A 72,089-nucleotide genomic window follows, 5' to 3' on the forward strand; every position below is an offset into this window, starting at 1 on the left:
CCTTGATGATCTGTTATTTAAATGAAATTAATTTAAGTGAAAACAAGGATGAGCCCTGATAGTTTAAATTTAGAGCGTTAAGGTTAGGTGTTAGTTTTGATGATTGTTAGTTTTCGAAATTCGCTGTTCTGTTTTAGGTGATGAAGCTGGGATGATGAAATGATTTATATATACAATCAATTTATGATTTAAACTAACTAATTTTGTATTTTCATTATTAATAAATGTTTTTCAAGATGTTATACAATTTACAGTTGATTTAAGGAAAACGACAAGTGTTGTTTTTATCAGTCGTTATGATACATTTAATATGTTTAGCGCCATGAAAGGTTATTATAATCCATGAAAACAGTTTTCCATGCAGCATCCTTGACGAGGAGTCTTACTGCTAAAACCATAGCTTTTCAAATGCCATTCTCCCAGCGTTTTTTTTTTTCATTTTCGGAATATTAACTGCCCTCATAATTGCCGTTTAAACGTTCTCTTTTTCGATATTTTCAACCGAAATGAATTCGATATGTAAGGTATCGAATTCATTGCTTGCCGCAATTGTGATTAGGAGATTTCCTTGTGTTTGATTCATTTTGACAGTTATTTACCTCTGAATTAATCATCGAGAAACAGCCAGAGCTATAGCATCATATTTACTTCAGCTGCTACAGGTCATTTACGCTAGCTTGAGTAGCTTGCGGTAACATTCAATTCAGAAACTATTGTTGGGTTGTCATCTCATTACAAGCAAAACACAATTTGAATAGTTTTCTTGAAACTTACTTCCTAGAATTACAAGATAATGGATCTTACTGAACAAAATTAGCTGTTCTCTTTGTAGAGTCCAGGTCAAATTGTACATGAAAACTATAAACTTAAAAACTCGCTAGCCATAGAAATTATGTCCTGGGAAAAATATTTTGAACTTCAGTTTGCCCTTTAGTTTGAGTAAGAAACACTGATAGAAAAATTAGTACAATTTGCAGTTAATTGAAATTTTTTCAAAGCTTTGAGTTTTGTTTAAATTTGTGACAATTTGATCCTCTTGCCAGTCCGGCTGTTTGCTTTTAGAATTTGCATCACATGAAACACTGATTCAACCAATAAATTTAACTACATTTCGACTATGACAAAAAGTTTCCATGCAGCAGCCTAACGAGGAGTCTGACAGTGCACAAAAACTATTCAAATGTCTTTCTCCGAGTTTTCAATTTCATTTTGGAAACTCTGATTAACCTGAACATGAGGGTTTGCTCTTTCGATATAGATACTTTAAACATGTTGGCTGACTTTGCCGAATCTTTATTCCAAATTGACGAGTCTGTTTATCATTTCTTCATTGAAAAGTTTCTTATCTCCTTAGATGGGGTATCTTTTTTACCCGTTGAATGTGAGAAGAAGCAGGATAGTTATTTCGATTTTTTTAGTATTAACGTTAAGGAGAATGATACTGTTCATTAAGACCAATTTCTTTTTATAAAAAGCTATCAATGGTAGAGTACACCAAAACATCAATATATTTCAATACCGATAAAATCTAATTCTTTCAACCTCCAATCTTTTATTTTCAACCTAATGTATAGAATCAACTTTTTGATAGCCTCATTTTGACAGTTAGCTTTTAACATTATTTTTAACATCGTTGAAAATAATGAAATGTTCAGTTAACATCGTTGAAAATAATGAAATGTTCAGTTAACATCGTTGAAAATAATGAAATGTTCAGTTAACATCGTTGAAAATAATGAAATGTTCAGTTAACATCGTTGAAAATAATGAAATGTTCAGTTAACATCTTTGAAAATAATGAAATGTTCAGTTAACATCGTTGAAAATAATGAAATGTTCAGTTAACATCGTTGAAAATAATGAAATGTTCAGTTAACATCGTTGAAAATAATGAAATGTTCAGTTAACATCGTTGAAAATAATGAAATGTTCAGTTAACATCGTTGAAAATAATGAAATGTTCAGTTAACATCGTTGAAAATAATGAAATGTTCAGTTAACATCGTTGAAAATAATGAAATGTTCAGTTAACATCGTTGAAAATAATGAAATGTTCAGTTAAAATCGTTGAAAATAATGAAATGTTCCGTTAACATCGTTGAAAATAATGAAATGTTCAGTTAACATCGTTGAAAATAATGAAATGTTCAGTTAACATCGTTGAAAATAATGAAATGTTCAGTTAACATCGTTGAAAATAATGCAATGTTCAGTTAACATCGTTGAAATTGTTTTTGTGTTTTAGGACCATTTGATTTTTGCAGAGTCTTTAAATAGATGTTTACGCCAAAAAGAAATCAAACTATCTCCATAAAGATAAAAATAAGATTTTTAATGTTCCATTTTTAGCTTTTTAAGCGAAGTGAGTTTGACAGGTTTATCATCGAGTTTTTTTGGTAGCTGTTATTGTGGTTATGATCAGAAACTTGAACTGACAGTAGAGAAACTGCCAGAGGTTCAGTACCAAATCATATTTAGCTTAGCTGCAACAGATCAGTTACAAGTTATAGGCATTGTCTTCTTTTTTTTACTAAAAAATTTCGTTTGATGATTTTTTTCGCATTCAGGCCATGAGATCTTTTGCAAGTTTGGTTGCTCTCTCCGAGTAGGAAAAAACTTCGATTTAAAACTTGGTTATGAAACATTCAGACATATTTCTTTTCACAGGGATAAAATTAGATAAAAATATTGAAGAAGGAAATCCGAGCAATTTTTGCAAATGAAGAAACGTTTCATTTACATTAACATTTCTTGAAAACCGATTTCTGTTTTTTTGCTAAATCTAACAGTCATAAAGATGGTGCATGAATGAAATTTTGACATTGCAAAAATTGGGAGATATGAATCCTAACTAAATTTGGAAAGCTGATTACTATATTGGTTACTTTGAGGTCATATTTGAAAGTTTTTGTTTCAAACTTTTTTTCAAGCAAACTCAAGATAGGCTAAAAATTGTCAGTTCAAGATAAATGGATATCTGAATTGAATGTCAAATTTGATTGCTCCAAACAATAGAAAACTGATTTTTTTCTCTAGTTGAAAAGGTTTATTGTTGTAATTTATAGTCGCAACTTTGGAAGTCAAAATTTAATTTTTTTGATTTTTATGTTAATTAATAGTGGCAAAAAATAAAAAAACTCGAATCACATTTAGTTACAAGGTAAATGCCATCTGTTGCCACTTACGTTCTGCGTTTATATTGTCACAATTGTTCTAATATCTATGAATTTTGTTATATGTTTTTCCATCATTTTTTGTTTTGTGTTGATGTTTTGTTGATGCTCTGAATGCTTAATTCTAAATTTAGAAACGATGTGTAGGCTTTCGTTTGGCGGTCCTGTATTTGATCAGTAACTGTGTTAGTCAAAGTAAATGCACATGAAAAACACAGATATACTGGATCGTTTTTTTGCATCTGTCTTGCACTGTGTTGCTTTCGTTTGTAAGTGTTTGGATTTTGGACTTTCTAGAAGAAGTGGGATTGTCCATAATTTTTCTTTTTGTAATTGTGGTTCTTTAGGTATGTTTTGATAAATGTTATTTGTGTTTGAGCATTCTGTGGGTTTTTCTTCTGTTATTTCTTCTACTATTTTTTGTATTCTTTCCACTGTTGTATTATTGTATACAGTAACTTGTTATCCTGTATAATAATTCAAAAGAAATTGATCCTGGTATTGATATTGTGAGAATATATCGGTTGTTCATGTATAATAGGCTCATAGTCATTTTCAACGTTTATCATGTTAATTTAAACTGTGTTTTTTGTATCACTTTCGCTATCTGTGGATTCGCAATTGATGTGGTTTAACTGCAATTCTGTGCTTTTGTTATTGTCAATACCAGGGGGGTCTGGTTGAGTTTCCTCAGTTGATTGTACTTGATTCATTTGTCTTTGATGTTTAGGTGTACTACTCCTATAATTTGTTGTGAATTTTGATAATGTGTGTTATTCCAATGTGGTGATTGAGAGTAGTTTCATTGTATGTTGTTATAGCTTGAACTTCTGTTTCCGTTCGCAGTTTGACTGTAGAGCTACTTTGAATAGTGGGTCGAAATATGACATCTGGTTCGACCACTTTAGTTGAAACATAATGTCGAAACCTCCACGCGGCTAGTCATGCTGCCCAATTTAGTGCACGCAGGCGAAGCAAAGCTTCACACCGCTTGCGATAGATAAATTATGGACTCTTTTTACTTGCAGATGAACCAACAAATCAAACTAATGTGTTTTCTCGAAAAAAAAATTGCAAAAAATATCCAAAATCTGAACCATTTGATAAAAACTTATACATATCAGGACAAAATAACTTTAAAAAAAGTAAGAAAAATCTATCTACCAAACGTTTTCCCAAATTTCTCTTGATTTTGTCTTGAATAAAAACTTCTGTCGTAAAAATATGCCAAAGTAGGAAAATTGAACGTTAAATAAGAATCGAAACAAAACTTATAAGGCGGTAACAAAGCCGAAAACTCTTTAGTACGTTGCGCCGAAAAATAATTGTTTTTTATAGGAAATATTTTTACAAAGGTAGAGAGTACCAAAATTTCAGTCATCCTGTTAACAAAGTTATTTACGGGAAAAATTTTTATTACATGATTGCAATACCTTTGCTTGTCGTGAGGCTAACGGAGCATAAGCCTTTAATTTCAGCAACAGAAAAGTTCACTCTTCAAAATTTAAATTTTTTCTCGAGTAACTTTTATTAAGGTTTCTTTCAGATGCCAGAACAACAATTATTGAATAAATCGATAACAAAGTGGTTGCTTCTGTGTTTTCCCCGTTTTAATCAATAATTGGCCAAATTTCTTTCGGGGGAAATGTTGGTCTTTGATCTTCTTATCTTCAGATATCGGTTCAAAGCATCTGCCAATCGCTGTTCAGCAACCATGACCTCATTGTCGACCCATGGAACGGACCAATGAGAGTCGCCGTCAGCCAATGGGCTCATGTATGAGATGTCTGACATACTAGGTGAATTGTCTGAACTTCTTTTCCCAAAGCTCCCTGTAAATGAGCAAAAGTCTTGCATGTGGATTGCAAGAGCATAAAAGAGCCCATGAAAAAAAATAACGGAAATTTTGTATGATAAAAAAAAACAAAAAAATTGAACCGAAAAATCTTGTCCATCTCTTGGATTACAACAATATTATTTCACCTAGAAAAAAAAACACTTCGCAAAAAGTTAATGCGGTGAGTGAACATGTCCGTGTTTTTTTTTCTTCAAAACATCTAACAAGCAATTCGATAAATTTCGAATATAAAAATCAAGATTTGAATATTCTCGGTAGGAAATAATTAAAACTTTGTATGACAAGTTTCGATTATAAATCGGACCTCGAAAAAAATGCGAACGTTCGTTTATATGTTTTTTTTTTCTTCAAATGTTTGTAGCCAAACAAGGCACCCCAAAAAACTTCAGATGATGCCAATTGATGAATCATAATAAGACTTTTTCAGTCAGTCGATTGATGCTTTCTAAAATTGAAAAAAAAATTCCTTTTATTGAGAGAAAACGCTATGAGATTTTTATATTCAAAGCAAATTTAGAACGAAGGTTCCTTTTCATGCTGATTCACTTTAAGCTAGACTAGTGGACAAAAATTAACCGCTAAATTACCCGCACCGAGCTCCCATGGATCCTAATCGATTATATTGTCATTATATAGACAGTGTCTATGAAATTACAAAATAATCGATTACAATCCATTAAAAATCGATTATAATGACACTTTTTTTCGAAACAATAAAATCCATTATAGTCGATTATAATCGATTATTATTCCTTTTTTGTGTTTATTCCACAACATTTGAGTTTGAGTTATGATACATTATAATCGATTAAAATCCTTAGACGCTCGGCAGCCATCACTTAGATTTTTATCTGGTTTTACAATGTTATTTGGTTGTTATAGTTCGGATTGCCTTTTTTCACAATATTTCATGTAAAATAGTTTTTTGTTCTCAAAAAAGTAGATTTTTACGAACCATTTTAAATAGCTATAAAAATTTGTTCACAATGCAAACCGAAGTCTTAGTTCATTCTCAGATAGTTGTTATGTTTTTTCTCACATGTATTGTAAATACGATACAAAGAAGTGAAAAAAGTCTCAAGTGATAGATCATAAAGAAGTTTTTCATTTCTTCTATAGCATTTAGTACAGCAAAAAAAAAACAAGAAAGATATCAATTTTAATGGTCATTCATAAGCAAAACTTTATTAAATCTCGGCAAAATTAAAAGTATGATAGCAGGGGCGGATTTAGGGGGGGCAGGGGGCGGACGCCCCCCCCCACTCAGGGATTCGACCCCCTGCCGACCCAAAGGGTCCCCTCTTTTGGTACTTTTTAAGATATCCATTTTTTGCCGACCGACCATAAAATTTTTCTAAAGGCGCCTTGGGCGCCAATATATACTAATTTTGAGGGGGAGCGCGCGTCGAAAAACGCGATTTTTTGGTCAACATTTTCCAAAAAGTGCCTAAAAACGCCTTTTTGGCATGTTTTTTCAAAATTTTGCCTGCGGCGCAGAAAGTTCGGCCAAAACAGGGTTTAAACAGTTCTTAGGGAGAGCTCGAAAAATCAATTCGGTTGACCTAAAAAAAAGGTCGACAATTTTTTTTCGAATTTTTTTTTGAAAATTCGTCCACCCTCGAAAAAAATCCTAAATCCGCCCCTAATTTAATCCATTCATTCAATGGGCTGTATTAGATTCTTATTGATTATAATTTTTTTTGTGAATAACAGGTTAGATTTCCCAAAACCTTGAAAGTAAATAATCAAAACTTGAAGATTGCAATTGCTAAATTGTGCTTTGCATTTGGATGCAGTAAAAATATGCATAGTCTTCTTTTTGTCTTTATTTTTCAAAATTGTCTCCCATTCCCCTAAATATTTAAACTAACACCTTCCATCATTGTAACTTCCTTCTTTCACCACCACCTCCCCTCCGCCACCACTTACTCTGTACTTTTACTGTTATAAGTGTAAAAAATGTGTCACTCCCCCCTCCCCCCACAGACCTCAGTATTAACCCTTCCAGGCCTTTAATTTGGGTGGGGTGTCAAGTAGTAGAAGAGGGGGGAGGGTAGGTATGTTGGGGTAGTTAAGGCACTGGGGTGGATGGAGTGGGGTAAGTTGGACGTGGGGGGATAGGTGGAGGCGGGGTAGGTTTGTGGATAAATTTGTAAATAATGTGTGGGTGTAAGTTTGAGCGTGTTTAACTTTGGGCTCCAAACTTGAGAAGACGTGGGTTTGAAGTGTGAAGTGCGAAGGATATGATTTCGCAAAGTTTCAAGGAATGCGAGTAGGTTTAGAAATCGAGTAGGGTGTGCGTATGCAGAAAAAACTGTAAATTTTGCAAAAAAAAAAAGAAATTTATAGAGATTATAATCCATTTTAATGAATTTTAAATGGATTATAATCGATTTAAGCATAGTGTATTATAATGGATTATAATCGGTTGCGTGGTCCCAAAGCGTAATTATAATCGATTATAGTGACAAAATTTATGACCACGAAAATAGATTATAACCGATTCTTATCCATAGAACCTCGCTGCGGAATAAAGTTCGTGTATTTGGGAAACTAAGCATCATAGAGAGTAAGAACCTAACTGAGCGGTGAAAACTGATAAAAGCAGGAGATGCAACCACAAATCTGATGGATCATCATAGTTTTAATTTCGCCGAGTTTGCAGAGTTTGCGTGAGAAACCATTGCTTAATAATAATAGAAAAAATTTCAACAATAAATTTGAAATGAAACTACCGCAACCAATTATAGAAATCCCCAACTTAAGTGTACCATTAATTGCCATAAATTTTCCTCATTTTTGATGTCAAATTAAACTAAGCTTATTTTCTCAGAACAATTGCCTAATTATTTTCCAACGCATTGAAAGAACTTTTGAATCAAAGGAGAAGTTGCATAGAGCATTTTCAATTTGGGTTCAAATGATCTCTATATCAGTCGCAAAATCTGTGGGTTCAATTATCAAGTACATTTTGAGAAAATAATCGTTCACTGTATACAGTAAATTTTCTTGAAGACATGAAATTTTTCTCAGTGAGCAAAAGCAAAAAACGCATTGTTTTCCGTTTTGAATACTTCTCCCCGAAGTGCTCAATAATTAATCTGACATCCTTCTAAAATTGTCTGTTTCTAACCATTCAAGCCAATTTAAACACCTACTGCTACAGGGTTTTAGAACTTGAAACCCAACAAAATGGTGTTCCTGCAGCCAATATTTTCATCGAATGTAGCTCTAGACATATTTGCTTTAGGTCCATGTAATAAAACTTTTGGATTCTGATGAAAAGTAAAATGCTAAACTTGCTTATTAATTTTGTTCATTAGTGTATATATGTGCTAAAAGCCCATTTAGATAAATGATTTATTTGGTGAGAAAAAATTAATGTAAGATAATCTTAAAGGGAGATGTTGGTAAGGATGATGCCTACTAAGAATTGATTGGTAGACTGTCTGTCTGTTGATACAATACAACTGTGATCAATATGACTTACCAAGAGTGTGTGCCCCTCCAAGCTGATAAGAAGATACTTCAGTCGTGTTGATACAAGACAGTATGAAAAACAGCAACACCGACACTCTCAAAACATTCGGCAGCAAGCTGCAACTCTGGCGTGAATACCTCGTGATGTTTAAGTTGTTCATGTTGTAAAAATTTTGGTTGATCTTTTTTTTAGTACCACGAGCTTTGTGTGCTTTTTCAATTTCTAAATCTTCAAGTTTTGTAGTTGCAAGATTTTCAGCGAAGTTAAAATTGATATAAATGGGAAAATTGTCTTGATTTGTAGATCGATTGAGCTCCACCTTCTAAAACACAGAGAGTTCCGAAAGGGGAGCTGTAAAAAAGTTAACTAGCAGTAAAGGGTCTTTAACATTTTATTAGCTACAGCTGAGTCAGACCTGCAAAACGGTCCAAATAGTATGTAAAGGCTCTTATCTCGTATGTTGGTCGATTTTATTTTTAGGGCTTGCAATTTTCAGACTTTAGGGCAAATTAGCCCTAACTTACAATTCAAGTTGCAGTTTAAATTGAGCCACCTTGTTTTTTAATCAATTTGACTGCCCCTAATTCAACGTGGGAGTTGTAAAATTGCTTCGGCTGAAATACTATTTTAAAATTTTGACAAGTGACCAAATTAGCTCGTTCATTTCTTACTTTAACCTAAACGAGCCACCCCATAACTGATTTCAGAAGTCAGCTCAAACAACTGAAGCATTTTTCAGCTTAATTGACAACCCACTCATTGCCAAAAAATTCATTATTTAATACGTCACTAAGCATCCGTTTAATGACAATAAACTGAAGCGAAACGATAAAAGTATGTCTTCACAATAGATTGGCCGTTAGCTGGGGCAAAAAACAGAATGCTATGCCCTCACATGATTAATCATTGCAAAACGGCATTCATTTTGAACTTTTTGGAAGTATTCGTTATTTTTGCGTCGGTTGGATGAAATCGAATTAAAAAATAACTAGTTAAATGACGTTATAGAACAATGAAATTTTATTTTTTAATTGTTCCGACTTTCGAAAAAAATACGGATGATTTATGCTGGGAAAAGATTTCTGGACATTGAGACGATTTTTGCAGAGACGGCTTTGCAGATTTCGCAATACCAGACTTTGAGTAGGAAAACATCTGATTTCGAAACTTCTACTCGTTCTGCAATAAAGAGGAAGTTGAGATTCGTTAAAAATTTGTCAAGTGTTTCGGATTAATTTAACAACAGCTTCCCAAACATATTTATCTAAAAGCTGTTAGGTTGCTTCTTAAATAGATTTTGAAACCTATCACCAATTAGCAACCTGAAGATTCGCAGCTGAGAGTTGATACTACAAAAACCATTTTAAAGTTCTTGAGTTCAAGAAATCGTTTTTTTTTCAGCTAATTTTAATGTCTTCACCAGCCAGTTTTAAATAGAGTGTGAACCATTTTAAAACCATTTTCAAGTATTTACCCTTGAACTCAATTTCAAATTTAGTTTTCGTAAAGTTATGGAGGTTTAGAGATTGTCAATTTGGTCAATTTGGAATAAATCATGCGCTATATTTTTCGTGCTAATAATCGGTCTCAGAAATCATTCCAAATTAAATGGAAGTAACCTAGTTAGTCTAATTAAGACCTTGCTAGGTGCAAAAACTATAATATTTTGTACTGTGGGAGGATGATTTTTAAAAAAAATCTCAATTTTCTCATTTTTTGAAAATTTCATTGCCTTTTAAGCGAACCCTACTTGATTGACCTGATCAGACATTCAAAATTTTCAGGGTTTAGTCTTGATACAAACAGTCTTGTTCGAACATATATAGGAATTTGATTAGGGCCAATTTGGCCAACTTGGGACAAATAACGCGAGTAAAATTTCTCAAACATTTTTTATGGAAAAGTCTACAACAACAAACCACTGGCACTTCAAGGCGAAAAGAGTTATTGGTTTTTCAACCGAATAATATATTTTTTGCTACGATTAGGAGAGTTGGGTCACTTGCAGTAGTCGTTTTTTCTAAAAGCTGATTCGGAACTCTATTCGGGTTGCTGAATTAATCGAGTTTTTGTTGCTTGCATCATAAAGTGTTGCGTGCTGCATTTTTTTGCGTCATTAATTAAGCGTTTTTTTTGGCAATTCATTCTGAGTTGTTTTCTTTCTGATGTACAGAAACCATTAATGCGTTACTTGAGGAAAACATATCACTCTTAAACTTACATGGGGATGTAAAAGGGAATTTTCAAAAGCATGAAAAAACGGTGATATAATACAATAGTTGGAAAGTTCATTTTGAATCGCTGGATCAATTCTTGTTATACTTAGCACATTATTCATAATTTGTTTCAAAAGTCAAAATTTTTGGCAAAAGAAGTGTAAATTTTGAGTTTTTGAATAGAACCTCATCTGGCAGATTAATGTAGTTACAAAAACTATCTTAGTTGTAGTATACTTGATTGAAAATGAAATGACTATATTATGCATAATAGTTCTCAAACTTATGCACAACACATCACCGAAAAACAGCATGAAAAAAGTCAGTTTTTTTATTATGAATCCATTATTTTTCTAATTCTATTCAAGAAAATATCAACCGTTTTTCAATAGAGGGTGAAGAAACGCGTGAGGCGATTGTTCGTTGTTCGCAAGAATAAGTCGCAGGTGACAACTTGTAGCATTTCAAGAAGCAACAATTCATCGCAGCGAGCAATTTGCCAAATTGGTTATTTAAGTTAATCTAAATAATGCAAAAGAGAAACTATACCCGTTTAGAAACTATGCCATGCCTGTTTAGGCGTCAGTTTTGGACTTGTTTGTTTTGTGGATTTACTAATCCAATAATTTTTTCTATCAATTTTTACTTTTACTTGCCGCTTGCAGCCAAATGTCACCTGCGACGAATTGCCGCCTTGCCTTTAAAGAGATTCGAACATTCAGAGAATCACCTTGATACGCCCGGGTTGGTCAAAACTTTTTAACATACAATTTCCATACATGAAAAACTTCTTGCCATACAATTTCATGCAATTCCACAGGTACAGAAATTTGTGTGAAAACTCTCTGATAATTTTTTTTCATAAATGAAAACTGTATGACAAGTTTTTTTCCATAAACCAAAAAGTAGATTTTTTTCTAAATTTAATTTCCGAATGGTTTTGGATTGTGTTCGTAACCGAACGCAAGTTACAAAGATCTTGGTTTATTCAAAGCACCAAAAATTGACGGCCCTGCATTTAAATTTCATAGAAATTGGCGAGAAGTGTCTTAGAATTGTCTTTCACAAATTGTATAACGGAAGTAACAAACTTTATAAGTTTTGCAAAAGTTTTCAACAATGATTATTTTTAAAATTTGAATTATTAACTTATCAGACATTGATCAAAGTATACATAAACATGCCATACAAAGAAAATAGGAGTTATTAGCGTTTTTTTAATTCAAAATCATTAAGCAAAAAAAAACAACATTCGGGTATCCAGGACTACGTTATGCACACAAAAAAAACAGTATTTTTGGAAAATATTTGTGTAAACATCGACTTGCGGTTGAAAAAACCAAAAACATTTTTTTTGCATCAAAAAACTGCTTGTCATACAATTTCTAAATTTGGGAATTGTATAATAAGCATTTTTTTCAAAAAATAAAATTTCGTTTTTTTTTCACCAAACTGTTTTATTAGAATCAAATAGCCGCAGAATTTACTTTATGTCTTTTTTCAATCATTTTTGGAAATTGTATGGAAATTGCATGTCAAACATTTTGGTACACATGATGTATGGAATTGTATAATAAAAATTTTTAGTGTATGGAGGTCAACCGGGGCGTGCAGTCTTGTTGTAAGCTGTATCGACATGTGGGCTTTCCCGCGTTGATTCCAAACTTGAAAAAGCTTGTCATAGAAATTTCATACAAGAAAATTGCTTATTATACAATTTCATATCGGAAGTGTATATTAAAAATAACTAGTCTAACAATTTTCATAAAATTTTTTTAGATTTTTTTTAAATTCCAAAACTCGCGGTCAAAAATAGTCACACAAAAAATTCAGGAAAACTTTTAAAACTGAAAACCACTTTTATGCGGAACAAAAGTTTTTAGTAAAAAGTTTTGCTTGCAAAAAAAGCTGCATTTTCATCTATAAAGTAGACCATTTAGAAATTGGCATAGAAAAGCATTAAAAAATCTGATTTTTTTGAGTGAACCAGTATTTATGATTTCCATATGTTCAATGAAAAGATAAACGGTAATATTACAAGATAAACAGGCCACAAATTTCATCATTAAATTTTTTAAGTAAAATTTTTCTGCCCATTTACAAAAAATACGCTTTTTAGTAATAATTCGGATTAAAATTTATAACCTTAAAATCATCCCCAAACGCAATTTATCTGTGAGATTACTTCAAAGCCGTTATGGTTTTTCTTTCAAGAAAAAATTGATCAATGAACCATTTTTTTATTCGTAACTTCATTGCACAATTTGAGGCCAAAACTAGTGAAATATTAATATACACTAATTTTCCGTATATCTATGGAGTTTGAAAATTGCAAAAGTATCGATCCATCCCTATTTTGTTAAAGTTTTCAACTCACAAGTTCGCAGCTGACGATTTAGTCCAGCTCAAAAATTCTTCAAGATTTAGTTGGTGCAGATTTATTAGTCCAAATAAACAGTTTCTTAATGCTTGTTCTATCGATTAACCCTCCAACTGTAAGATTGTTATGAAAAACTGTAAGGTTTTCTTTTCAAATTGTTATGAAATTGCGAAAAGTTAAAATGCAACTGTAAGATTCAATGCTTCGCCCAACAAATAATAACTTTAATATTTTTGTATAATTGAGTGATCTGGTTTCAAAAACCGAAAGTAATGAAAAAAATCGAATGAGAAATCGAGTTCAATTGAAGGCATTGTCTTAAACTTCAAGCAGGAATAAGATCAATGCCTGGCGTCATTATATCACAAAGCCTCTTGAAACTAAAATTTTGCCCTCATTTTTGTCCTGCCATTAGCGAAGGGAGAGCTAATAGCCTGCTTAATTGACGCCAAATTTTAAAAATTTTCTAGAGAATTAAATCTTTGATAGTTAGTTTTGTATGTCCGTTTAAACGACGTTTGTGTAGGTGCAGACATATATGGAAATCGGAAACTAAAATTTTGCCCTCATTTTTGTCCTGCCATTAGCGAAGGGAGAGCTAATAGCCTGCTTAATTGACGCCAAATTTTAAAAATTTTCTAGAGAATTAAATCTTTGATAGTTAGTTTTGTATGTCCGTTTAAACGACGTTTGTGTAGGTGCAGACATATATGGAAATCGGAATCATCAAGCTAGAATAAGGATATTTAGTTTGAACAAAATCAAAAAAAATAACAGTCATAACAAAATGTTTCCAGTATAGGTTCACATTGATCGATATAAATTATTCGATAATGACCACATAAAAAAACCCAGTCTGTAAGATTGTCATAAATTAATTTTTTCTGTTTTCAGACGTCTCTGACAGGAAAAAGAAGTTTGAAAGTGGGATGATGGTTTTGAAACTATCATTGTTTTTGTTACAATACTCAATTTTTAAAACTATTGAGATAAAAAAAAAATTTGTAAGAAACTTGACAAATTTAATATGAAAAGTTTGATGAGATGTAAACACTGGAGAGAACCGACAAAATGAGAAAAAAATTATAAACTCATTATTTGTGGTCTCTAAAAACCTATGGACATTTTGTTAATGTTCTTCCAGACCAATTTGCAAACCATTTCATTAAAAAAATCGAAAAAAGTTGTGTACGACAGTTGTAGAGTTTTCGAATATTGGCAACAATTGAAAACTGATGATGTTTTTTAGATTTTTTCGCATTTTTATGACTATGATGTAATTTGAAAAGCTCGTCGAATGTAGTTTTTTAGCTGCGAGTCACAGATTCACATGTACGGCGAATAATTTTACAGAGAAGTTATAAGACTTCGCTTAACTGAAGCTCTTTTACATTATAAATTTTCATTTTTCCCTCAGTAAATATACTGATTCGAACTTTTCTTAAAAGTTAAGAAACCACTTTTTCGGATGATATTGAGATCAATCTTGTCATGGTATGATTTGGAAGTCGACCCGTGTAACGCGCCATTTTGAACAACAGGTTTAACGTATATTTGGTAAAACTGTTTTGGTTGCTAATTATTTAAAATTTTGCGCAGTTGACAAATGATTCCACGTAGTTGACAAATGATTCCAATCTAATCTTCGAATTCCAGTTTTTTATCGAGATACAAATCCAGATTTTTGGAAACGGACTTTTCCTCTACGTCTTCCTTGTTCGTCCTAATTTTAGTAGTTTTTTTCGATCCATTTTGTGAACATAACTATTTTTGTATCATCTAGGTTCAAAATCAGTTTGCTTTCGTCCAACCACTTTTTTGCTTTTATCGATGCATTTTAAGGATTTTTAACCAGTATTGTTTTCCAATGATATTAAGCAATGTATTAACAACTTCAATCTAATCTTCGAATTCCAGTTTTTTATTGAGATACAAATCCAGATATTTGAAAACGGACTTTTCCTCGACGTCTTCGTTGTCCATCCTAATTTTAGTAGTTTTTTTTCGATCCATTTTGTGAACATAATTAAATTTGTTTTATCAAGGTTCAAAATCAGTTTGTTTTCGTCCAACCACTTTTTTGCTTTTATCGATGCATTTTAAGGACTTTTAACCAGTATTGTTTTCCAATGATATTAAGCAATGTATTAACAACTTCAATCTAATCTTCGAATTCCAGTTTTTTATCGAGATACAAATCCAGATATTTGGAAACGGACTTTTCCTCTACGTCTTCCTTGTTCGTCCTAATTTTAGTAGTTTTTTTCGATCCATTTTGTGAACATAACTATTTTTGTATCATCTAGGTTCAAAATCAGTTTGCTTTCGTCCAACCACTTTTTTGCTTTTATCGATGCATTTTAAGGATTTTTAACCAGTATTGTTTTCCAATGATATTAAGCAATGTATTAACAACTTCAATCTAATCTTCGAATTCCAGTTTTTTATTGAGATACAAATCCAGATATTTGAAAACGGACTTTTCCTCGACGTCTTCGTTGTTCATCCTAATTTTAGTAGTTTTTTTTCGATCCATTTTGTGAACATAATTAAATTTGTTTTATCAAGGTTCAAAATCAGTTTGTTTTCGTCCAACCACTTTTTTGCTTTTATCGATGCATTTTAAGGATTTTTAACCAGTATTGTTTTCCAATGATATTAAGCAATGTATTAACAACTTCAATCTAATCTTCGAATTCCAGTTTTTTATCGAGATACAAATCCAGATATTTGAAAACGGACTTTTCCTCTACGTCTTCGTTGTTCATCCTAATTTTAGTAGTTTTTTTATCCTATTTGTGAACATAATTATTTTTGTTTTGTCTAGGTTCAAAATCAGTTTGCTTTCGTCCAACCACTTTTTGTTTTTATCGATGCATTTAAATGATTTTTAACCAGTATTGTTTTTTCAGACTGAGTGTTAATGGCTGTTTCATCGGCACAGATATAGGCATTTGTGTTTGCTTTCAGTTTTGGTATATCAATAATAAACAGAATGAAGAGCAGAGGTCCAAGAACTGAACCCAGCGAGACCCCGCATTTTACTTTTCGACTTTCGGTTTGATTCTGCTGATGCTCACAAAATATTTATATTTTGCTAATTATTAAACTCACATCAAATTCATAACGTTTGTTTAAAAGATGTTTGTGATCAACAGTGTCAAAGGATTTTCCTAAATCAAGAAAAGTTGAGTGAACTTCAATGGCTTGGTTGTTCCAATCCAAACGAAGATTGGTGCGATATGTTTTGTTGATTAACAAAATCCAAAGATTGGTTGCAAATTAATCATTCTAATATTTTACCAAAAACAGTTTAAAAAATGAAAAAAGTCTAAGACTGGAAAGTTCCTTACCTTTTTATGTTTAGATAACAATTTTCCAAAATTTAGATAACAATTTTCCAGACAGGCTTCAAAAGTTACATTATGGAGATAATGTAAGCATGATTGTTGTTGTGGCAATTCAAGCTGAATTTTCGTTTCAAGTTTTCCTAGATTTGTTTAATTTCATTGGTTGTCAAGGGTTTCAAAAACATTGTTGTTTCTACATCTTTCTGGCTGTTTTGTCTGAAATTTGATTTATGGAATGCGTTCGCTGTTTTCGCCTATTTTTGCAAAATAAATGTTGAACAAATCTGCATCTGTGTTAAAAGTGTCGGAGCTCAAACACAATTTTCAGCATTGCCAGTAAGATTGTTGTGTAATAGAAAAATTCCTCTATGTTTTTGTGGCTTGCGTCAGCATTTTTTCTGATAACGATTTTTCGTTTTTTGCTATCAATTTTTTTGATCAAAATGTTTTTGCAATTTATGTATAATTTTAGCTTCTGCAGTCCAATTTTTTGTATAAAAAACTTTCTTTGCTGATTTTTTTTGTTTGCAGCGTATTTAAACTGGTTATCAGCCCAAAAAGTCTTGTCTTCACGTACCCATTTTTTCTTTCTGGAGGATAAAATTATTCAAAATGTAAATAAGCACTGCGTGAAAATGATGAAAGCTCTCTTCGCAGCCTAAACTATTCGCTTTTTATACTAAGTAGTCGAAGTCAACTTTTAAGCTGGTTACTTAATGTTCTATCATATATTTTCTGTTGAGTAGGTGCCACTAACTAGAGAGACAAGTTTTTTCAGTTTTCACCTGTCATATTTAAAAGGTATTTAATTTTTTCACCTGCCATATTTAATTGATAAATAACTAAAACAAAAACATGTTCGACAGTAAATTTTTTTTGGAATTGAAAATATTTTGAAACATTGTTTAATTTATCAAGCTGCGGAAATCTCAAAAAGAAATGCATGAAAAAAAATCTTTTTTATACGGGACTTTTTGCAATCGAGTCATATATGCATTCGACTCAAACAGCTGAGAATAATCAGGTGTAAAAAAGTATGGTTTAACCGGGCTCAAAACTCAAACAAGCATATGTTGTGGATCACTCGTTTGAAAATCTGGAGCTTCGGGTTTTTTCCTTATCTTGCAATGAAAAAGTCGGAATTTAAGATGATTAAAATGGAGTGCAACCAAATGGCTTTTCACGCAGAAAAAAGGGGTTTTATCAAAAAAAAGACACCAAATTTTTGATATTATGTAAGTCGTCGACGAGTTTGCGCTATAGTGAACTTACATTGACGGATGCATGAATTCGCACCAATCGATGTTGGCAAAAAATGCAACTGCGAAAAATACGAAATCTGTTTTCGACGCTAACACTATGCAAGCATGTTTCTGTGCCCAAATACTTCCGAACGCTTTCTGTGCCCAAATACTTTCTGTGCCCAAGCATTCCAATCTCTGTTTAAGGGCGATGGGTTCATGAAGGCTCATTTCAGTTTAAGTGCGCAGAGTTATCAAGCTTCAAACTTTTTATGCCAAAAAAATTTCATAAAATCTGGCGTCAGATACATAAAGTCATAAGGAGACTTTGATAGTTTCTCTATTCTGCTGTCGTTCAAAATTCAAGCATTGCATATAGTATATATTGAAAACTTGCCTGATGGAAAATTTTTGCACGAATATTGATAGATCCGATGTTCTCCTTTGTTTTGTATACATTACTAGTTATAACCAAAAACGGAGTATGAAAAAACATTTGTAATAGCCATTGTCAACTTACCACGCCAAGTTGATGAATAAATATGAAGGTAAACTCAATGAACCTTTAAAAAAATTCAATAGAAGGAAAAACACCGTTTTAAGTGCTTTCCGGTTTTTCATTCGTCAATGAGTTCAAATTACAGGCGTCAAAATAAGCGTAAACATGAAGCACAATAATTCGTTCATTAAAATTCAGATAGAGTAGAGTGACTTAAAGAAACTTATTTTGTCACAATGTTCCCAGCAGAAAAAAAAGTATATCAAAATTTACGCTCATTTTTGAGAAATTGCGAAAAAGAAAAAAATCATGTACGCAACTGCGATGGACCGTTTGTTTGATTAGATAAGTGGATATTTTTAGAAAAAACTATAAGTACACTAAATAGTCTCCAATGAAGAATGACTTAAACTTAATTAGGCTAGTTCAATTAAGGAAAAATGACGTCAAAACGTTAAATTATCTAGTTAGTGGGACGAAAATGAAGTGCGATATCATAAATAATAAATTGTCTCCTTTTATTTCAAAGAAAACTCTGAGGAAAATGAGATAAATATTAAGAACGTCAGACGAAAGTTCGTCGAAAGTGACAATCCGTAGAAGCTGACAAGCAATAAATTGGCCGGAAGCATTTTTGAACAAAACTGAAAATCAAGTCACTCGAAACCTCATTTACTCATGCACATCAACAATTGGTTAAACATCTTAGCGGGCGATAGATCGATAACAACAATTCAAGGAAATATTACAAGGCAGTCAACTTGATTATATAAACTCGCGTATAATTTTTTTTATTTATCAATATTTTGCTTTTATCGAAATCCTTCGTCTTGACGTTGCAGATTTTTGTGCAATTAGTACAAAGTGTCCAACTAAACATCTGTCAAAACAAAAAAAAACATGATATGAAATTAGTGTCAAGCTGCATGAAAAAACATCAAACCATACAATAAAAATGTCTAACCAGCTCGAGCTGCTCCCTCGGTGTCCTACCATTGAATACCATACATTTCAACATTTAGTCATTTCACTATAAACAATTTAAATCCACGACATTTTAATTCCAATTTTTCAGTTTAACACCCTACAATTTAACAACTAGTCATTTCACTACTAAATTTTTTACAGTATGAATTTCTTATCTTTACTCTTAACACACCAAAATTAATTTAGCAAATAACGCATGCACCATAATGAAAAACTTGGACTATCTTAGTTATACATGCTAAAATGAGGCTTCCTAAATTACTTAAAATCTTATCGACTACTTCGTAATTTGTTTTCAATTAGACTTTTCGCTAAACCTTCCAGATCACTAAAAAACCTGCTTGTGCTAATTCATAACATTATGACGTAAATTTTCTGACAAAAACTATTTTCTGTTAGTCACTTTATACTTTACTCAAGTGAAAGACAAACTGCTGTGTCTGTACTTCGGCTCTACTTATATAAGAAGCTTGGTGCCAAACCGCGAAGTTTTATTCCCACCCTCCTTTTGGAACCAGCGAGATGCGGCCTAGAGTGGGATTGCTTGAACAACAAATGCCGTCGAGGTTTGGCTTTTCAGGATTCAATCCTACATCCGCGGAGCCCACCCAATTATGTGGAAAGTAGTGGGCAGCCTGCAAAAAGACGCTTCCGTACAAAAACTCAATTTTTTGATGCTTCGAGTGGCCATAAATTCACGAAAAAGAAAAAATAACGAGTATTAAGTAAAGGAAAACAAAACACAATGACCGTTTAGGAAGACAAAAATGATTTGTACTTTTTCAGAGTGTTATCTAGTTTGTGTTAAACCATTATAAATATTGTCTCATTTTTGTTTAATCTTTCATTTTTTTAAAATTCAAATTTTAATCTTACTGAAACTTTTGTCAGCTTTTTTTTGAAAAGACGTTTACTTGCAGACTCCCGGAAACCTAACTTAACGCAAGAACTTCACTCGTGCCTTAGCAATTTAATCCCAGGAAAATCGCCTTTATTTTCGGGATGCTATGTTAAAACTACGGTCTGGCGAACACTTTAGCCTTGCGTTTATGTGCCAACAATTCAAAAAAAGTTGACAAAGCGATCAAGTTACAGAATGAGTTCGAGAATGATTCTAAAAAAGAATGTTGTTAGGCTTTCGGCATTGGTTTTGGTTAAACCGTTTTTAAATTTCTATACCGGCTGAAAATGTCTGGAAAATTAGACCATATTAGTCGAAGGACGTCTAATTATTTGTGCGCTTATGAAGTTCAGCGACTTCGTCCTGTTTTTCGTTCATTTTGGAATGAGTCATTGAAAAAATGACAAAGCCGTTTCATTTTGGTTTGAAACGATTCCTTGAAATTATTGGAATAAGGTCATTTTCCTTTAAAATTTACGCGAATTAAGTGGTGCGAAATTGTCTGGCTTTAAATGGCAAAAACGTCTCTCTTCTATTTCCTTGAATCCCGAGGTCGCCTTTGAAGAAGGTTTTTTCATTTTTGATCAAAACGGTGTTAAGTCAAAGAAATTGTTTTAAAATGTAACGATGTTAAATTGCTAAGGCAACAAAAAGTAGGCAGTGAAATTGTATGAGGTTAAGTTGTTTAGAGTTAAGAAGCTCCCTCTATGTTTCGACCACATCGACAAATTTCGCGTACGTTCCGAGCTATTTGGCGGAATTCAGATGTTTCGAATTTGTCAACTGTGAACTTTTTTTTTGGCTTTGCTCGATCCAAGCAACATATGTTTCGACCGTTTCAGTCACATTTTAATAGATTTCAATTTTCATGACCTAAAAAATGCTCGGCTGTGTTGGACCCCTGTCAAATACGTTTCGACTGAATTGACAGAGTTTGGGCGTTTTTGCTTAGTTTTACAGCAATTGAGATTTGATGACCGCGCTGCTAATAATTTTTCAGATCGAACTGTTTTATATTTAGCAGTAGCAGATTTAGGGAGGAGGGGGTCTTTGTTTTATTTTGAGATATCTATTTATGATGAGGTAACCTAAAATTTTTCTAAAAGCGCCTTTGGCGCCAATATACACTAATTTTTGAGGGGGGCGCACGCCAAAAAAAACGCAGTTTTTTTGGTCAATTATTTCCAAAAAGTGCCTGAAAACGCCTTTTTTGGCCTGTTTTCTGGTCAAAAACTTGCCTGCGGCGCAGAAATTTTGGTCAAAATGGGCTATTTATTGTGATTTGGGAGAGCTCAGAAAATCAATTTGGTCGACCTAAAAAAAAAGGTCGTCAAAATTTTTGAATTTTTTTTGAAAGTCCGCCCCTCCCCTCGAGAAAATCCTAGATCCGCCCCTGATCTTTAGCATCTTTTTTTCATGGTGACCATAATTTTGTCGCTACCCGAAAAAATTTAATGATGAGATCAAGTTTGGGCATTTTTGTGGCAATTTTGATGATGTGATCTAACTGCACATCAAAAACACACAAATGATTTTGTTGTTTGCAACTGTTATATAGCTTTGCTACCAAAAAATCTGGCAAATATTTTTTTTCGGCTTACTCACTTCAATTTTCGACCCTGCTTAAGGTATGTTTTGACCATACTCGAGGTATGCTTCGACAGCGCTCGACGATTGTTTCGATCGTGCGCGCTCGGTAAGTTTCAACGGTGCTCGAGCTATGCTTCGAAGGTGCTCGGGGTATATCTCGAAACTCTGCCAGATCCAATCGCCTGCCTGTCTCGGCTATTCTTATTTGGTCGAGCGATGCAATTGTGCTCAATTTTGAAATTCAAAATGAAAAAGGGTAAGGCTTGTTTTTTTAGCGCAAAAATCTTTTTTTTTTCATAAAATTCACTGGCAAATTATTCTGAAACCATTCAGTTCAATTTAAACGGAATTATAGTATAAAGTACATCTTTATGACCACCTATAAAATCTCTTCTTAGAAATATATTCAATTTGAAAAGTAATTTGTGTTGCATTTCGAAACAGAGTTCTAACTGTATTGGCTGACATGTTACAGTGCGAAGTACTAGGTCAAAAATTTGTTTGATTTTGAAAAGTTTGTTTGATTTTGAAATTGGGAGTCAACGTTTATGCATGAGAATTTGGAGTGCATCTGATTTGCCGAAGAATCCGTGATCAAATAACGCTATGTTTTTTTTGGTGTCGGGGAATCAGGAACATACCCAAAAATGTGTTCAGGTGTTTATGCTCCAGGTGTTCAGATTCTTGAGACTCTTGGCAAAGTCTGATTATCTGCTTCCTGGTTCACAATAACATATGGACTCGGTCAAACAGGTTTACTTGGTCAAATATTAGTTTTGGTATTCCTTATTTTTGTTGCTGTTTACATGAAATAGCTATAAACAAGGCCGAATAAACGCATTCACTCAGCCATGATTTATGCCATTTTGTCTTAAAGTCTTAAGAGATCTAGAATAATACTGCGCTTTGAGTGTCAATTCTTCTCCTTAAAACGACGCAATTAAATCTGACTAGCAAGCCCACCTCCAATTATCAATTGGCTCGCAAAAAATGTTGTTCTGATCAAGCTAAACAAGCGAAACTCTAGGTTTTTCTATAGAAGCTATTCAAGCGATGAAACATTGATTTATTTCAAGTTATTTCATAGACTGAATCAGTTCGCGAAAAATTGAAGTTTTCCTAAGCAATTGATTAAAGCTATGAAACTTTCAAGTTATTTCATAGACAGAATCGTTTTCATAGACCGAATCATTTATCTATGCGAGCTATAGAAGCTCTGAAATTTTTTAATATATCAAGTTGCTGCAAAGGTCCAATCAGTTTGCGAAAATCTCGTTACAGCTTACAAAACGTTTGCAAGTTTTCCTAAAAAAATATTTTCGCCAAACGATTCGATCTATGAGATAACTTGAAAAACTTCAACGTTTTTCTGAGCACTCTATTCATGCGATGAAGTTTTGAAACGTAGCGAACTGACAATTGCAAAAGAGCAATGAACGCAAGGACACTGAAAAAAAAACGGATTTGTTTTTTCAAACACAAAAAAAAAACAAAGTTAAAAAAATAGATGGCATTAAAGCTCTTTGAATTTGTAGAACAATTTTGATGGACAATGTTTTGCTAAAATTACCCAAATTAGAGAAAACTGGATCAATAGATGAAAAAACTTTTTGATTCGATGTGAATTTTGGTTGGATGGGCATTGCAAAGACATTATTAATCGAAACTATTTCAGCAATTTATTACATTTATAGTTTGAGCTCAGAGGCAATGGTTTGAGCTCAGAGTTAATTTGGATGATCATTGACCGAAACACTAGCAAAATTAAAATATTAACGCTAGACGCGCTGCATTTTAGGAAGGAGAAACCAGGACTCAACACTCAAGGCGAATTTAGAAGCAGTGAGCTCACAATGAAGCTTAGTACCAAAATCGAAAATTATGGCTAAAATATTAAAAACTATTAAAAAAACTGACATGTTAATATAACTTTAAAATTCCTATAGACTTTGGTGCGGGTTAATAATTGATGGCTTCAACCAGCTTTCAGTCAAGGTTTTGAGGCAATGCACTAAACGATAAGCCTCTAAATAATGAAATGAATCGGTTTACAAAAAATATGCAGCTTGAAACAAATGTAGCTTGAAACAATAAATAATGCAGCTTGAAACAACTAGAGTACAAGAGTAAAACATAGTCAACTGACAGTTGGAAAAGAGTGATGAACGCAAGGAAACTGAAAAAAAAATACTGATTAATTATCCAAAAACCTTCAACTTTTGAATTTCGAAGAAAAAAAGCAGATGGCCTTAAAGCTGTTTTAACTTCCAGATCCTTTTTTGATGGACACTTTTTTGTTGAAATTAACCTTATTTGAGAAAACTGGATCAATAGGCAAAATTTTTATTTTGTTGGGAAATCTGACAAATAATTTCATTTTTCAGGACCTGTACACTTTTGGTGTTCGATAGTGGAGTTTGCCTTCCTTTTAACAATGCAAATGCACTGAACTTAAGAAATCAGAAGTCTAACCGCGAAAAGTCAAAGTTGCGCGTGAGCAAATTTCAAGACTTTTTTCTGAAAAAAAATATTCAAAAATCTGCAATATCTATATAAGAGTACTCTCTACGTTCATTACTCTTAGAAGTGCCAAGTTGTTTCATATACTTTCATATAGCAAATCGACTGGCAAGTAACAATATATCAAAATTTTTCTGAGCATGCTATTCATGTGGCGAAACTTTGAAATATGTCCAGTTGTTTCACAGAGCAAATCGATTGGCGAAAAGTTTATGTTTTTTAGCAAGCTAAGCAAGAACGTTTCATGCATCGGTTTGTAAACAGTTAAATGACCAATTTAGCCGAGTCTCGTCGGCATAAGGTCGCGGGTCGGGTTAAGGTAGCAATCACTATTCTACAGCTTGAATTCATGTTGCTTGAATGGTAAAGAATCAATCCATAAATTCGTTCGTTTGCTCAGATTTCATCCAATCAGAATTCAAGATGACAACTTTTGGGGCTTAAGCGACTGATTTTTCATTTTGGGTGCTATGAATATTGAGACCTATTCGAATGCACCCTCATGGTAATTCACTATAGTGGCGCTCAGTCTCGGCTGGCCCCATACAGCTCAATAGATCGATCCCTAGAGGAAACAAAGTTTTGTAAAATCGGTCTGAATAAAAAAAATCACCCCGATTATATATATTCCTCACTGTCTTCAAATGTCCCAACAATAAAAAAAATCTGAAGAAAAACCAAACAGAGTACAATTGTTTCGCAAGACAACATAATTGCATCAAATTGAAATATTTTTTCCGGTCTTAAACGGAATGACTTTGCAAAAATTGCTTTTATCATTTTTAATATTTAAAAGCAATTTTTTGGCATTCACATGAAACTGAGGTTGGCTTTGAGTCAAGTGAATAGTTGTCTTCCGCAAATATTTTTAATCAGTTAAAGCTGCAAAATTTTACAAATATTGCCTTGATTTACTACAAAAAACTCCTGGGTTAAAACATGAAAAAAGAGTCCCAGGGAGTTTTTGTTAGTGGAATCCAAAATAGAAAAAAAAGCTCCACAGTATGAGACTTATAAACTGGCGCAAGTAGCGTGGAACCCGCAAGAAACCATATATTTGGTCGACCTGAAGAAAGGTTGACAAATTTGTCGAAATTGTTTTGAAAATCAGCCCCCCTCGAGAAAATCCTAGATCCGCCCCTGTACTAATAATTTTTTCCATTTTATTGGGATGCGAGTTTTAACGCACATAAAGTGTTTTTTACATTTTAAACTAAAGTTGGTTATTTGTTCAATTTGTTTTTTTTTCTGCTCAACTTTGATTTTTTATACTGTTTTTCATATGACTCAATTTCTCAAACTATAGTTTATTTCAGTTGTATTTTTGGTTTCGCTCAAATTTTATTCACTTAATAGAGTCCACTTTACTTTAAACTTGAAATTCTAATAATTTCCCTACTGAATCGCATATTTGATTGCAGTTTATCGAGGAGATAAACTCCAATGAATTAAATTGTGATAAAATAACTTAAAACTAAATAGACTTTTGTGAACTATGAAAGATAATACGTGACTTTTGATTTGCTTATCAGCTTTTTTCCATTTGTTTTTATTATGTTCTTCATAAAAGTACTAATGAAAAAAGCCGCCCATGAGCTTTATAAGTTCATCGTGTTTTTCAAAATTGTCATAAGAATTTCTAAAGTGTATATTTTATTGAGGCAAACAAAAAAACTATATGACTATAGTAAAACTGATCTATAGTAGGAATTGCAGAAGCATAAAATCATTCATCATGAGGAAGTTTTGTATGATAATTTCTAATTTCATTAGCGAATGTAGGGCAAAGGGCGGGATTCGACCCCCAAGCCAGACAAAGTACCCATCTTTGGCACTATTCAATTTCTAAAGGTGCCGATATTTCGGAATTTCTAAAGAGGAGTGTGCGAAAAAAAGGATTTTTGCAAAAAAGGTCTTTACAGGGCTATTGCTTTGAGGCAAATGAATGGTCTAAATTGCTGGATATTTCTGCACATAGTTGAAAACAAAATTCTTTGTTTTTCCAAATTGGCCCATACCATGCCAAAAAGTACAGCTTCAAATCTCATCATTTCTCATTCTTCGTATTTATCTCAAATTATGAATTGACTCTGCGCCAAGAAAAAGATTTCAAAAAAAAATTAAGTACTCAAATGGTGTTTGTCAAAACATATAAATTAAGAGCTAAAAAAAGACAAAAAACTTATAGGCTACTATGCTGACTTACCCGAGAGCTCTTGATACAAAAATAAAATTGAGCCACTTAACCAAGTTGAGAATCTCAGATGCTGTTATATTTCAGAGGTAGCTATATTCCTAAATTGATCTGCTATTGATGCGGGGCAAAAAAAGAGCGAGGGTTCTTGTTTATGGTCTACAGATCCCGCAAGATCACACGGGCGAGGCAAAATAACAATTGGATACAAATACTTTTTCAAATAACGTACCTTCCAGCTACGCACTATTTAATGAAGCACAGTAACGTGGCGACCATACAAGAAATTGAGTCAAAGCGGGAAATAAAAATCAATATCACCTTCTTTCACATTGAAAAGGCATCTCTCAAAAACGTGTTTAAAATCGTGAAATTCGACAAAATTTAATCTCAATAATAATGAGAAATTGATTGATTTCTTGAGGCAGACAGGAAATTTATGTAACCTAAAATATGCTAAGGATTTTTCTTTGTTAGGAAAGTTCAAAATGGGAAAGCATAGATTTTGGTAATCTAGTTATTGGCTTATGTAAAAAATGAAAACAAGTTGTTTTAATGAAGACTTACTTGACGGAATAATGCAAAAAATATGTGCGCGGCAAATACTTTATCGGCATTTGAAGAATCATTATTCGCGTTTTTTCAGAAAACCGTGAAAAGATCGAAAAATAATCGAAACCAAACGCGTTCAAAATCAAAATCCAATCAGGTCAAATTTTTTTCCACGGGCGATTCTAAATGCCCAAAATAAAAACTGAAATCCGCGGCTCAATTTTGTGGTCAATAACCAAATCAGAACAAAATTAAATACCTGAATTGTTATTTGACTTCAAAAACTCAAGCATTAGATGTATATTTGAAACTGCTGAATTCGCTTTAAAATTTCAAAATAAAGTGTTCAAAAACGCAAGTGAACTCAGAGGCAAATCGGGGATTCATAATTGTTCCAAAAACAGAGGACGATTAACTGCTAAAAAGAAAATAGCAGATAAAGTCAGTCAAACAAACTGTAGAAAAACGTTTAAAAAGTTTGATCAACCGAAAATACAAGAGCTTATTAGCCTATATATAACGGTATGTATATTTTGATTATCGATTAAATTCAAATTCAAAAGTCCGTAAATTTTTGTCATTAATTGACTTAAAGTTAGCAAAGAAAAGGTGTCGAGTGAGATTGCTTAACCTTACTTATATATATATTTTTATCACGAATATCACTCAGTTTTTTTAAATAATTTATCCAATTTTTCATTGTTCCGCGCCAGGTTGCTAAAGAATCAACCGATTTCTGTAATGTGAGTTTTACCATCAACACAACTCTTCAGTGCTTCAAAAATACAATAGGTTCGAGGTTTTTTCATCTTGAGTTTTCTCAAAGCTGTATGAACAGCATCAGTTTTATTGTTGTTAGTTGAAGTAAACATTTTCACAATGTCAAATCATACAACTATTTTTCCTTGAGTGACTTTGTACAAGTTTTCAGATTACAAGAAATTTAAAACATCAGAAACGTCTTTGAAAACAAGGTAGTTCAAAATGCATAAAACTTTCACAAAATGCGCCAAATTACCAATTGCAGTTCCCAGCCGCATGTAATAAACTTCACCTAACTGTGTTTTCTTTGCCTTTGGTCATGATAATGTTTGTGCAAGGTTTGGGGTTTTTTGTTGCGCAAATTATGTGATTCAAACAGTCTTTTGGAATTGAATTTTTGAAGCGATTAGCCTATTCTTGTATTCTTGTATTCGTTTTTAGCGTTTTGTCTGTTTTTATTGGTGTATAAGAAAAATTAAAAATTGTTCTCATTTTATTCGGATATTTGTCTACGAAATTTAGCCTCTTCCACGGAATTCAAAAATATAAACTTGTTGCTTTGATTTTGAAAACTTATAACAACCATTTTTTTCTGTTTATGTAATGAATGTAGAGATTGTCTTTCTATTGTTGTTGAGCTGGCTTTCGCGGTTTTCCTGCACACATTTCTAGTCCAATATTCTTCTTATTTTGAGTAAATGAGCATAAAACGCAACTTATTTATAGCAATTAGCATGAAATGATCTAGTAATCCACAAATTGATTTATGATGTTTGATGTCGCTCTCGTTGTTAGCAATTCTGGTTGTCAAGTTTGTTGTTGACTCATTGCCAATTTTGCGCATTCATTACATCGAGCCAAATGAATCAACCACTTAGTTGAACATAATACTTTAGTTCTAATACCATCTTTTTGGGTGAAAATACAAGTGAAAAAGCTTCCAGTGTCAAGAAAATTGAAGGCGCCATAAAGGTTAGTACAATCAGGGCTTGGTAAAAGTCAATTGGTGACCAATTAATTGCAATTAATTGGATGCAACTAATTGACTTCTTTGTTTTTCCAATTTTTGATTATTGACAAAATCCGCCAAATAATTGCAACTAATTGAAGGTTTGCAAACTTTGAAATTTATATGATTTTGTCTTTGAAATAAAAAGCTATAATTGATTTCGTAGCAACAGCTTGCGAAGTTGGAAGCTAATTGAGTCAGTGTTTGCTTTTCAGATTGAGTGTGTCACTTTCCTTCGTTGCTTCAGTTGAGAACAGACATGGTCTTTTGGTGACTTACGACAGAGTATTTTGCCGATGAACCTTGAAATGCAGCTGTTCTTGAATAATAACAATCAATTTTGGTCGAAAACTGACGTTGCTAAAGCTATGAATGAGACCCAATTAATTGCAATTAATTGATAATTGACAAAACTTGAGCAAACAATTCAATTAATTGACAATCTTTTCAAGTAATTGACTTTTTGTCTACCAATTGACTTTTACCAACCAATTGTACTGTACAATCCTTTATATTTTCGAACTGATTAGTCTCCCCCCCCCCCTATTGTACCTACTAAAGAATCTCCCCCTTTCTTGAAAAGGGGGGGGGGAGATTGTTACGTAGATCCTGAGAATGTGCTGTTCTACTTTTGTAGGGATTTGAAGATGCAAGAATTCCTTTCATATTCTTGCATATTTTGAATGCGAGAAGAAGGACCATAGTTTCTTTTCGTACCTATTTACGCTTCAACAGTTTTTAATCTTTTTCCAGGGTATCCAACCCAAGAATTTAGAACTCATTAGCTGAGTTACTTTTTCGACAGCCAAGTCCAGTTAACTACAAAAACATTTTCGGACCATTCCTGTTTTCTTTTTTTTGTATAACTAATCGATTCCTGTATTGTGAGTTTTTGCAATCAACAAAACACAAGAAGTTTATTTTCATCTTGATCTTTCTCAAAACTGTTTGAACAGCAGCATTTTTTTTGTTGTTGGTTGAAGAAAACATTTTCACAATGCCGACTTTAACAACTATTGTTCCTTGAGGGACTCAGTATAATTTTTTTAGATCAATTCAAAAACTTGAGCTTTTAGAGAGCATGTTAAATTTGTTTTATCAGAAACCAGCGTTTTTAATTGAAATGCTTTTGGTTTTAGAAATTTTGGTTTTTCATCTAAAAAACGATGCAGGGTTTTAGTGTACATTTTCAAAACTTCTGAAGTCTTCATCTTCTCCAGGAAAAGTTTTGTTATACATGTAATTTGTTTGTAAATATTAATACCTAATTATGTAATTATATATGTAAATATATAAATATATTTGTCGTGTACACTTTTGAAACGCAGGCTACAAATCAAGTATTAATAACAAATACTTTCAATTTTTTCAGATCTTTTTAAGCCGGATTTTAGTAGTCTTTTTCTGTGTCGGCATCTGTTTTGAGCCCTCTGTTGACTATTTAAACTCGTTCCCTGATAATTCTGCGATAAACCCACCTTCTTCTCTTGTGGAATGGCAGAATCTGGTGATCTCTGTTTTTCAAAAAATTTCCCGAACTCCTTTTTATAAAAACGGCACCAATGTCCATATACGCTAGTGGTGCAATTTCATTTTTGAAGACTTCGTTATTTCACAGCTCCTCGAGCTTCTCTGCATGGAAGCGTCACTCCTATCTACACCCCCTGATGGTGGTATGTTATACTCAGAAGAATTCAGTTATTCGCTCTCCTCGAGCTTCCCTGTAAAAACTGTACCCATATCTGCACCTCCTGGTGGTGCTATGTTATAATCAATAGATTTCGGTTATTCGCAACTCCTCGAGCTTCCCTGTAGTGAAACAGTACCCATAACTGCACCTTCTGGTGGTGCTATGTTGAAATCAATAGAATTCGGTTAATCGCAACTCCTCGAGCTTCTCTGTAGTGAAACGGTACCCATAACTGCACCTTCTGGTGGTGCTATGTTAAAATCAATAGAATTCGGTTATTCGCAACTCCTCGAGCTTCTCTGTAGTGAAACGGTACCCATAACTGCACCTCCTAGTGGTGCTATGTTATACTCAGAAGAATTCAGTTATTCGCTCTCCTCGAGTTTCCGTGTAGTGAAACGGTACCCATATCTGCACCTCCTGGTGGCGCTATGTAATAATCAATAGATTTCGGTTATTCGCAACTCCTCGAGCTTCCCTGTAGTGAAACGGTACCCATAACTGCACCTCCTGGGGGTGCTATGTTATACTCAGAAGAATTCAGTTATTCGCTCTCCTCAAGCTTCCCTGTAGTGAAACGGTACCCATATCTGCACCTCCTGGTGGTGCTATGTTATAATCAATAGATTTCGGTTATTCGCAACTCCTCGAGCTTCCCTGTAGTGAAACAGTACCCATAACTGCACCTTCTGGTGGTGCTATGTTAAAATCAATTGAATTCGGTTATTCGCAACTCCTCGAGCTTCCCTGTAGTGAAACAGTACCCATAACTGCACCTCCTGGTGGTGCAATGTTATAATCAGAAGGATTCAGTTATTCGCTCTCCTCGAGCTTCCGTGTAGTGAAACGGTACCCATATCTGCACCTCCTGGTGGTGCTATGTAATAATCAATAGATTTCGGTTATTCGCAACTCCTCGAGCTTCCCTGTAGTGAAACAGTACCCATAACTGCACCTTCTGGTGGTGCTATGTTAAAATCAATAGAATTCGGTTATTCGCAACTCCTCGAGCTTCCCTGTAGTGAAACAGTACCCATAACTGCACCTCCTGGTGGTGCAATGTTATAATCAGAAGGATTCAGTTATTCGCTCTCCTCGAGCTTCCGTGTAGTGAAACGGTACCCATATCTGCACCTCCTGGTGGTGCTATGTAATAATCAATAGATTTCGGTTATTCGCAACTCCTCGAGCTTCCCTGTAGTGAAACGGTACCCATAACTGCACCTCCTGGTGGTGCTATGTTATACTCAGAAGAATTCAGTTATTCGCTCTCCTCGAGCTTCCCTGTAGTGAAACGGTACCCATATCTACACCTCCTGGTGGCGCTATGTTATAATCAATAATTTTCGGTTATTCGCAACTCCTCGAGCTTCCCTGTAGTAAAACGGTACCCATAACTGCACCTCCTGGAGGTGCTATGTTATACTCAGAAGAATTCAGTTATTCGCTCTCCTCGAGCTTCCCTGTAGTGAAATGGTACCCATATCTGCACCTCCTGGTGGTGCTATGTTATACTCAGAAGAATTCAGTTATTCGCTCTCCTCAAGCTTCCCTGTAGTGAAACGGTACCCATATCTGCACCTCCTGGTGGTGCTATGTTATAATCAATAGATTTCGGTTATTCGCAACTCCTCGAGCTTCCCTGTAGTGAAACAGTACCCATAACTGAACCTTCTGGTGGTGCTATGTTAAAATCAATAGAATTCGGTTATTCGCAACTCCTCGAGCTTCCCTGTAGTGAAACAGTACCCATAACTGCACCTCCTGGTGGTGCAATGTTATAATCAGAAGGATTCAGTTATTCGCTCTCCTCGAGCTTCCGTGTAGTGAAACGGTACCCATATCTGCACCTCCTGGTGGTGCTATGTAATAATCAATAGATTTCGGTTATTCGCAACTCCTCGAGCTTCCCTGTAGTGAAACGGTACCCATAACTGCACCTCCTGGTGGTGCTATGTTATACTCAGAAGAATTCAGTTATTCGCTCTCCTCGAGCTTCCCTGTAGTGAAACGGTACCCATATCTACACCTTCTGGTGGTGCTATGTTAAAATCAATAGAATTCGGTTATTCGCAACTCCTCGAGCTTCCCTGTAGTGAAACAGTACCCATAACTGCACCTCCTGGTGGTGCTATGTTATAATCAATAGAATTCGGTTATTCGCAACTCCTCAAACTTCTCTGTAGTGAAACGGTACCCATATCTGTAGTGAAACGGTACCCATATCCAAAACGGTACCATTATTACATTGCTTCTTGAGTTCAGTTTGTCCATTTCTTCCTCACTGAAGGGTCATCGAGCCAAGTTTAGTTCGTCAAAATTAATTTACATGATACTACAAAACTCGACTCCGATCAAATTTTGAATTGGTAAATTGTAGGAAAAGCTGCTGGGAGTTAAATGGAATTACAACTCAATCTCACATTTTTTTTGAAAGAAAGAAAGAACGAAAGAATTTAATTCTCATTATTAATCATAAAGATGCATATAACGAGAATTTAAACATGAAGCACCAGAAACAGTGATGGAACAGTTAATGAACTCATTTTGAATACAGAGCACTGCCTGTTTTTATCAAATGAAACATGGAATTTTAGATCTTCAAGGAAAAGGAAAAAAGTATGTATAACTGAAAACATAAAATAAAATATTGGAGAAAAATACCTAAGTTTGAATAAACATAAAGCAACATATTTATGGCCTTGCCTAGACAGGTTAATGACATAAGGTCCAGGCTTTGCATCCATATTTAAAACGATTGTTCAATTGTAGTCGGTGTAAAACCAAATTAAATAAGACAACAGTTCAAATTAATCAATAATAATTTCTGAAACTCGCTAGTTGTACGCACCCCTAATCGGTTTCAAAAACAAAACTTGAATTTGTTTCCTTTACGTTTACTGCTTCTACTAACTGTGTCCCATCCCTTGAAGCCTCTTTATCATCAGTAGAACTGATTGGGGGCTTAACGTTCAGTAGACACATAATTGAGCCCATGCGGTAGTAACCAGCAAACAAACCCAAGCGTGGTTTTCAAAACGCCGATGACGCTTTGAAAATCATATACCTTTATACAGTGCTGATTTAATTTATCCGGACAAAATGAACAAAACTCGAATTTTCAAACACGTTTTTCTCAAATTGGGTTAAGATTAGACAAAAAGTGAAGAGAACAAAAGTTGCTTAGAATTTCACCAGAATTAATATGGTGCCATTTTTTCTTCGAAATTCTCAACAAAAATTTTACCCCAAAAATGGGTCATTTTGGCTTTTTTCAATTAATCAAAAATTACACAGAAACTACTTTGTTAATTGATGAGAAAATTATATCACAGGAAGCCTCTTACGCAGCTCAACAAAGTTTAAGAAGGATTAAATCTCCAAAAATTTGCGCAAATTGTTTAAAATTTATTTTTAAACAGAACTTCTGGGTTTTATATAGTAAAAATCACATTTATTGACTATCAAGTGATAATTTTTTCTCTTATACTGGTTTTTGGAGATTTAACCCTTCTTAAACTTTGTTGAGCTGCGTAAGAGGCTTCCTGTGATATAATTTTCTCATCAATTAACAAAGTAGTTTCTGTGTAATTCTTGATTAATTGAAAAAAGCCAAAATGACCCATTTTTGGGGTAAAATTTTTGTTGAGAGTTTCGGAGAAAAATGGCACCATATTAATTCTGGTGAAATTCTAAGCAACTTTTGTTCTCTTCACTTTTTGTCTAATCTTAACCCAATTTGAGAAAAACGCGTTTGAAAATTCAAGTTTTGTTCGTTTTGTCCGGATAATTTAAATAAGCACTGTACATTAGTTTTTTGTATTATGAAGAACATAATAAAAACAAATGGAAAAAAATTGATAAGCAAATCAAAACTCACGTATTATCTTTCATAGTTCACAAAAGTTCACATAGTTCTATTTAGTTTTAAGTTATTTAATCACAATTTAATTCATTGGAGTTTATCTCCTCGATAAACTGCAATCAAATATGCGATTCAGTAGGGAAATTATTAGAATTTCAAGTTTAAAGTAAAGTGGACTCTATTAAGTGAATAAAATTTGAGCGAAACCAAAAATACAACTGAAATAAACTATAGTTTGAGAAATTGAGTCATATGAAAAACAGTATAAAAAATCAAAGTTGAGCAGAAAAAAAAACAAATTGAACAAATAACCAACTTTAGTTTAAAATGTAAAAAACACTTTATGTGCGTTAAAACTCGCATCCCAATAAAATGGAAAAAATTATTAGTACAGGGGCGGATCTAGGATTTTCTCGAGGGGGGCAGCGTAATAGTTTCAGCGTAATATTTGATTAATTGAAAAAAGCCAAAATGACCCATTTTTGGGGTAATAATTTGGTAGAGAATTTCGGAGAAACAATTGCATCATATTAACTTTAATGAAACTCTAAGCAACTTTTGTTCTCCGCTCCTTTTGTTCTCCGCTCCTTTTGTCTAATCTTAACCCAAATTGAGAAAAACGCGTTTGAAAATTCAATTTTTGTCCGTTTTGTCCGGATAATTTAAATCAGCACAGTATTAAAAAAAACTTTAAACTTAGTAATTTACAAGAAAACTACTAGGAGTCAAATGGAATTACAACTAGCGTCAGTTTTTTTGAATCTGCTAAAATCTAAATTAAATGGACTTCAGTGTTAAATGGTATGACAATTGTTTCCAATTACTTTTTCAATCTGTTACAATAGGAAAAAGTGGTTTTAAACTCTTATTAAGAATAACTGTACATAGTCTATGTTTTAACCCACCATTTTGTTTTCAATCGACCAACACGTCTTCTCATCTTTTTTGACACACCCGCCTGTCCGATATGAAACGAGTTAAACATGTCGACGACTGTTGATTGTAACTGCATTGAAATTGCCAATTGATCGTCAATCTAGGCTAAACTTTTTATGCTCTTAACCACCCAGTGTTGGTCGAATTATGATCCGACGTTATTGTTCCGACTTTCGATACGAAAGTAACGGAATATTTGTGCTCGGGGTGGGTTTTTTTTCTTCAGACAAATTTCGACTTTTTAACTAGCCATTTTTAACGGAATTTTTTTTATATCATTCGAAATTTATTGATGTCCTGAGCTCAAATTTGAAAAGATATTTCACCTGTGATCATTTTTTGTAAAGTTATGGGGGTTTAAAGATTGCCATTTTGGCCAATTTTGGACAATTAACACGCGATATATTTTGCGCGTATGCGGAGAGTTAATCCGTCTTAGAAATCGTTCCAAATTAGTTGAAAGAAGCTTATTTGCTTTAATTGAATTGTTACAAGGAGCGAAATCTATCCTTTTGTACTTTAAATGGCGTGTGGGGGAAGATTTTCATTAAAAAAATTTCAAATTTTAGAAAATTTTTTTTTTCATTTTGTTTTATTACATTTTATTTTTAAATGTTATTACTGCTCCATAAACCTTAAAAGGCAGTCGGAACATTCAGGGCTTTGCCCTGATACGAGCAGTCTTGTTTTTCCGACTTTCGATACGAAAGTAACGGAATATTTGTGCTCGGGGTGGGTTTTTTTTTTCTTCAGACAAATTTCGACTTTTTAACTAACCATTTTTGACGGAAATTTTTTATTTCATTCGAAAACTATTGTTGTCCTGAGCTTAAATTTGAAAAGATATTTCACCTGTGATCATTTTTTGTAAAGTTATGAGGGTTTAAAGATTGCCATTTTGGCCATTTTGACCAATTTGGGACAACTAACGCGCGATATAATTCGCGCTATTAACGCGTAAGCGGAGATTTAATCCGTCTTAGAAATCGTTCCAAATTGGTTGTAAGAAGCTTAATGCCATAATTGATTTGTTATAAGGAGCTAAATCTATTGTTTTGTACTTTATATGGCGTGTGGGGGGATGATTTTTATAGAAAAATTTTCAAATTTTTTTTTTTTTCATTTTATTTTTTTTTTCATTTTATTTTTTTATGTTATTTATGTTATTACTGCTCCATAAACGTTAAAAGGCAGTCGGAACTTTCAGGGCTTTGCCCTGATACGAGTAGTCTTGTTTGATCTGACTTCATCTACAATATAAATGCAGTCTGATAGTACCTGTCGAAGTTTTGTGTCTATGTTTTTGAGTGCTGCCAACAGTTTTTGGTTGATATAATTCGCTTTTTTTTCAGAGGATCTGCGATAGTCACGACGTCTTTTTCACAGTTTTGACTCTGTTGATCCACTGATTTTTTTGGTATGACTAGATTCCGCTATCTCTGGAATTGTCCTCAGTTTCTGTATCTGCAAACAATTTTGAAGTTTGTTGTCATTTACCAGTTTCTTTTAAATTGAATGTTGCTATATCGATTTTTGTGGTTTTTTTGTATTTTGGTTTCTCTTTCCCTGCGGAGTTGAATCGTCTCCAGCTGCACCTTTACTCGTATAACTGGTCCTTTTGTTAAGAAACGCTCCATTAACTTTTTTTCGGTAAGTATTTTCTCCGCCCGAGTATCAGTTCTTTTGGTAAACTTTGCCGACGTTTCCCTATTTCCTTCATTCTTGCATGTTGCTCCTGTTTTCTGGTTAAGAACGGCTCTACTGCCTTTAGTTTCTCAGATCAAACGGTTTTAAAACTTTAGCAGTCTCTAATCTGATTTGAGCCGAAAGGAAAGTTGACTAGTCAAGCTAATTTGCTCTTTTTCCCCAGTTGTGTTCTGTTGGACCAATATAATCAAACTTCCGATTTCCCCCACTGATTGTAGTTTCTTGTTTGAATTTGACAACCGATTGAGAATATATAATACTTTTGCAGTATAATATGCAGAATGAGTTCCTATTTCAGTCTTTGTTTGTTGGAAAAGAGTGTAAACAAGGTAGTAGCACAAAAATTACCACTAATTTTAGTTTAAATTAGTTTAATTTGGAAACTGAGATTTTTTGTCATAAAAAACCATCTCTAATTGATCTAAAAGCAGAATAAAATATTTACAGTTTTGTTAATTTTGTTTGCAAAAAAGCTTGATTTTCCTAATGATCCATTGCCCAAACTAACCCAATTTACCCATTTGAGCCATTATTTTTTTGACTCTTGCACCTATTAAGCTTCAAGTTCATTTTGCTTATCGAGCATATAGTCCCAGGTTTCATGCATTGTCCGCAGGGTTAAAAAGAGATGAAAAGTACGACTAATTGGTGTGGATGTCCAGACCCGGAAATATGGAACATGCACTAAAAGATCCAGGCGACAATGAAATGATTCATGAAGACAAAACTTTATTTATTTTTCCATCTTATTTCAGTAATGATGAAAAGGCTCAGTAGAAATGTAGGGAAAGGATAATTCTCGTTGAAACTTAAAACCAGAAAAATGATCAATAAGTTTATCTTTTTCATCAATTTAACAAATCCCTGAGAAAAGTAGTATGCAAACTGAGCCTTGTAATATGTTTTTAATAGCAGTGGTTTGCAAATTTAAGGGCCTTATTTGAAGCAACAAAAGGTTAACTTTTCTAATGAAAAACAATAACAAAATTGGATAAATTTTATTATTTATTCATGTTTTTTTTCTTAGTTTTAACAAATCTCTAAAAAGTGCACATAATGTGTTGTGCGATAGAGCCAATTTCGGTATTCAAAGACTTGCTTAATTGAATTTTGTATTTCATATCACAGAATCGTCTCTTTTTGATTCCAGTGGTTTTAAAATCTGAGTAAGTTCCCTGAGGAAAAAAATTTTAAGCGATGGAATGTGTCTTAATCGAGATAAATTATTGCACCATGGTTCTTGGCCTGGGTGAGAGCGATGTAAGCAGGTCAGCACTGCCCGTTGGAGACAACTTGGGATCGCAATTCTGTCATCGATGATTATGCAGCCGTCAACCACCGCTGCTGAGTCCCAAAAAGGTCTTGATATAAGGGTCTATCCTGGCGAAGCCTTCATAATCCTTATTTCTTATCGCTGTCTTCATCAGTCTGAGCCTTTTATTTTCGTCTGTTAGCTCGCTGAGGATGTCTGCGTTTCATATGCCTATTAGTCCTGAAGTGATTTCTTATCTCAGGCGAAATCCGACGAACCAAGTACGCGACGAACCAAGTACGCCATTCAAGATATACCAATTGTTTTATCAGTTAAGAGAGTCTGCCGGTTGTTATTCCACATTAGTTACCAAACTTGATCGCTTGAATACTGATCGCTTAACTTTTGGCTTCGATCAAACAGTGAAATTTCGTCAAATTAATGTATCGAGCACACGTTTTGTTTTTAGTTGTTGCTATTTCAAATTTATTTGGTTTCAGAATGCTTTGACTTCTAAATGAAAATCGCACCATTGATTTTTCCTGTAACTAGTTTTCTCCGCCCCAATATCGATGCTTTTGGAGGAATTCGCCGTTTTCCTACTTCCTTCATTCTTGCGGGCTGCTCCAGTTTTCTGGTTGAGAACTGGAAATTTATTTTGCTACAATATTTCTATATTAATTCACCGCGCTTGATTAAGCTCAACTTTTGACTATCACCAAACGTTTTTTTAATTTATCCAGTGAAATTTTTGAAAATTAATGTACCAAGCTTACGCATTGTCTTCTATTGCTTATTGTTAATTAGAAAACTGAAGTTTTGAAATTTTTAAGGATATGTTTTGATGAGTAAATTATCAAAAAAGTTTTGGTCGGCTTAAATTTTAATCATTTTATTTAGTTTTTTCTTTTTTGTTTCAAGGCTCTAATAACGCTCTGTTGACGTTGTCACATTAAAAATTTGAAGGCCGTAAAAAGACATTTTGAAGCAGAGATCTTCAGTTTCAGAGAAAAAAATTGCAAGCAAAATAAAAACGCAAAATGTTTTAAATTTACAGCCCTAAAAAGAAAAGAAAACCTGAAGTTAATTTTTTTACTTACTCAAATGGAAATAAAGAAAAAAATCAAACAGAATTGATCGCTCAATAAAACGTTTCATAATTTCATCAAAAATTTGAAAAAAGCACTAGTTTGTGCAATTATTTCGGTTCTAGATTCTGGTGTTTGCAAATTTTCATGTTTTTTGCACAACAGACTCGGTTTTTTTAAAACAACACAAAACCAAGGCTTCAAACAAACTTTAAATTTTTTTTAAAAAATAAAAACTATTAGGCAATAGTTTTTATTGCACAAACTATTATGTGCATCTTTCAGAGATTTGTTGTAACTGAGAAAAAGATTTATTGATCGATCATTTCGAATCAATTTTTGGTTTCTTTCAGCTGAGTAAAAAATCGAACCTTAGGTTACTTTATAAAAGACGTTAATTTGTAAACCACTGTAATCGAAAACAATTTCGCAAGCTAATTTATCCAATGTAAAATTGTTGTCAATACTAATTAAGTTTTAACCGACTTAACTCATTAAGTGTATTTGCTTTTAGATAATTTTCTCGAGACATTTTCAATTCTGAAATATTAACTTTGAAATTTGATAATGTCTAGGATGAGATCTTATGATTGTAATCTAACAGAAAATGCCAACTCTTTGTAAATAGGATGTTGAATCAGCGGTTTGCAAAAAGAAATTTTTGAAGAAGCGTTTTTTTGAGAAGTTTTGACAACTTTTTTCCTGTCAGTTTTTTCGAATCCTTTAAAGCTCTACTGTTACTCTAGAAGGATTTTAAATTTTGGAAAAAGCTATGTGCAAGCAATTTTTGGGGCAAAACACAATTTTCATAGCACGCTGCTAACTCAAAAATAATAAACACTGGCGCCGGAAAATTAAATCAGTTGGTATGCTAGAAAAGGCTGCCGTTAACTAGCGCTATAGGAGGACAACGTATTATCTGCTTTAAGTAAAAGGCAACAAGCACGCGACTATGTTTGGATGCTGTATTTATGTCCCTTCCACTAAAAGGTTTTCACATGGATCATCTGAGTGCTAAGCTTTTTTGTGGTATCATCTGAGTGCTAAGATGCAGACTTATTAGGTTTTTTTAGGTGGTGGTTCTAACAAGTTTTAAGCCTATTTAATCAACTACAGCACGCAAGTAGATATTAATGTGTGGACGATTTTCTGTAAACCGTGAACAGTGAATTTTTATGTTCGGAAAACTAGTTTTCGAAGCTTATTTAGCCCTTTTTTGGCATCAAAAAAATTCAGCAAAACAAATAGCAAAAATTGACATCTTTGTAAACGTTATTAAATTTCCGGAGATTAAAGCAATCGAGTATTCCAATTCCAGAATTGCTAACAATGTAAACAATCTTTGAGTTTCTTTTATCACATCAAAAAGTTGTCAAACGGTGAAAAAAATTTCATTATCCCGAGAATGTGGTCTTAATTTTCTGCTAGTTGCGCACAAATTCTTTACTACACTTAAAAAGAATGAATTATATTTCACAATTAAATGTTGATTTGTCGCGATTCGAATAATTTACATTTTCTAAAAAAAAGTTGCCGAAAAAAATGAGTTTGAAAGATATTTTTAGTCTAGCTTTCAGCGAGTTAAAATGCTTTGAATTTTCCAAAACTTAGTTTTACATCAGTAAAATTGTCAAAAACTCATTTAGAGCATTGAAAGTGTTTTACTTAACTTGTGGCTAACGTACTAGATTTCTTTTAAAGTTTTTTTGAAAGTTCTTTTCATCACAACAGGCACAAAAACCATACAAACAATTAAATGCGTAAAAATAAGTTTTTCTTAGTTTTTTTGAAGCGGCAAAGTATGCTTGCGCAGTACGCGTTTACTTTTGTTTGATTTGGGTGTCAACTTTGTTTTGCTTTTTTATTTAGCGATTTGCCTTTTTATAGGAGTTTCGTGTTTTGTTCGTGTAGTTGTGAGATAATCTGAACAAGAACTTAAAACGTGAAAAACAAACTCAATAATCATAGTTAATTCGACATAATCGAAAACAGTTTTTATAGAAAACAAAAAAATTATAAAAAAACAAAAAATCAAAAAAAAAGATTTTTTATACCCAAAAGGCGGTAAGAAGAACTTCTAAATATATTTTTACTGGAGAAAAAATATGTCTTAAGTGAAAGGCTAGCGGCCTTATATAACCATACTCGTTCGCTTTATTCGCTCGAATTTGGACTAAAAAGCAAAGATTATACACCGTTTTTTTCCGACAGAGAAAATCTTTTTTTTAAATATAAATTTTCATGTCTTTCGAATTAACTGAGAAGACTTTTGTATGATATATTAATTCACCCATTCCGTTGATTGTGGCATCTGATTTTGCGTGGAAAAAAATTAAAAAACTAAAACACCTGAAAACAAAATTCCTTGCCACTTTCTTGATCGGAACTATAACTGAAACATTTAATTATTGAAGCAAACATTAACACAACACAAGATCAAAATTCGAATAATCTTCGTTAAATTTGAATCAGGACATCGCCAGTCTTTCTGCATTATGAAGCGACTTTTTCAAACTATCAATCAAAGTTTTACACGCAGGGTCACTCGAAGACATGGAGGTCAATTTCACTAGTTCTTTGGAGACAAAAGGTGACATCACTTCAAAGAACGTCGATCGCCCAGAACTGGTCAATTTCTGGTCTCCCGAAGCCATAGCAGTATCCAAGAAATGTCTAATGAGAGCGTCGATAACAGACAACAAATGATACGGTTCTCCTAACATCTTCCATATTTTCTCTTTATTACTCCACAATTCAGTATACACAAGCATCAGTACGCTATGTTCCAATCCAAGTTGCAATAAAAGCAAAAATATCCAACTCACTCCTAATTTGAGCTCACAGGATCGCTTTTCCATGTGGTTTATAATTGTGTTCAGCGGTAAATACTGCTCGTTTTTCTCTACGTAATCTTTCGCAATTGCCGAAAACCGAGATGACAATGCCTCGACTGAAGTTCCAGTGCTTTGGGGATCCTTGGACCTCTCCGAGATGAAATCTTTGAACAGATTGTCAATCAATTCTGTCCATATAAACTGTATCTTGGTCGGATCGTTATGGCCTGCAACTACAATGCATGCAAGTTTGCATTCTGCTAAACTATAACTGCATGCAAAGTCCGAATAAAGACTAGTCAAATTGAACAACTCTGAATTTAGTAAACTAATTACATCTTCTTTATCACCAGACAGAATAGTTTTAGCTGCCCTCACTGCATTAACTACCTTAACTTGAACTTGCGCAACCTCCAGCTGGTCTTCGATCTCCTTAATCAGCTCTGGACTAACTTCTGGGTTCATAACTTTCGGAGATGAACTCTTAGCACTAACTAGCGCCCTTCCAAGGTAGTTCACTCTTTGACCGAGATTAACAAAGGTGCTTCTTCGGCCAGCAAGGCTGCATAATATTTGAGCCGCTTGTTCGTACTGGCCGTTCTTCTCATAAAACTTCCACAGTAATTCCAGCAACACGATTAGTTCTCTATCAGAGCTAGTTCTACATTGAGACGTGAGAACGTATTCTAAGCTTACATTCGCATTTTCCAAAATTGTATCGTACAAGCCTCTGTTGAGTAACCAATGAAACACTGCGTAGTGTAGCAATTCGTCGTCTTTAGCGAGACATTCGGAAATGACACCGTCGAAGAATGATCTCGCTTCGTGAGCAGTTAGATTTCCAGGGACGACAGAACTTTCAGAAGCAACGCTACCTCCATTTTCTATCACTGAATGGTAATAATGTACCATTTTCAATATGCACTGGTAGCATTCCTGACATGTATTGAACAATTGCCGCCCAATTAGATCATCGACTGGTTGCATGTTGCGATAATAAATCAGACCCAAATTTTTGGGATCTCGTTTTGCCGCTGCACACAGACACAAATCTACGATACCTTCACAGAAATTAACTTGCTGATAGTAGCCACAAACTTGTACCAAATCGACAACATTTGCTACTTGTTTGAACAACTCTAAAGATTCGTACAAGAAATGATCTTGACTGTCGGGATTCGGGGCCTTCAGTCCGTTTTGCAGAAGATCATTAGCTTGGACACAAATAGCGTCATCGGCGCTGAACACAGTCGGACATATTTCACGCAACTTGTTGATCAGTGGATCCGTTTTAACATTCTCAGATATGAGTCTGCCAAAAACTGTCACACATAGAAGGGATGTAACATCTGTTTTGTCAGTTGAAATGAAATCACGGAACTTCAGATCACGTAACTGCTGCTTCAGGGGTCCACTAAGACCAGCGAGCATTTCCTCGACATTGTAATCCATCAAAATGCTTAGGAAAGCAAGCAACTCTTCAGACTTCGTACAAATCAGTCGCAAATGGTCAACTGCATCTAGCTCAATTTTGAGCGCCTCTGCTGAAACTTGAAACTGCGAGACCCGTTGCGCTGCTGCCGATGAATGAACAGAGGGGTCAAATAATTTAGGAAACAGACTGTTGAGGTATCGTAATCTACGAAGGACTTCCAAGATCTGCGGCTTTGTCCACCTAAATTGTAGAGCTGGTACTTTCGAATTCAGTATCAGAGTCTCTTTCAGCAACGGAAACTCCCAAGTGAACCTCAGAACTCGTGAAACAAACAGACAAGTTCCCAAAAACTTGTCCGAATAAATAAAAGAACCCAATGTGTGAGTCATATTGTTGGGAGATGTGCTAACTTTAGTAGACGTTGAAACAAACCGAGGGTTGAAAGTGAAATCTTGAACTCCAGAAACATTTTGCTCTAGCGAAGTCGGGTTGTTGCGTATTCCTGAAAACTTAGGCTCGTTCCCGTATAAAATCATAGCTTGTATTGCCCAATTAGCTACGTGGACGAACGTCGAGCTGTCGTCAGCTGCCAAAAGAAGAGCCATCACGCATGCTTCAGCCGGTTTGAACAGCGAAGAGAAAAACATCTGGACTTGCTCGTTATCTGGACCCGAGTTTTCTAACAATAATTCTCGCAGTTGATCAACAGGTCTCAACTTTTCAACCAATAGCGTGCTGGTAGCGTTTAACATGGCAAACTGTTGTCGACTCTCGAAGAATTGTTCAACAAGACTAGAACATCGTGGCGCTAGAACTTGCTGGTTTTGGTTCAATTTAATCATGTCCCAAGTTAACTGATCTAAGTCTACACGCGTGTAAGATTCTTTTAGTGGAACTTGTGGTCCAAAGGAATCGTTTGATATACACCAAAGCGTTTCATTATCTCCGTCAGAACAACAACACATTAGTGTAGTGCCTCGAACGTGAACAGTCCGTCCAACATTTGAAGGTTTATCTCTTGATGATGACGTGAAACCCGGAGGCAAACGTACGTGTACGAGCGCCAGCATATACGGCCTAGTGTCGTGCGAATAGTTAAAGCCTTTCACGGTAAAATACAATCTAGCTCCGGTACTGGTAGTCATGAGTAAATTGAGATGCTCGCTTTCATTTCGATGTATTACAGCTATGTGAGATATGATTTTAAAATTGGATCTATCTACACTTCGCGTGATTGCACTAGCATTGTTCTGAATGGTTTGAATACTCATTGCAGCTGTCCTGTACAATTCGTTTCCACTCGCACCTAGATCAAAAAGACGAAGAGCGCCCTTGTCAGTTCGGGCAAACAGCAAATTTCTTCCTTCGTCGACTTCGAGTTGAACCAAAGCCTCGTCGGCTGACGCAGATAAAAAGGGCGAAACAAGTGGAACAACGTACGATAGGGTCGACTTCGAATGATTATTTTTCCAACACTTTGTTCCGGAAAACCAGCCGGCGCTAGGTTTGTAATCAACTTCGTGTAAAGCTCCGTCAGATCCGCCAAGAAATATGCGCCCAAGTTTAGTATTGACTGAACAAGTGAAAATACAACTGTCTGTTGAAATTCGGAAAAGGGGTTCGGTGTGCAGCACAAGTTCGGTTTTCATGTGACTTTCGTTAGACAACTCATCGACAACCTTCAAATTGAGCCCAAGGATTATGATTTCCGAAGCAGTGCAAATAACGAGAACATTCTGGAAAACTGCATTGTTGATTTTGATGCTTTTCGGTTTAGCGACCAAGGCTGTAAGTATTGTCTCACTCACTCCGTCAAAAAACGTTGGATCTGATCCATCTAAATAGTTCCATATGTACAAAGTATTGTCAATGGCAATCCATGCTCTTGAAATCAATGGGAAAAACCCGGAGACACAATGAGCTTGCATTCTTGGAAACTCGCTCAAAATATCAGCAGGTATGGGCACATTTTTGACCAGTGAAAGTTGTTTCAAAGTAAGCGACTGAGAAAGATTTGATCCAGGGATGTGCGGTCTGGTTACATCGGTTACAGAATTGGATAAAACTGGATAGTCGTAGTATTGCGATCCACTCATCGTTGGATTTGTATGGGCTGTTAAATTTAAGCATTGTTTTAAATCTATTCGTTCGCCGTCTTTGATTATGTCAGAGCTGATTTGTTGAATCAACTGATTTTGAAGCTCAGGAGAAAACTCACTCGCCATGCCTTTTCTGAAAGTATTACATGGTGTAACATTGGTTCAGAAAAAAATCGCAAATATCTACAGACAATGCCACATGTCGACAGAAAATGTCGTTCTTATACCTTTTGAATTAGCTGAATAGTACTAGATAATCGGTTATTGGATATGAAAACAAGCTCGCACTCACACTGACAAACTTGACTATGAAATCGATTTTTATACAGATAATAAAGTGCATATAAATTTATTTACGATAGCTCATTTAGGTACGTGGGTGAATCGATACACGAAGGATTAAACGGATTTCTATGGTAGAAAAAAATCAATTTTATTACCAGAAAAATCAATTTAAATAGACTTTTGCAAGGTATGTTGTCCTTACTGTTGTTGGTTTACAGCTTTGAGCTGATGGGTGTTGGTCTCTTTTCGTTTCTTTCAATAATTGTCCAGTTGTTTATGCACCGTTGGCAGTAACACGCAATTTGCCACGTGCAGATGTTGTTTTCTATGTAATGTTCGTTCACATAGTGCCACATCACTTTTAAGATTCGAATCGTCCTATTGTTGAAGGCGACAATTTCCGATGTACAACTCGGCATGTTCGAAAAATGAATTCTCCTCGTGCATTTTCCGTTCTTACGCTGGCGAGTTTAAAAACCCCCTTGTTCTCAGATTCGATTGCGGTTACTGCGATAGATATAAAAGCACAAGTCTTCTATGTTATAGGCTTGAGAGAAGACAATCTGCTAGCTGCATGAACATGGGAAGCGACAATACATTAGGAGTCTGCTAATGGAGAACGCTTTCACGAGGCGGCAGATGTAGATCCGGAAACGGATCTCAAAGTTTTGCCCACCACCGAGTGCGTGTCTCACGACACATCGACGACCTTCCGGGCTTTTGAAAGGGTGCTCAGCTAAACCCGCTTATCCGAGTCGCCTCCTCTTGATGGCGGGAGACGTGGAAAGCAACCCGGGGCCAGTCAAATGCCCTTGGAGTCAAATGGCAACAGGACTACAAGGCAGAGCAAGGACTGGGTCATTATCTGTGTGGACTGTCACCTCTGGCATCACTATATCCTCTTATGGGTGGCACTGCGGATGTGAATCCGCCCCCCAGAGTGCAGCTCCTGCTCAGAAAAGCAAGAAGAAGCCAAAAGTCATTGTGCAGCTGAACATCGAAGGCTGGAGGTCAAGTCGGTCACCTTCAATAAGATGCTGGAAGACGAGATCGAAATCGCGGTCATTCAAGAGACGAAACTGATGGAAGACTCCGCCACCCCGAACACCAACGGATGGCACGTTCACATACGGGAGAGGAAGATCCACCGGGCGAGCAAAGAGCAACCGCAAGGAGGTCTGGCAATTGTCTGCAGACAAGGGCTTGAGACCAAACGCCTTGACGATCTGACGCTGCCCAGACAAGCAGCCCTGGAGTCGCTTGGAATAGAAGTTGCGACTTCCAAAGGCAAGCTACAAATTTGGAACATGTACCTCCCGCCTGCGCGAGTCGGAGATGGTAGAGAAGCGAGTCTGCACCTCGACGCGTGGCCATGCAAGGAGAACGTCGTCATCTGTGCTGATGGCAATGCTCATGGCCAGTGGGACAAAAACTCAGAGGCCGACACCCGGTACAAAAATCGACGACTGGGCAGCAGACAACCAGATGATCATTCTCAACAACTGCAACGCGACAAGACTTGGCAACACTATGACAACGAAGAATACGAAGGAGAAAAGCTTCAACTACAAGAAGGCCGACTGGCCCTTGTTTAAGATTGAACTAGACAAGAAGCTTCGACAGTTCGACTCCGGCGACCTCCCTCTGGAGAAAGAATACAAGAAGTTCAAAGACCACAACCTGGGAGCTGCCAAAACTGCAATACCGACATGCGGAGTGGGGATAAGCTCCAAACCCTGGTGGAACAGTGAGTGTGCTGAAGGAAGGACACACTACAGAGAGTGCTTCCCGATATGGCAAGACGACATGACCGATGAGAAGAAAGAAAAGAAAAACTAGAGAAGAAACAACTAGATGATTGCATTCGAGACAGCAAGAAGCGCGCCATGAAAGAGTTCAATTCCGAATTGGACCCAAGAGACCCCAGCACGAAAGTCTGGAACACTCTGAAGAGCATGGAAGGTAGGAGAAAGCAACCGCTCCCGGAAGCGCCGATCTAGTCTGGCAGTTTGACGGCTAGGAGTGCACGCGACAAAGCAGAACTCGCTTTGAGAACGTATGCAACAGTGAGTCCTGTGAAGGTCGACCGGTTGAAGCAAAGAGAAGCTTACCTCGAAGTGAGGAGGAGACTCAACGAAACTCCCGAGGAAGACGACACTACCGGTGACACCTTCAGCAGGATCGAGCCGGATCACGTCATCCAGAAGATGAAGAGCGCAGCTGGTGAAGACAAGATCTACCCCTGCATGATCAAGAAACTGTCAGACAAAGGCCTCGACAATCTCCTGCGCATCATCAACAGGAGTTGGGCCGAAGGAAGAACACCTGGCGAATGGCGAAAAGCGGTCATCTAAGACAGCGGGTAATAGTGAGCGGAAGACTTGTCGGAACCACCTTTGGTTGCCGGGAGAACTGCTTGCAAATGTGCGTTATCATTCATTTTTATAATTTTTACTTTATACAAAGAATGTCCTTTAACTCGATCGTATGTTTCCAAGTTTTTTTTGCAGAAATCAACAATTTTTACGCAAAAACAGGTGTTTTGGCATTCTCAAGCTGTTTTTTGAGGTAAAACCTCTGACATGATTGCAGTTTATAAATTATCTCCAGCTATTTGTTCATTAAGTAATTCTTCGCGACAAGATTCATCTATATGGAAGCAGAAGACTACAAGCTCAAACTTGGATTTGATTTTTGGTTTTTGAACGCGGTTTTTGAAACTAATGATTGTTTTGTACTGCGTACTTGCTGTCTGTCATTGAAAAAAGAGCTCATTTTTTTCTGTGTTTAGGCTTAAGCCATAGTTTTTTCAATTTTACTATGTTTTTCAGGTCTCGGAGTCCTATATTTTGCAACAATCAACACGGTACGTTTGCCATCGATAACCATTCAAGATTACAACTATTTGTCCCCTCATTCACTTAATTCATTAAAATTTTTTAAAAAATGTTTCAGATTGACGGATATTGAGAGGACAGCGGATGCAAGTTCACTATTTTTTTCTAAGATTAGTGGAAACGGAACAAACTTATTCGTCAAAAGAATGTATTGCAATCGCAGGTTTCAGTTAATACCTTAAGGATGTTAATCAGACAAAAAACAACCCAGAGCTTGCTCAAGTTTCACGTTCAAAAACACGAATAAGCAGTAAATTAGCACAATATTTCGGAATGATATTGCCCACTCTCTCTCGTCATCAACTGGTAATACAACTGATAAACACCAAATATTTGTCAAAAGTGATAAACTGAACCGCAAAAAAGACCCTGGAAACTTCACAAACAAATGTACTGAATGACGAAAACGTCAATAACTGTACAAAAATCGATGCATCAATTAATGTGCCAGTCGGAAAAATGAAAGAAGTTTAATTTATTTATGTTCGAATTGAACTTTTAAAAAATTTGAAACGACTCTGTCAGGCTCAAGTTCCTCGCGGCAACTGCAATACGAAAGTCAAAAGTTAAAACAAAGGAATCTAAAATTTCGGGAAAACCGATCAAAAAAAACAAGTGTCAATTTGCTGTTCGCAAATTGTCTATAAATATCATATTTGAGTAGAGTTGTCTTGTTCCTGACAGAGAGCACAAAGAGTGGGTACGAGAGTGCAGAATGTGGAGCAAGAGTCAGCAGTTCAACTGAACAGGTTTCCATTTTTATCTGAGGAGGTTTCCTATTGAACTGCCTGACTGTCCAAATTTTCTTTAGTTTTTCTTTATAAACTTTATATTACTTTGAGCTAGACTTAATTTACTTGTTCGTGTCTGGAGGTAACTCCACAATTGTTGTCCAGATGTGAGGATCTGAATTCAATAACTTGATTGCTTTTTATCTGATTATGTTGAGGGGACTCGGATTGTAGGTTGATCTATATGAAATGGATCAAATGCACACTGTCTCATAAAAACTTATGGCTTTTACTTGAGGTCCCAGCGCTGCTTTCAATGGGGTTCGAGTGTTAAAGGTGTTTACCGACCTAGCCGTGGGGCGTACCTATTTCTACCTAGAGTGAGGGGTATTTTGGTAGTGGCCTTTCAGCTTTAACAATTCTAAAGTTCCATGTCATTAGCAAACTGCGAATTAGCTCCACTTGACACAGCTCCGAGCAATATGCCCATACTAGAGTTCCGGTGCTACGTTTCAACATGAACGTTTCCACCTTCTGGTCTAAGCATGATAGTTTCTTAGGAAGTTTTCTGAAAATTTCAACGGGCGCGCTTTTGGAACAAGGGCTAGCTTGACTAAGGAGAGCCAACCCGAAAAAAAATTGGATAAACAGATCGCAAAACGAAAACAAAAAACAGAAAGATTAGAAAAAAAGGCAAAAATGGGTAATTGAGTACGAGAGCCGCTGGTGCTTGTAACATAGTGCTACTCGCCTATGTTAGTCATTCTTAACTAGTTACCATAATTGGAGCATATTAAATAATCAATTGCTATTCTAAATGTCAATGTGAAAGTGTTAAATGATATTTGTTTAATGTAAACAATAAACTGATGAATGTTCAGTATAACTGAGAGAGCCATTATAATCAGGAGCTCGCTAAAAGGAGACAATTCAACTAGTAACACTCACTTCTAATCTTAAGCTCAGACACTAGCGAAGGTTGAAACTGACATCACAAAGCGCATCCCTGAGTTGAAGATTCACTAGCCTAGACCACACATCCAACATACATACATACTTCAACACTCTAGAAAGCATTCCTCAATCAACCAATCGATTATAGCCAGTAAAGGTATATAACATGGCGACTATGAGTGGGATGATGTTACCAACCTTTCAAGACAAGCTGAAGCTGATTGCAAAGTGAGAGTGAAAACAAGACGACATCCACCACAAGACGACTTCCATACGCCACAAGCTGAAACAAGATCACGGCAGTAACTGGCTCAAACAGCAGAAAAGCGGGGCAAAAACTGTTTTGTGTTGATGACAACTACTACACTTCTCCAGGAAAGTGATACAGTGTACAAAAACAGTTAGTTAAAACTTAAAACTCTCGGTGCTTAAAGTAAAATTGATGAGTGCTCATTTGAAACTAGTCATTTGAAATCATCCATGAGAACCGTCTGAAAACCTATCCAGTGCTTAAAGTCTAACCAAATTTCAAAAAGAAAAATAGTGGAATAATATTAAAGCCGCAAGACAAGTTAACTTAAAAAGTAGAAAGTTTAAAAAATATAGCAACAAGAGTTAATTAACTCCGACTCGTAACTAATCATAGTACGAGCTAACTATATATTTTCTCAGAGACGATAATTACGTCCTTAAAATTTAAGAACCCACTAGGCAATAATTATTTCCACTATAAAATAGCGACTGATTCATCTGAAATCATTTTTGAATCAGACTTGACAATCATATAACTGTGATAAGATGGCGCACGCTCAAATCTCAGTCGAACCGTTTGGCGGAAGCGATAACGAAGATTTCGCCCAATTCGAACAACTTTTCCAAGGATACGTTGGAGTTGCGGGAATCGCAAATGCTCAGCAAGCGAATTTTCTACAATTGCACCTGCGAGATAGCGCTCTGCGATTCTACCAGACACTGCCAGCACTAACAAGAGCCGACGTACCTCTTAGTCTAGCGGCACTACGCGACCATTTTTGCAACCCTCAATTGCAAGAGGTCCACGTTCTAAAACTCGAACAATCGAAGTTCGATATCAAGCGAGACTCACCAGAAAACTACCTGGTCAACCTCACAAAAAAGGCACAGCGAGCCTACCCTACACCGGATCTACCTGCGGTTGCCCCAATCGACGGAGCACTAGCAGACGCTGCAGCCGCTGCAGACACAGCGCGCTTCCATAGAGAGACGGCACAACGTCAAGAACGACTTGACGCTGAAAATGATCATAGGAACAACCAAATTAAACGTCTTTTTATAAAAGGCATGCCCAATTGGCTCCGTTCGAAGATGATGGAACAACCAGCTGCCACAACAGTACAAAAGCTTTGTAACCTGGCGCGCAAACAAATGACAATTAGAGACGTCTGTCGTAATGAGGATTACCCAGAAGATAATTTCAATGAAATTGGAGATACAGTTTCTCACAACCTAATCAGTGCGTTGTCGAAACTAACAACAGCCCAGGAACAGATTGAGAAACAACTCAACGAAGTCCGTAGTGAGCTATCGGATCAGAGAAAAATGATCCAGTCACGACCACAACGTGACAACGGAAACACACAGCAGAGCTCTCAACTGAATAGCCAAAACGCTGGTGGGAATAATAATCAAGCCCAACAACAAAATCAAGGAAACAATGCACAAAATCAAGGAACTGGAAATGGCCCTGATCAGGGCAATACTTCTGGCCCTAATCAAGGGAATGGTTATCAAGGGAATGGGCAACAAGGATACAATCAAAGAAAGGGGAGATTTGGTAAAGGAAAAAAGAACGGACAGCAGAGAAATGATGGGGGATACGGAAACCAAGGTTTCTCCGGGTTTCAAAATATGCAGTACCCCCCACAAATGTTCCAGTTCCCCCAACAGATGCCTGGAATGCAATCGAACCCCTATTTCCAACAAAACCAGAACTACCCTCAAACACAACAGAACGCTCAATTTTATTCGAACCAGATGTACCCTCAGGGCCAACAAACCCAACAGCAACAAGCGATAGCTACGCCACCACAACAGAATCCTCAGTTTGCCCAGCAAGTTGCACAACCAATGATGCAGCAGGTGCACACCCAAAACCCAAATACAGCAGCAGTTCGCACTGGATCAAAATTCTGTGATCACTGCGGGAAGTTTGGCCATACCATAAGCCAATGTTGGCACAAACCCAAGCCACAGGGACAGCAGCAACAGAATTTCCCGTTCCAAATGGAACCAAAAAACTAACTCAGCCACAAAGTCAGTCAGTCAAATCATCTAAATCACAAAAATCACGTAAATCAAGAAAATCACGCAAATCAAATATTCAAGACGTACAAGACGATGAAATTATTGATCTGTACGCCGTCATCCCAACCGAAGGAACAGTGCTAACTTATATGAAAATAAGATTAGCGCCAAGCCTTCAAAGAAGAGTACTGATTGACACAGGAGCATGTGCAAACGTAATTTCGAAACAAACATTCGATGAAATTAAAAACGAAAAAACACTATTCGCACCCTATAAAATGGCAAAATCAAGCCTCAAGCAAGTGAGAATGGCAGGAGGCCAACTAGTGTCAATTGAAACTGAAGTTACCATTGAATTTCATATGGCAGATATGAACTTTACGGAAACGTTCCTAGTGCTGAATTCAGCGAATTCAACGATCCTGGGAAACCCATTCTTTAAAAAACACCATATACATGTCTGCTCAAAATACAATCTACTTCACTTTCCAGATTTGACACTCCAAATCAACGAAATTAAACCCGCCAATGCACCTAGACGCACCAACCGAGTAAAAAAATTTCCTCTTGTCGTCACCAAGAAACAAATAATTGCACCTCATCAAACAGTCATAATCGAGTGCCAATTACAAGATACCCTGACTGACATGGAAAAAACGACAGGAATCGTAGTCCCATCACAGGAACTCGAAGAAAAATGCGAATTAGCAGTAACCTCATCAATAAATGAAGTTAACAAACAAAACATCATCTATGTCACGGCATTTAACATGACAGAACATAACTTAACGTTGCCCTTTAAAACCGAAATCGGAAAATTTTCGATACTCACGCTAACCGAGTACGAAAATTTAATACAGATCGAGCCGCAAACTTTGGCATTAGCGAAAATGAACCAGCCGGATAATGTCGAACTCGGAATCAATGAAATAATTTCGCAAAAAACAAGCCCTTCAATAGGATCAGAACAAAAACCACCCCCCGAATACGAGAAATTTTGGTTCCCGACGCCCGAAACGTGCCCTAACCCAGAATCACTTCCCAGTATTCAAAGGGAAATATATGACCAAATCCTCTACTTTCAAGGTCTTGAGAAAATTGAACCAAATAATAACATTCAAGACCGGTTGTCCTTTTTGAGTAACTTTCAGTGGGAGAATTCAGTGTTGACAAATGACCAAAGGTCAGAAGTAGAACATTTGCTCATCGAATATGCGGATATATTTGCCAAACACAGATTTGACGTGGGTTATAATTCCGACCTAAAGATCAAGTTGACACCCGAACATCAACGCCCACTGTACACCCAAGGACCACCTACGCCCATCCAACTAAGGAATGAACTGACGGTTGAATTAGCTCTGATGCACTACTTCGGACTTATAACAACACTGTCACATTCTAAATACAGTAGTCCGTTGTTTGCACATAGAAAGCCATCTGGAAAATTGCGGATGTTGATTGACCTCCGGCGTATCAATCATTCAATCAAAACGGACTATATAAATAGCAATTTTCCAATATCAAACATGACCGATGCATCAAACCACTTTGCCGGAAAGAGTTTGTTTACTAAATTGGACTGCTCACAAGCATACGATTGTGTGCAAATGGCAGATGACCTTTCGGTCCAACTTTTGGCATTTAACTTCGGGTCGCGGACGTACGCCTATAAATGCCTAGCCCAAGGTCTAAGTAAATCTGTCACGGGATTCAGTTCATTCATCCGCCACTACCTCGATCCATGCCTAGCAGCCGATTTGTGCACACAATTCATGGATGATATAGGAAGTGCGGTGAATAGTTATGAGGAACTAATACCCACGTTAAAGAAAATATTCGAATGCATCCGAAAATCAGGCTTAAAACTTTCACCTAATAAATGCGAAATAGGAACACAAAGAATGAAATTCCTAGGAAATGTAGTAACACCACAAGGAGTTACGCCAGAGGAAGCAAAAATTTCCGCATTCCTAAGCAAAATAAAAATGCCAAGAACAGTGAAACAAGTTAAAAGACTCATCGGGTTTGTGCAGTTTTTTAGGAACTACATGCCGAGTCTTGGTGAAAAACTAATACCATTCTATAAGCTGCTGAAGAAGCAGATCGACTTTGAAATAACTGAAGATCACCATAAAAACCTCAAAACCCTCAAAGCAGACTTAATACAAGCGACCACGTTGACACTCAGACTACCCAAGCCAGGACTGCAGTATGTCATACTTTGCGATGCCAGCTACCACGGGACTGGATTCGTGTTAATGGTCAAGGACTACGTCAAAAACGAGAAAAACGAAGAAATCAAGACGTACGCGCCCGTTTCTTTTGGTTCCCGGCTATTCAATACAGCACAGCTGAAATTTTCAATCTACTACAAAGAATTCCTAGCCTTGTATTTCGCACTTGATCATTTCTCGCACTACATCTGGGGATCAGTCAAACCAGTGATTGTATTAACAGATAATAGAAGTCTGACGCAATTTTTTCAGGCAAAAACCATACCGCCATCAGTGTGGAATTTCCTGGACCGAGTACTGTCTTTCAACATCATAATCGCCCACATCCCAGGAACAGCAAATTACGCAGCAGACTTCTTGTCCAGGATGCAAACGGACCCATCAGCATCTCTCTCACTAAAACTGACAGACAAAATACCAGTCAGGGAAATTTATATCGACACAACAGCAAGAGTACCCGATGCATCGCTTAACCTGGTTCAATCTATCGATGAGGCATTTTCTGAAACAGAGCAGGTCGATGAAGCTCTAGTAGCAAACCTGCAAAGATTAGGACTTTATCAAGCATACCTCGACAAACAAACAACATGTGATAGTCAAGGAACAATAGAACCTAAGGCGCTTGTAATGTTGAAGAGGCCGATGATGAATGCGATAGAGTATCCAGATCCAGCAGAGAACCACATTGAACTAGACTCCAAAAATGAGCCAATTGACAGGAAAAAGGAACAACAACAAGATACTGACATCGAAGAAGTAAAGAAGTGGATAAGAACAGGCGAAATACCAGACCTTACGTATGCGAATAGCAGACTAAAGAAGTACGCAAAGCAATTCAATCGACTTGTCATTGAAGACGAAGTCCTTCTCCGCAAATTCTACGACGATACTGGTAAAATCAAACATAAACAGTTCTGTGTACCAAAACACATGTGGAACGAAACCCTATACAGAGTCCATAATTCGATGACAGGAGGACATATTGGCATGACACGAACCACAGAGGAATTCAGAAGGAGATTCTATTTTCCCGGATTCTCGGAGTTTTTGGTCAACACAGTCAAAAACTGTTTAACGTGCCCGCAGCTCAAAAATGCTTCGAGTAAACATCAAACGCCACCACTTCAACCACTTTCCTCGTTACAATCATACCCTGGTGACATGATGCAGATCGATATAGTCGGACCGCTAAAGTCACCGGTTTACAAGTTTGTTCTAACTGGAATCGACGTTTTTTCAAAATACCTGTTCGCAGCACCAATGACGAACGCAAGCGCTGATACGGTGGCGAGAGAACTAACGAAGATGTTTTTCATGCACAGTTATGTGCCAAAAAGGATACTGTCGGACCTGGGAAGTGTATTTACCTCTAAGTTAATCCACGAACTCACAGGCCTTCTAAACATCAAAATTGGACACGCAACGCTGAAACACCCACAAACCATCGGACTGGTGGAAAGATCCCATGGGGCACTGAAAAGGATCCTCAAACTTAACACTGACGCCCAATGGACCGATTGGCACCGTTATGTACCCCTTGGGACCTTCATACACAATACGTCATACTACTCGTCCATCGGATGTTGTCCGAGCACCATTTTCCACGGGAGAGAGCCTACCAAACCGCTTGATCTCAGATTTTCGACCAAAGCATTGGAAATTGCTACGTCTAATGCCGACTTTGTAACCGCGTTACAAGACGCGATGCTCGAAAAATTCAAAGAGACTAAAGACAACATCGTGTCATCATATCACAGATACCGGGGATACTACGACCAAAAAGCACTAACCCAACCGCTAGTACTTCACTCGTTCTGTCTCCTCCTCAACCCTCTTCTAACAAATCAGTCTGATACCCGGAATAAGTCACTCCAAGTGTGGCTCCCCTTGTATAGAGTGGAAAACGTTCTAACTAACAGCAATTACATAGTACGGAATGTCGGAACCAACCACACACAGTGTGTCCACAGAATTCGACTCCGATCGATTCGACCACAGAATCAACCAGAAGACATTGACCCAATCGATGAGGCTCAATTCGTGGTAGATCCGTCACTAAGCAAGTACCGCAGTGAGCCAGGGTTATTTGATGACTACCTACCTAGACTGCTTGACGACGTTCAACCGCAACACGACAGCGAAATCCAACAAGCAACTCCGACTACCATCCGCTTATCAATACCAGTAGGAGGACCACTGGCACCAGCGCCACCCCCGCAGTAGTTATGGCACCACCGCCTCCAGTAGCACTCCCAGTACCGCCACTAGTAGTGCTTCCTCCACCACCACCAGCACCACCACCACCACGTGAACCACCAGCACCAATAGTACCACCAAGGCCGCCATCTCCACTTGATATCGAACTGGAACCAATGAATCCACCACAGCCTGGGCAACAGGAAGCACCCATTGGGGAAGATCACATGGACGGAGCGGGAGCAGCAGAGCCAGGTGAAATGGCACAAGAACGTGACGAAACTGCCGAGGAACAACCCGTACAAGAACCACCGCGAACGAGACGCAAAGCAGCAGCCATAGCACGTGACAGGATTTATGGACAAACTCGATTCAGCAACGACGTACGATACCACCCAATACCACCTCGGGAGAAGCACCCTCGCAAATATGGTCTGAGAACAGTAGATGGACACGAAGTTGCTCCGGTTACCTTTAGCCCAATATCTAAACGGAAAGAAAACCAGGAAAAAGTACGGCAACAAGCAGCTGAGGCAAACGAATTATTCCCCCCAAAAGAACAAAAGAAGAGAATTATAAAAAGCAGCCTCAAACGAGCAAAACAGGCAACGAGGCTAAACGATGAAGCTGGCAGCAGCAAAGACTCGATGAATTCTATTCAAGAACCAAATATCATATTTGGCACAGGAGATCTGATGCATTTCCCAGGCTCCATCGCTCATTGTGTCTCTAGCGACTTCCAGATGAGCAAGGGAATAGCAAAGCAAATTCGCGATGCCTACCCAGCACTACAGCCCACGTTGAAGTCGATTGAAACACCACAAGTTGGCGCCTCAGTATCAATGCACATTCCTTCTCAAAACAAATCAATATTCAATCTAGTGACAAAAACGCAATATTTCAATAAACCGTCTTACTATGATCTTACACGCAGCCTCCGCTGCATGAAGAAACAGCTAATCGAACAAGGAATCAAACAAATTGCTCTTCCCAAGATAGGATGTGGACTTGATAAACTACGAGAAAATACGGTTTTTAACATAATCTTCGAAATCTTCCGAAAAACAGACATCAAAGTCTTCATATACGTCTGACAACAATATCGACCCCCTCAATCATCATAATATGACCCCAAATGACGCTACAGAAGCCTGGCGCAGGAGGAAATGTATAGAACTCGAGATATCAAAAAACACCTCAACCTCCCATGTATTAAGATCACGAATAAAAAAGTTTCGAGCACCCCGACAACTCAGTGATCGGATCTCGAAAATTTTGACACCAGTGAGCTCTGTAGCACCAATGAGGAGCCTGCAGAAGCGCAGCGCAGGAGGAAATGTATAGAACTCGAGATATCAAAAAACACCTCAACCTCCCATGTATTAAGATCACGAATAAAAAAGTTTCGAGCACCCCGACAACTCAGTGATCGGATCTCGAAAATTTTGACACCAGTGAGCTCTGTAGCACCAATGAGGAGCCTGCAGAAGCGCAGCGCAGGAGGAAATGTATAGAACTCGAGATATCAAAAAACACCTCAACCTCCCATGTATTAAGATCACGAATAAAAAAGTTTCGAGCACCCCGACAACTCAATGATCGGATCTCGAAAATTTTGACACCAGTGAGCTCTGTAGCACCAATGAGGAGCCTGCAGAAGCGCAGCGCAGGAGGAAATGTATAGAACTCGAGATATCAAAAAACACCTCAACCTCCCATGTATTAAGATCACGAATAAAAAAGTTTCGAGCACCCCGACAACTCAGTGATCGGATCTCGAAAATTTTGACACCAGTGAGCTCTGTAGCACCAATGAGGAGCCTGCAGAAGCGCAGCGCAGGAGGAAATGTATAGAACTCGAGATATCAAAAAACACCTCAACCTCCCATGTATTAAGATCACGAATAAAAAAGTTTCGAGCACCCCGACAACTCAATGATCGGATCTCGAAAATTTTGACACCAGTGAGCTCTGTAGCACCAATGAGGAGCCTGCAGAAGCGCAGCGCAGGAGGAAATGTATAGAACTCGAGATATCAAAAAACACCTCAACCTCCCATGTATTAAGATCACGAATAAAAAAGTTTCGAGCACCCCGACAACTCAATGATCGGATCTCGAAAATTTTGACACCAGTGAGCTCTGAAGCACCAATGAGGAGCCTGCACGAACTGAGCCCACCAGCCTGCACGAACTGAGTCCAACTGAGTTCCCATGAGTTAATGGAAAAAAAAAAAAAAACAAATTGAAACTTGATGACAACGGACCAAGAAACCCAATTTCAATAATAATCATAAATCAAATTGATGAATCACGAAAACTTTCAAGATCTCGTGCAATCTATTCAAAATTCGAACTTGCTCTCCGAAACGCCGTACAGCATCGACCTAATTGGCTTCGGTGACCATAACGTAGACCACACATCGGGAGAAGCTTACTCGGTATTTTCTTGTGAAGATCCTTTAGTAATAATTATCATAGCATACACCATAGCCGATTTGCGCATGATAGTTACCTGCCATTTCAATACGACCGCAGAACTCACGGAAACGATTTTCACCTTGCAGTCAAACGCCTACTTCGATCTCGACGACATCAACTACTCCGTAATTTTCGAACTACCACAATAACCTTTTCCAAAAAAAATCTCCGAATTACAATCGAACGTCTGGTGCGGATACCACGACGACAATTACCCAACCATCTACGAGACCACATAGACAAAAACCAAATTGCCAAACTAACCAGGAGCATTACTCTGCGCCACGAAGGGACAATGCAACTATTGCTACTATTCCTACAAATAGGCAGTACTTTGACAACCTACGATGATGTCCTCTCATCTGGGATAATCTTTCACAAGGAAAGTAAGATCATACTGGCAGAGAAATTTGTAAATGTCCAGTTCCTTCTTCCTTTCCCAAAGTACAATTTTACGATGAAGTCAACAGTGAGGAATTACCTCAGCAAACTATCGGAGAAGTGGCGAACACCATCTATAGAGTGCCCTCTCGATTTTTCCACGAACTTCAATTCAACAACAGACCCATTCAATCTCAACTGGCTACTGGACATGATCGAGGACAAGGCTGAAGCAGCAAAGCAAGAAGCTCAGGCCATTAGAACTGACACTTCCCGATTTCTGAACAAAAACCAGTTAGAGTCAACACGCACCCGCCGGGCAGCTCCATTAATCGCAGCAGCGGCCATCGCCGGAATTGGCCTATTTGGCTCTGGAGTAATGATGGGCAATTCAGGAGGATGCGGAATTATGGGAATTTTTGGATCATGCCAGGACCAGGCCCAAGCCAATGCCAAGAACATCGAGACTTTGGAACAGTACTCAATGGCCCTCACTGACTATGTGTCTGAAATTGAATCATCGAGCAATGAGAAGTTCTTTACGATTTCCAATGAGTTGTCTGAAATCAGAGCGATTCAACAACAAACCATCGAAAACCAAAATAAGAACTGGAAAATAATCGAAGAACAGTTTGCTACAATTCAAGGAAATTTTCACATTTTGCGAGACTGCACACAAACGCTATTCTCGAATCAGCAAATAAATTTCAACTTTGATACGGCAGCATCACTACTAAACGTAGTCTATGCAGATATAGCAAGCTATAAAACTGCTCTCTATGCCTTTAAGACAAACGTTTTAAATTCGATCCCAACGCTGCTGGATAAACGATTACCGATGTCACTAGTACCTCGAGAATCACTGTTGGCGGTCATAGACGCTGTATATAAAAGTCAAAAAGAAGAAAACCACCGTTTGACCCTTGCAATACCGCCAAGCGATGTCCACTCATATTATGACGCGAAACTGCTTCGCGATGTCACGACAATTGAGGAAGGACTTCTGCTCAATCTGGCAATACCATACGCATCGAGTCAAACAGCCTTCCAGATGTACCGGGCACAGGTGATACCTATGCCACAAGCCGATCCAACCGAAGCCATAAAATGGGTCACTGAAGGATCCTATCTGGCCATATCGGAGGACTCCATGGAAACGACCGTTCTGACAGAAGAGCAGTACGCTAATTGCCTTGGAAGCTCGACGTACCGGATCTGTCACCAGACAATGGAGACACACTTGGGACAATCATCGTGCCTGGCAACGCTATATTTCCACTCCACGATGACAGCGCTGACGGTTTGCGAGACCGAAAAGGTTCTCCTCCCAACGCCGGAGAAAGCGACCAACCTTGGATATGGAATTTGGCTAATCACCTCAGCCAGTGCTGCGTTCTCCTTGCGGGAGTACAGTCTTGACGAACTGAACACTCCCAAACGAGAAGACCACCCCGGCTGTAATATCTGCCTAATAACATTGGATTGTGGGACACAGTTAATAAGCAAATTCATAAAGATCAGACCGGATTTAGATAGCTGCGACAAAATCCCTGCCAAACGAATCAGCGTATCTCTACCGGACTTATCTGACCTACCATACTACGAATCCAAAACTGACGCCGGAGTAAAATTACTCAGAGAAGTTAAAGCGAAACTCATAGACAGTCCACATTTGACAAAAGTCGATCAGCTGAACGAGATAGCAAAACCCATAGCACACAATATGCGATTGCTCAAACCTAGCCTTGTGGACAAAATGGAACAGTATGTACCATTACGGCTCTCCCTTACACTGACAGCAATAGTCTTTTTGGGGAATCTTGTCCTGCATGCACTCATCATGTACCTGTATCATCGGTTTGCAATCTTCAGAAAACTGACTCCAAAATTCTTGAAGTCCAACGCCGGCAACATACAGCTAAAACCGGTTCTGTCAGTAGCAGCAGCGCATCGAAATGAATTTATGGAACACGGATCAAAGATTCGTGAAAACTATATGGTCCTGACCCAAGGAGAAATGGAAGCCTGTCAGACACCGAAAGCCTTATCCAGACGGACATCAGCTTGCTCGTCAATGGGGGTAGTAAACGGGAACCTCGAACAAAATACACGTCCGAACACAGAAAGAGAGGAGAGTTTCAGCCAAATTTGACCAGTTACTGGTATTCATTGAACTCACATTCATAAATCACCTATAAGACTGACTGCGTGGCTTCCATTAACTGTTATTTGAAAGTATACTATTGCTACTAAAAAGAATTAAATACCACTTAATTTTATGTGTATTAGGGACAACCATTTGCGTATATTTGAGTTCCACTAATCTAGTTTCCAATATCGCCTATTTAGTCTAGTTAAATTTATGCATAAATTTATTAAGTGCTCGTGCAACTCTCACTAGACATCCAAATGTAGTTAATTAATCAACATGCTCAGTTAAGTTATTGATTCATTTATCCATCGATCTGTGCCTTGCTCAATAATTAACCGCCAGGAAAGAATCAACAAGTGTGTAAGTGTAACATAGTGCTACTCGCCTATGTTAGTCATTCTTAACTAGTTACCATAATTGGAGCATATTAAATATTCAATTGCTATTCTAAATGTCAATGTGAAAGTGTTAAATGATATTTGTTTAATGTAAACAATAAACTGATGAATGTTCAGTATAATTGAGAGAGCCATTATAATCAGGAGCTCGCTAAAAGGAGAAAATTCAACTAGTAACACTCACTTCTAATCTTAAGCTCAGACACTAGCGAAGGTTGAAACTGACATCACAAAGCGCATCCCTGAGTTGAAGATTCACTAGCCTAGACCACACATCCAACATACATACATACTTCAACACTCTAGAAAGCATTCCTCAATCAACCAATCGATTATAGCCAGTAAAGGTATATAACAGTGCTACCTTTAAATCCAAATTAAATAACTTTGAACAGTTTCATACTCAGACTGATTTTTTCGATCATAGCAAGAAGATGATCGTGTGCCCAATTTGATTGGCGTTGGAAGGGTTTTCACTGGGGAGGCTACCAATTGGACAGCGACAGCAGTTCTTTGAATCTGGAGACACTGAGCACTCATAAGTCTGGTCGGAAACTACTAGAGTGTATCACAACAGTCAACCAGGTCTTGTTAACAGCGCACTTTTTTCATAAGGCGACAAATAAAAAATTGACTAGCCTCGACGCTGGCCACATTTTTTGATTTGTGCAAATGTTTTTACTTGAGCAGAGCTTAGAAACAGGTTCAAAGGTATTTCTTTCGAGTGGCTTTTCACCCATTCCATTTAAATTTATTGGCTAACTTAACTATCGACATTGTCTAGTTAGATTTAGCCTAATAACCGCTATTAACATCAAAAACAAAATGAAGAAAGCAAATGAGTTTTTGGAGATTGAAAAAAGCAAGCCTTGAGCGACGGGGAATTGTGCTTTCGGGTAAGATTAAAGTCTTAATAAAGTTTTTTTTATAATTGTTTCCAACAGATAAAAACATTTAGAAGTTTTGGCGCGTTGGAACAACTGCTGAAGGGACTTTCGCGGAGAGTTCCAAGTTTTCATGATTTTTTTTACATATTCTGTTTCTGTACGTTTTTTCTGGTTTAGTTAGCTGTCTTTTGTTAGTTTTCAATGCAATTTTTGTATTCACTCATCTGTTTGATCAAAGTTACTTTAGGAAACATCGGAAAACTTTACTATTTCTATCGAGCTAAAATATCGGGCGACCACTTTCCAAGTTGGATAAAAGGTAGTCAATTTGTCTGAAGGTGGAGCAAACGAAACCTGTTTACAAAGTAGCGATTCTCAAAAAATAGACCAACTTTTGTAGAAAAAGAGGCAAAGGCGTTGGAAATTACATCAAAGATTATTTAAATTATCAGATATTAAATCAAACAACCTCAAACAAAACACAATTTACTTATTTACAGATCAAAGCAAAAGTAATTTTTTTTCGAAATATGTGTTTACATACCACCTAGCTCGGTAAACAAGCAAACAAACTTTTTCTACATCAGAAAAAAAGCAAAATTAGTCATTCGTCCTGATGCAACGCAAACTTTTTGCGTTGACTTCAACAAAAATAATGCATGAATCTCGATAAAAGACCATGAACTTTTTAATCAAATTTTTGGGAAACAATTTGAGACTTTTAAACAATAAAACAGGCCACGTGAAGCCGTTAGGTCAAAATTGGGTCCAGATTTTTTTAAACATCTTGGATGTTTGAAAGGACTCAAAACAAAAAAAAACTGTAGTTTTAGCAAAACCTCAGACAACAGGTTTGGTTAAAACTATCAGAATACGTTTGCAGCTCACAATTTTTGACTAATTCGCAAAACATTTACAATTTAAGTAAAATATTAGACTGTTTTTCAATAGAAAAATGAATCAAGATCGCGTACCCAAGTCTTATCGTTCAAATCGAAGTAAAATTTGGTATCGAAGGCTCCAGGAGTTCAAGCTATTCCTTATCCTCAACATTCTACTCCAGTATTAGATTTGACGGCTTCTTCGTCCATTTCAGGAAACCAAGGAGCGGAGGTTCCCATCAGTATAAAACCTAAGTCACCATCTCCCACGAAAGACACACTACTATTCTGCCCGGATCTTATCCCTATCTCTTCTGACGATGAGTCATCGGTACCGAAGCTACAAGAGTGCTCTTCGACCAATTTGGCAGCATCGGGTCTTCCCACCCGGGATGTTTCGGGCTTAGTTTCTGAACCGGACGGAAATATTTTGTCATCGTCGAGCTCTTCCCGAATCTCATCTCGCCGAAAAAAGCAGACAAGTTTCTACGGCAGCCCAATCAGACATTCCGTGAATGTCGTCCAAGCTACTTTGTCTTCTCCATCAATTTATGTTTCGCTGGACAGGAGAATTCGTTTTGCCGTGGCTAACCAACGGCCAAATAATCAAGTGGGGCAGCCCGGGTTGTTCTTCCCAATGAGTCAGAGGGTTTTAGCAGAAAACATACCCGTTTTCCGAGCAAGAGTTCAATGGATCATTCCTTGCGTCGTGCAGATAAATAAAACTCTCCTGTTATTTAAACTCTTCTCGTCATTTAAAACAATTTCAGTTCATTTATCTAAAGTTCAAATCCGTCAATCTTGTAGACTTTTCTTAGTGCTTTACTTATTATAGGAAATTTTGTTACCGGCAGTGAGTGTACGTTTAGTTTTTCATAATTCAAGGAAACTCAAATGTTTAATTTGAATTTTTCCTTAGAGGGGGAAATGTGGTGTGGTGCTGTCAAACTGTGTTGTTATGACGTCATTATAGTATTAATTCCAATGCTAGTTGTTAATCATGTTAATCTTGCCTATTGGCTCTCAAGGTCGCTATCGACCTGTCAATCCATATTCTAATCTTAATCAAGTTCGCTCATTCAGTCTGTTTCAATTTATGAAAGATTTAAGTTGAACTCTATATTTTGTCATGACATTATTTACAAGTTGTCTATTATATAAACAAGATGAATTGAGTCTTGTGTTAATATTTTATTCCTCAAGAAATCACATGGCGCAGACAGCAGTTCCGGTCTCCGATGATCGGACTGACCTGTTAGGTGTTCCAGTATTCTGGCACAAACCAACAGCGGATCCACCCAGCAGCTGGGATTCTTGGATAGGTCAAATCAACTTAGCAATCACCTTGAGAGAAAGGTGTGATCCACGTGAGTTATTGAAACCACCGGGTGCGGTACACGATGATCCTGTTCTAAAACCAGAAGCTGTGAGGGTGGATGAAGATACGGCCGCAATTACGAATCGTTTTGCACGAAATGAGGCAGCTGTACGTAGAGTGGCAGAAATGAACGAAGAACGCCGGGCGAAAAGTCCCAGAGTAGCACCCGGTGTGTACTATTATGAAGTTGAGCAACGAATTAAATATCGTTTATTCTTTTCGCTTGGCTCAGAAGGGATGAAAAAGTTTCTACAAAGTTAGCGGATCTCAGTAGAATATCATTTCAAGAATTTAACGAATTCTGTGTACTTCTTTTCAAGAAGGAGAAAAATTATATTCTCGAACGATCGCAAATGTATAACGCCGTACATACAGATCGAGAAATTTTGGAAGCTTTTTATTTGCGACTGACGGGACAAGCCGCCCTGTGTGGGTGGTCGATTGATCAGGAAAAAGAAGTTGTAACACATATCTTTATTGCCAAGATGAGGTAAAAGAACATTCAAACAGAATTGTGTATTCACCCAGGCACTACTCCGAAAGAGACGCTGAAATCAGCGTTGCTGCAGGAAAAATGGGTACAAACCGCCACTGATCTGCAAAAGCAATTTGGGAATTCGGCTTCGATGGGCAGTTTTTCCCAGTCAGGATCCACTTCGGGTCAGAACACTCGCATAAAACAGGAACCTACATTTTCTGTCCATGGGAAGAAATTGTCAGATAGAATCAATCAGGCTCAGAATAATAAGTCGAATGAGGCCAACGAGAAAGCGAAACTATGTTATTTTTGTGGTAACAGGTTTTCAGCAAATCATAAACAAAGCTGTCCAGCTAGAAATGTGACTTGCCGAAATTGTATTAAGAAGGGACATTTTGCCAAATGCTGTAATTCAAGAATTACCGAATGTAGAGATTGAGTCAGATGTGACCGTGGAAGAAAATTGTAATTATATCACGTCCGATAGTTTGCAGAGTTTGCAGTTTTGTCGGTGTCGGCAGAAGAACCGAGTCGTATTATTGCGTCAGTGAAGAAGTTGGAAGTAGTTAATGCTGCTACGGGCAAATTACGTTCTATTCAGATAACACTTCGTTGTGGAAAGACCTTCTTCAAAGCTACGGTGGATACTGGAAGCCCTGCTTCTTTCGTGAATAAGAGGACATCAGACTATATCGTGAAAACAGTTCCGTCAGCCAAAGTTTTTAGTGAACAGGAACGTCCAATCGACATAGTATATGTGGACTACAATAGGAAAAGAATTGAACTGATGGGTACACTGATTGCGGATGTGTCATCATTGGGTTGGCATGTCAAGTCTGCAAAATTCCTCGTTTCGGAAAATCGTACACGATGCTTATTAGGTTTAGACCTGCAGCCCCAGTTGGGGGTGAGAACAACGCAAGTTAGACCAGAAAGGTCTTTGGTGGGTGAAGTATCCCAATCAAACCTGAATGAGACGTCAGAGTCTGGGAAATCACATTTCCATCAGAAGTTTCATCGTGTATTTTCCAGAGATGGTAGAGCCAAAAATCATCAAGTCTTCTCTACATTCAAGTCACCGCTCGTTCCGATTCAGGAAAAAATGAAGGCGGGATCTAGTGCATATCCAAGACAAAGTTGGTGTTGAAATTCAGAAGTTAATTCAAGAAGGCCACGTGGTCAAACTTAACAAATGTACAAGTGAACATTTTATTTCTCCGATCGTTATTACGGCTAAGAAGGATGGTTCTGTGAAATTGGCTATGGATGCAAAGCCTATGATTGATCAGATTCATAAGAACCAATATCAGATGCCGAATTTGTTGGAACTGTTGGACTCGGCAGCCCAGATAATCACATCGGACAAAATAGGTGAAGTTTGGTTTACGTCCCTGGATTTGAAATATGCATTTAGTCAGATCCCGCTCCGTGACGAAGTTAGTCGTCATTGCAACTTTAATATCGTCTGCGGAGAGCAAACTGGCACATATCGGTTTAAAACCTGTTTTTATGGGTTAACGGACATGGCAAAAGAATTCCAAAAAGCAATGGACAATACCCTTCAGGGTTTATCGGGAGTTTTCTGTTTTTTGGACGATATTCTGATAGTATCGAAAGGATCAGTTATGGATCACAATAATCTTGTAAATAAAGTGATCACTCGTCTGGATGAAGAAGGTATCGATGTGAAAATGTCGAAATGCGATTTTTCGATGAATCAATTATCTTGGTTGGGCTACGACATTGACTCCGAGGGCTATAGGCCAAAACGTTCCAGAATTGATGCAGTGTTAGCTCTGGAGCCTCCTAAGTCGCTCAAACAACTTCGTTCTTTCATGGGCAGACTCAAACCTTTACAACGTTTTCTGCCGAATCTTCAGGTCCATTCGGACCAATTATGCCCTTCCTTGAAAGCAAGTAATAAAAGTAAGCTTGTGTGGGGGGAGGGCCAACAATCGAATTTTCAGAATATTTTGCAATATCACAAAGATGTATCATTATGACCAAAGTCGGAGTACGCGAGTGAAATGTGACGCTAGTCATAGCGGTTTGGGAGCTGCTTTAGAACAGGAAGTAAAAAAGGATGTTTGGGTTTCTACTGCATTTGCTTCGCGTTTTCTCAATGACCAGGAAAAGAAGTATAGTACAAACGAGTTGGAACTCCCAGCCATTGTGTGGTCATGTGAGCATTTCCGCAATTATTTACTGGGTAATCATTTTGTGGTTCTAACGGACCATAAAGCGATTATTTCGGCCTTAAAGACCAATAGAGGTAATAAAACACATGAATCTCGTTTAACCAGATAGGTTGATCGATTATTGCCTTTTGACTTCGATAGTTCTCATATTTCCGGATGTAAATTGGGAATAGTGGATTATTCATCTCATTTTCCAACGTTTGAGGCGCCACGAACCAAGTAGTTTCGATGAACAATATGTGGTCAAGTGTATAGTCGATTTTTTGATGCTTGCGATTACCTGGATGGTTGGGTTCGGGTTTGTTTATTATCAGGAGATGTATCAGAAGAATCATTCGATATTTCAAAAAACAGTCAAATTTCCGATTTATCTAATTCGATCAAATTAATCGAGTCGATTGATTTTGATCAACTCCGGTCCAATTGTCCCGTTCGGGGTAATTCATTAATTTCATCCAAGTATATTGGCAATCAGTCGGTAGAGGGCGTCAAAAATTGGGACATTCAAGTTACATCTCAATACATCAAACCGGTAGAGGGCGACGGATATTTCGATTTTGGTTATATCGAATTATGTAAGCAATTCAATGCGCTTGTCACTTCTCCGCCAGAGGGCGTTAGAATTTCTGGTCAAAGTTCTAGCCAATCAGCTTTGAGCTAGTTGATGCAAGTTTTTGTCACTTTCTCAGCGTGGATCATAAATTATCTGCCAATTTTGTCATTAGTGTGGATTTTCAGTACGGTAATTTGTGATTGGGAATTATCATCTTCGTCCGTGGGTCTTTTTGAATTTATTTCAGTTTATTGGAATTTTTGGTGTGTATTCGTATTATTGGGCGCTTTTCATTTTCAGACCATGATGGATACTAATACCACTAACGCTAACGATAGCTTTTAACAACTGCTGAACCAATTTTTTCCGCTTAATCGACATTGGTTTTCGTCGGATCGAGCCAGGCCGCGGTTTCGTGCGGGGCAGTGCGTCCAAAGAGTTCAACTACATTACAGCGTTGTGCGGCGTTGAGGGGTCAATACGCCGGAATACTTGCCAATTTTAAGTCAAAGAGGCTCAGGAAAGTCAGATCAGTAAATCATCATGTTCAGCCAGTTCAAAGTTTGGAAATTTTGAAATCATCTGTGGTAACTCAGGACCAGAAATCATTAAACGGCTTGGTGGGCATTTTGGACTCCGACGTGCTGTCGGAACTTACGGATGAAGACTCCAGCCTACGCTTGATGAAACGGGCGTTAATTAACCGGGACTATGAAGGATTTTGTCGTATTGACTCATACCTAAAAAACTTTTGGCATTGTGCAGCGGTGGTTGATGGCTTGTGTTGTCGTGGACAATAGAATCGTTATTCCCAATTGTCTTAGGAGACCATTACTGGCTCGGCTACATAGGTCGCATGCGGGTCAGCTAGCCATGGTGGACGCAGCGCAATACATCTGGTGGCCTCGTATGCATCGAGATATTGTCCAATTATGTAAAGACTGTCCTCAGTGCAGGAAGTTTGGTAAGAATTTGAAAGCGAATGCTTCATTTATTTCTACCAAACTTTTACCTCTTCTATCTGGTCCTAATGAAGAGCTTAAGCTCGATTATGCGGGTCCCCTACTTGATTCTGATGGTAACAGTATTTATATCTTGGTCGCGATCGACCGATACTCTAAATATCCGTCAGCTATGATTACACGTTCTACGAGGGGACGGAAGATCATTAAGTTTCTTAAAACGTATATTCAACAGCATAGTACTCCTAAATTCATCAAAACTGACCAATATTCGGGTTTAAAGAACAAATTAGTGCAGGCCTTTTGTAAAGATAAAAATATTGCCCAATATTTTTGCCCGGTGGGTGATCATCGTGGTTGTGGTCTGGTGGAACGGTCCATCCAAACTGTTTGGGTGCTTCGCGATTGAGTTCGGATTTTTCAAAGGTTCAAGATACACTTAGGAATATAATTGAGGATATTCGGATAACAAAAAATTTTGTTTCTGGGGTTTCACCTTTTGAGCTTCATTTTGGTCGTCCTCCGAATACGGAGTTATCTCTTGCGGCAGAGCGATTGTCTACGGGCATTAATTTAGATAACCAACAATTGGAGCGCGACCTACTAACACCGGAACAGCGTCGGGAGCAGTGCGACAGCCGACCGAGAATAAAATTAGTGAAGAATTGGGGGACCAACGGAGTCAGTTGCGGAGACACCTCACTATCATGCGCTGGAGAGTCTGGCTCATTCTGCAATTCAATGGTTGACATTGAAGAAGTCCTTATCGCGTCATGAGGGGGTCAAAGCTCTTAAGACGCTGACAGAACGGAATCAAGTTCTGGCAGCTACCCTTCGTTCCAACTTGTCCGCTGGGACGCTCAGATTCAGGAACCAGATGCCAACCGAACAAATTCGTCCGTTCCAACCAAAACGTAATTTGGATTACTTAGTTTTGAATGAACCAAGTAAGGTCAAAGTTTTTAGGAAATTTCTTAATAGGAAATCTGGTCGAGAACTTTTCAAACCTTTTAAAGGTAAAATTGTGCAGATTACTGGGTCCACATATATTACTGACAAGGGGAAAGTGATTAGAAGAAATCACCTTGCGGTACGTCTTAAATCGACGAGACTTAAGTTTTCAGGCAAGCAAGCAACGCCTGTCAAAAAGGGGCAAAAACGCCCCATTGTGTCTTCATCTGCGCCTTCATCGTCAGAAGACAATCGTCCTTTAAAGCCAACTAGTTCTCGTCAACGAATTTCGGCCAAAACTGTGTCTGTACCTGCTCGTCCACAATTCTCCTCTATGATGTCTTCGTCTACGCCATCGCGTACCCAAGTCTTATCGTTCAAATTGAAGTAAAATTTGGTATCGAAGGCTCCAGGAGTTCAAGCTATTCCTTATCCTCAACATTCTACTCCAGTATTAGATTTGACGGCTTCTTCGTCCACTTCAGGAAACCAAGGAGCGGAGGTTCCCATCAGTATAAAACCTAAGTCACCATCTCCCACGAAAGACACACTACTATTCTGCCCGGATCTTATCCCTATCTCTTCTGACGATGAGTCATCGGTACCGAAGCTACAAGAGTGCTCTTCGACCAATTTGGCAGCATCGGGTCTTCCCACCCGGGATGTTTCGGGCTTAGTTTCTGAACCGGACGGAAATATTTTGTCATCGTCGAGCTCTTCCCGAATCTCATCTCGCCGGAAAAAGCAGACAACTTTCTACGGCAGCCCAATCAGACATTCCGTGAATGTCGTCCAAGCTACTTTGTTTTCTCCATCAATTTATGTTTCGCTGGACAGGAGAATTCGTTTTGCCGTGGCTAACCAACGGCCAAATGTTCAAGTGGGGCAGCCCGGGTTGTTCTTCCCAATGAGTCAGAGGGTTTTAGCAGAAAACATACCCGTTTTCCGAGCAAGAGTTCAATGGATCATTCCTTGCGTCGTGCAGATAAATAAAACTCTCCTGTTATTCAAACTCTTCTCGTCATTTAAAACAATTTCAGTTCATTTATCTAAAGTTCAAATCCGTCAATCTTGTAGACTTTTCTTAGTGCTTTATTTATTATAGGAAATTTTGTTACCGGCAGTGAGTGTACGTTTAGTTTTTCATAATTCAAGGAAACTCAAATGTTTAATTTGAATTTTTCCTTA

General features: G+C 37.0%; 1 protein-coding gene and 1 long non-coding RNA gene across 2 annotated transcripts; both read right to left on the minus strand.

Moving 5' to 3' along the window:
* Nucleotides 1-4,672: 4,672 nt before the first annotated feature.
* LOC134851494 (uncharacterized) lies at nucleotides 4,673-26,601 on the minus strand. Its single transcript, XR_010164235.1, has 3 exons — nucleotides 26,403-26,601; nucleotides 8,522-8,834; nucleotides 4,673-5,005 (listed from the first exon to the last, which is right to left on the minus strand). It is a non-coding gene; the product is annotated as an uncharacterized LOC134851494 (long non-coding RNA).
* A 14,917-nt stretch (nucleotides 26,602-41,518) lies between these two features.
* LOC134851373 (nuclear pore complex protein Nup155-like) lies at nucleotides 41,519-45,748 on the minus strand. Its single transcript, XM_063867428.1, has one exon. It carries the CDS (start codon nucleotides 45,743-45,745, stop codon nucleotides 41,720-41,722), a length of 4,026 nt encoding a protein of 1,341 aa, XP_063723498.1. The 5' UTR covers nucleotides 45,746-45,748; the 3' UTR covers nucleotides 41,519-41,719.
* Nucleotides 45,749-72,089: the final 26,341 nt, after the last annotated feature.

Source organism: Symsagittifera roscoffensis, chromosome 7 (assembly GCF_963678635.1).
Source record: "Symsagittifera roscoffensis chromosome 7, txSymRosc1.1, whole genome shotgun sequence".
In the NCBI taxonomy this organism is placed as follows: domain Eukaryota; kingdom Metazoa; phylum Xenacoelomorpha; order Acoela; family Convolutidae; genus Symsagittifera; species Symsagittifera roscoffensis.

What these genes read in the sequence shown, in the direction of transcription:
- LOC134851373 (XM_063867428.1), bottom strand. Translation starts at nt 45,745, where the DNA reads ATGGCGAGTGAGTTTTCTCCTGAGCTTCAAAATCAGTTGATTCAACAA.